Genomic DNA, 71,802 nt, shown 5'->3' on the forward strand with positions numbered 1-71,802 from the left:
GGCACATCTTCTTAATCTAAAGATCAATACAGAGTCTTCTTTCTTTGGACTCAGTATGGCACATCTTCTCAATCTAAGTTCTGTACTATCCACCTTCTTACCCTACTTATCCTCTATAGGGGGGTCTGTAGCACCCTGGTGGAGTCCTATCCGTCCCGAGTGTGGAGGTTCTCAATGGGGGGGGGGGGGCTTTACCTAAGGGAATCCTGTTCCAGGGGTTCCCAAAGGTGTGGACGGAGTCGGCGAAGACTATCCACCCTCTTCCTACGGTGGAGTCTGATCCGTCCCGAGTGTGGGGGTTCTCAATGGGGGAGGGGGGCTTACCTAGGGGAATCCTGTTCCAGGGGTTCCCAAAGGTGTGGACGGAGTCGGCAAAGACTATCCACCCTCTTCCTACGGTGGAGTCTGATCCCTCCCGAGTACAGGGGGACTTACCTAAGGGAACCCTGTTCGGGCGCCAGATGCCGGGGTCCAGCCCCAGCAGGTCCAGGGGTCCCCAAAGGTGTGGACGGAGTTGGCGAAGAAGGAATGACACGGAGACAGCGTTCAGTTGATCAGCAGCCTAGCCAGGATCTCCAGCCAAGTTCTGGTCTTGATCTCCAGAGAGGCTCTGCTTAGGCTCTCCAGAGAGGTTCTGTCCAGGTACTCCAGTCAGGTTCAGTGTCCAGGTTCCAGTCAGGTTCTCCTGCCAATCTCTGTAGTCAGGTTCAGTCCAGGATCCCTTGCCATGTTCTCCCGCTAGGCTCTGTCTCTAGGCTCCGAGGCCAGTCCCTCTCCAGGATCCTCCGGCATGCTCTCTCCAGCAAAGTTCTTCTGTCTCTAGGCTCCGTGTAGATTCTGTCTTCTTGATTCTGTTCTAAGTTCTGAGTGTTTCTGTCTTGTTACAACTGTATTTATACCAGTTGATTCAATCCTATCAATCTCTATTACAAAGGTTAGGGCGTTTCTTATCTCCATTCCAGGGAGAAAAGATTATGTAGTTTAAGCATGATTGTTGGTAGTTAAAGGGATTAATTACCCGCCTGGTACTTAGTTGAGGGGTTTTATTCCCTCCCTAACTTCAGGGGAAAATCCCTACCTGGGGAAACAACCTTTCTCAGAGACCTTGGTTAAAACACATAGTGCCAAGAAGGTGAGCAAACATATTAAGAACAGTATGCCATATATGCCAGGTCCCTTGAAACAGCAAGCATGGACCGGCTCCCGGCACCCAGCCAGTTTGGCTCAGTGGATAGAGCATCACCTGTGGACTGAAGGGTCCCCAGTTCGATTCTGGTCAAAGGCACATGCCTGAGTTGTGGGCTTGATCCCCAGCAGGGGATCATCTCATCATTGATGTTTCTATCTCTTCCTCCCTCTCCTTTCCTCTCTGAAACAATAAAGATATATTTAAAAAACAAATTAACAAATAAACAGAAACAGACCCATAGATATAAAAATCTATTTATCTTTTACAGTTTGTTCCCTATATCTATGGGTAGGGAGATGAAAAAAAGAAAAAATTCCTTTTGATAAAAAGGACATTTGTGAAATCAATCTATACTAATCGAATCATTCCAAATAAAATTGTCCAGACATTGTTTTAAATGCAACTTTTTAAAAAACCAACCACATAAATATAAAAATAGCACTTCATTTTAATTTAAAAATGGAATATATAGACAAAGACTCAGAGACATGAATTGTTGTTAAATATGACAGTTACCTTTTGCGTGGCCATGTAAGTTCTTGCCTATAAAAAAAAAGGAACAATGTTGCCTATCTTGCCTTCCCTGCACCATTGCTCTAAGAAATAAATAAAAAATTTTAACTTCTGAAGCACTCTACAGATGTAAGGGGTTGTTATTATTCAGTTATTCTTTGGAGTTGTACTATGTCTTACCATTTGCAGAAAAAGTCACTCTACATGAACTGAAAGATAAAACTGCAGCTACTCCTAAGTACCTGAGCTGTTCTCTGCTTGGCCACTTTTTAATGCTCCTACAGCTAAATATAACAGAATGAATTCCAATACAGAAGGTGGAGGTAAATTGTTAGACTCCCAACTTTAATCAGATTCTTGGCTTTCTTCTTCATACCATTAGTTTGAATTAGTAGATAGCAGACATGCTGTCAAATGCCTGTACAATTATCTGTAATTTTCCATGCCTAAAGACAGCCTTCCACCTCTGGAGCTAGATGGATAATCTGTGCTTTGCATACTAAAATTTAGAATATTTGAATTTTATATAGATGTACATGATCCCTCAAGGGTGAAACCTCAAGAAACCTCACTTCTACTCACCACCTCTCCCCAACCACTACCACTACCAACACACACACACACACACACACACACACACACACACACACACACACACACAAGCACACATTGATAGCAGAGCTCCGTGGACCAACAACTAACCTAAAAACTCTGGATACTTGTTCATTACTTTTTTAACTATGTATATATGCTTATATTCTCATTTTACAACCCAATTGATGTTTGGTCATATGCAGTCAAGCAGGGGAAAAAACTGCAAACACTGATGGAACTTTCCCTTAAGAAAACATTGCTCTTTCCAAAGAGTTATCTCATTGCACAGAAAATATGGTTGTAATAACTTTAGAGTTGAAGATGTCCTTTAAGGAGCTGTTCATTAAAGGTAAAAAGTCAGAATGCTGATTCAGAAGAAAATATTATTTGAGTTATTTTACACCTGCAGAAATAGACCCACAATGATTCATTTCTGTCTCTAGACTGGCTCTTATTGCAATCAACACCTTGTATTTCTAGGATATCTTGTAGGGGTTGAAAGTAAACTTTCTTATTTCATCTAAAATGTTATTTAGATCATAGTAATCATGAAGAACAGCCATGTGTTAACTGAGAACAAATAATGAATTTCTAAAGATTGCAAAGTAGGTAAACTCTGATATCACCTCTTCCCACAGTCAAGATATAAATCAAAAGCCACATCAAGACTGGTAAGAGAGGTGGAGATGTGGACAGGCAGAAACCTCACCCACAGTATGGTGGTTAAGAAACAGGAGGGAACCCTAAAGATTCCATCAAAATACTGCTAGAACTGATAAATGAATTTAGTAAAGTAGCAGAATGCAAAATAAATATCCAAAATTCAGTTGCATTTTTAAGCACCAGTAATAAATTATCAGAAAGAGAAATGAAGAAAACAATTTCTTTTTCAATTGCATCACAAAAAATATAATAATAAAATACCTAGGGATACATTTAACCAGGGATATAAAAGACCTGTTCTCAGAAAATTATAAGACACTAAAGAAAAAAATTAAAGAATAACAAATAGGTGGAAGCATATACCATGTTTATGGATAGGAAGAATTAACATCATTAAAATACCCATACTACCCAAAGTAATCTACAGATTCAACACAATTTTTTACCAAGATACCAATGGCATATTTCAAAGAATAAAAACAAATATTTAAAAATTTTATATAGAACCATTGAAGACCCCAATTAGCCTCAGCACTCTTGAGAAAGAAGAAAAAAGTCAGAGGGGTCTTACTACCTAATATCAAACTATACTACAAGGCCATCCTATTCAATAAAGAGATAATATGCAAATTGACCATTATGCCCTCACACAAGATGGCCGCCTAGATGTGGCCAAAAGATGGCCAGCAGGGGAGGGCAGTTGTGGGCAATCAGGCCAACAGGGGAGGGAAGTTAGGGGGGACCAGGCCTGCAGGAGAGGGCAGTTGGGAGCAACCAGACCTGCAGGGGAGGGCAGCTGGGGGCAACCAGACCTGCAGGGGAGGGCAGTTGAGGAGATCAGGCCTGCAGGGGAGGGCAGTTGGGGGTGACCAGGGTTGCAGGAGAGGGCAGTTGGGGGTGACCATGCCTACAGGGAGGGCAGTTGGGGGGACCAGGCCTACAGGGGAGGGCAGTTGGGAGCAAACAGGCCTGCAGGGGAAGGCAATTGGGGGGGACCAGGGTTGCAGGAAAGGGCAGTTAGGGGCAACCAGGCCTGCAGGGGAGGGCAGTTGGGGGCAATCAGGCCAGCAGGGGAGCAGTTAGGTGTTGATCAGGCTGGCAGAGGAGTGGTTAGGGGGCAATCAGGCTAGCAGGCAGAAGTGGTGAGGGGCAATCAGGCAGGAGGGCAGGTGAGCGGTTTGGAGCCAGCAGTCCTGGATTGTGAGACAGATGTCTGACTGCCGGTTTAAACCAGCAGTTGGACATCCCCTGAGGGATCCCAAATTGAAGATAGTGCAGGCTGGTCAAGGGACACCCCCTCCCCCCCCCCCCAGTGCATGAATTTCATGCACTGGGCCTCTAGTAATAAATAAAACAGCACGGTACAGGCATAAATACAGACATAGATCAATGGAGCAAAACAGAGATCCCTGAAATAAACCCACACCTTTATGGTCAATTAATATTTGACAAGAAAGCAAGATTATACAATGGGGTAAAGACAGTCTATTTAATCAATAATGTTGGGAAAATTGGACAGATACATACAAAAAAAAATGAAACTATACACCTTACACAATATACAAGAAATAAAATGACTTAAAGACTTAAATGTAAGACTCAAAACCATAAAAATCCAAGAAGAAAATATAGGCAGTAAAATCTCACACATTTCTTGTAGCAATATATTTCTGATTTTTCTCCTCGGGTAAGGGAAACAAAAGAAGTAATAAACAAATAAAACTTCACCTAACTAAAAAAATTTTGCACAGCAAAGGAAAGCATCAAGATAAAAAGGCAATTCATTGAATGGGAGGATATATTTGCTGATATATCTGATAATGGATTAATATCCAAAATCTATAAAGAACACATAAAACTCAACACAAAAAAATGAGTCCAATTTTCAAAAGGGCAAAGAACCTAAGTGCCGGGGTCCAACCCCAGCGGGTCCAGGGGTCCCCAAAGGCGTGGACGGAGTCGGCGAAGAAGGAATGACACAGGGACTTCTCCAGCCAGGTTTGGTCCAGGCTTTCCAGCCAGGCTCAGTGTCCAGGTTCCAGTCAGGTTCTCCTGCCAATCTCTGTAGTCAGGTTCAGTCCAGGATCCCTTGCCATGTTCTCCTGCTAGGCTCTGTCTCTAGGCTCCGAGGCCAGTCCCTCTCCAGGATCCTCCGGCATGCTCTCTCCAGCGAAGTTCTTCTGTCTCTAGGCTCCGTGTAGGTTCTGTCTTCTTGATTCTGTTCTAAGTTCTGAGTGTTTCTGTCTTGTTACAACTGTATTTATACCAGTTGATTCAATCCTATCAATCTCTATTACAAAGGTTAGGGCATTTCTTATCTCCATTCCAGGGAGAAAAGATTATGTAGTTTAAGCATGATTGTTCGTAGTTAAAGGGATTAATTACCCGCCTGGCACTTAGTTGAGGGGTTTTATTCCCTCCCTAACTTCAGGGGAAAATCCCTACCTGGGGATTCAACCTTTCTCGGAGAGGTGACTTTGGTTAAAACACAGCGCCAAGAAGGTGAGCAAACATATTAAGAACCGTATGCCATATATGCCAGGTCCCTTGAAACAGCAAGCATGGACCGGCTCCCGGCACCTAAGTAGACTCTTCTCCAAAGAGGACATACAGATGGCCAATAGACATATATAAAAGGTGCTCAATGTCACTAATTATCAGAGGAGTATAAATTAAAATCATAATGAGATATCATCTCACACCTGTTAGAATCAATAAATCAACAAACAATAATGTTGATGAGAATGTGGAGAAAAAGGAACCCTTGTGCACTGTTGGTGTGAATTCATATTGGTGCAGCTCCTATGGAAAGCAGTATGACATTTCTCCAAGGAAAATATACAAACAGCCAATAAGCACATAAAAAGATGCTCCAAGTTACTAGTCATGAGAGAAATGTAAGTCAAAACCACAATGAGATACCACTTCATATTCAGTAGGGTTCACTAGAATCAACAACTAGATTATAACACTTGTTTGCAATATTTTCTTATAATCCTTTGTATTTCTCTGGTGCTAGTTTTTACTTCTCTTCTTTCATTTCTAAATGTGTTTATTTATGTCCTCTCTTCTTTATGAGTCTGTTTAAAGGCTTATCAATCTTGTTTATCATTTCAAAGAACCCGTTCTTGGTTTTATTAACCTATTTTATGGTTGTTTTTTAAGACTTTATTTTGTTTATTTCTGCTCTGATCTTCATTATTTCCTTTCTTCTACTCACTTTGGGCTCTGTTATTTATTTATTTTTTAGTTTCTTTAGGTGTAAGATTATATTGTTTATTGGATATTTTTCTTGCTTCTTGAGCAAGAAAAGGCCTGTGTTCTATGAATTTCCATTTTAGGACTGCTCCTGCTGTGTTATTTTGGATTGCTATGTTCTCATTTTCATTTGTCTCAAAGTGTCTTTTCTTCCTTGATCGCATTGTTAACCCATTCATTGTTTAGTAATATTTTATTTAGCCTCCATGCATTTCTGTTTTTCTTGGGGGGGGGGGGGGTGTCTTGTAATAGATTTCTAGTTTTAGGCCATTGTGGTTAGATAAGGCACTTGATATGATTTCAATCTTAAATTAATTGAAACTTGTTTTGTATCCTAACATGTGTTCCATTCTATAAAATAATCCAAGTGCCTTTGAAGAGAATATATATTCTGCTGCTTTGTCATCAATTTATCTGATAATATAAATTAATCTGGTCTAGTGTGTCATTTTTAGGGTCTCTGTTTTGTTTTCCTGTATTCAGCTTGGAAGTGTTTCTTCATCTTGGATTTTTTTTTTAATTGTTTGAGGAAGATAGGTGTTAGTTCTTCTTTGAATGTTTGATAAAACTCCCCTGTGAAGCCATCTGGACCAGGGCTTTTGTTTGCCAGTAATTTTTTTATTACTGCTTCAATTTCATCAGTTGTTATTGGCCTATTTAGGTTTTCTAATTCATTTTGATTCAGTTTTGGAAGACTATGTTTTTCTTGGAATTTGTCCATTTTGTCCACATTGTTAAGCTTGTTAGCATATAGTTGTTCATAGTATTTTCTTGTAATTCTTTGTATTGTTACTTCACCTCTTTCATTTCTTTTTTTCCCACAGATTACTTAACTTTATTAGTAAAGAAATGAAACCTGAAATGATTTTCCTATTAGAATGATAATCATTTAAAAATTATAATAATTAATATTGATAGAGTTTTGGAAAAAACAGCATTTTCAGATATGGCTGGTGGGAATAAACTGAAAAAAACCTTTCTAATTGGCAATTTGGCAGAATACTCAAAAGCCTTTAAAAATTGCTCTTATAAAAAAATTTCCTAATTACTATTATTTTTTAAAATAATTATTGTTGTACCTCTTTCATTTCTGATTTTATTTATTTGGGTCCTCCCTCTATGTTTCTTTATGAATCTGTCTAAAGATTCATCAATCTTGTTTACCTTTTTAAAGAACCAACTCTTGATTCCATTGATCTTTTGTATTATTTTTAAAGTCTCTATGTCATTTTACTACCACTCTGATTTTTATTATTTCCTTCCTTCTACTTACTCTGGGCATTTCTTGTTGTTCTCTTTCTAATTCTTTAAGTCATAGGGTTAGATAGTTAATTAACATGTTTTCTTGGGGTTGTTTTTTGTTTGTTTGTTTATTTTTTGGTAGACTTGTAGTACTATGAACTTCCCTATCAGGACGGCCTTTGCTGTGTCTCATAGATTTTGGGTGTGTTCAACATTTTTTCCCAGGAAGTTTTTAACCTCTTCCTTGATATCATCGGTAACCCATTCATTGTTTAATAATATGCTTTCTATCTTCCATGTGTTTGAATTTTTTGAGTGTTTTTATTGTAGTTGATTTCTTGCTTCATGCTGTTGTGATCCCAGAAGATGCTTGATATGATTTCAATCCTCTTGAACTTTTATAGAATTGTTTTGTGTCCTAACATGTGATCTATCTTTGAGACTGTCCAGTGTGCACTTGAAAAGAATGCTTATGTTCTGTAAATGTTAATTAAACCCATCTGATCCAGTGTGGTATTTAAGGTCTCTGTTTCCTTGTTGCTTTTTGTCTGGAAGATCTATACAATGAAATCAGTGGGGTGTTAAAGTCACTACTATGACTGTATTGCTGTTGATCTCCCCATAAAGTCCTCCAACAGCTTTTTTTATATATTTAGGTACTCCTATATTGGGTGCATATATGTTTTTAAGGGTTATATCCTCTTGTTATATCAATCCCTTTAATATTATTTAGTGGCCTTCTTTGTCTCTTGTTATGGCCTTTGCATTGAAGTCTATTTTGTCAGATATAAGTATTGCTACCCTTGCTATTCTTTTTCATTTCCATTTGCATGGAAAAAATTTTCCTTCCCTTCCCTTTATACTATGTGAGTGTTTTGTTCTGAGGTGGTTCTATTATAGACAGTATATATATGGGTCATATTTTCTTAAAAACATATATTCAGCTACCTTATTCTTTTTATTGGAGCATTTAGTCCATTTAAATTTGAGGTTATTATTGATAGAAACTTATTTATTGCCATTTTTATTCTTTATACCTTTGGTTTTTTCTCTCTCTACTTCTTATTATTATGACAGTCCCTTTAACATTCCTTGAAATGCTTGTTTGGTGGTAACAAATTCCTTTAACCCTTTGTTGACTGGAAAACTCTTTATTTCACCATCTATTTTGAATGATAGCCTTGCTGGATAAAAAGGTCTTAGTTTCAGATCTTTGCTTTTAATTATCTTGAATACTTCATGCCATTCCCTTCTGGCCTGTAGTGTTTCTGTCAAGAAATCATCTGACAGCCTTATGGGAGCTCCCTTGTCGATCACTGATTGTCTCTCTCTCTTATGACCCTTAACAGTCTCTCTTTTTCTTTAAGTTTGCCAATTTAATTATAATGTTCCTCTGAGTAGGTCTCTTTGGGTTCATCTTGTTTGGTACTCTCTTTGCTTCCTGAACTTGTATGGCTTTTTCCTTCACTAGCCTAGGGAAATTTTCTGTCATTATTTTTTTCAACAGGTTCTCTATCTCTTGCTCACTTCCTTTTTCCTCTGGTGCCTATATTATGCAGATGTTGTTCCATTTCATGTTGTTCCAAAGTCCCCTAAAACTGTCCTCAGGCTTTTTAAGTAATTTTTCTTTTTCTGCTCTGATTGAGTGTTTTTTTCTACCTTATCTTCTAATTCTCCTATTTGATCCTCTGTTTCATCACACCTACTTTTTATTCCTTCCAACATATTCTTAATGTCAGATATAGTGTTCTTCATTTCTGCCTGGTTCTTGTTCATATTTTTTATATCTTTTTTTCATGCTGATGTAGGTTCCACTAAATTCCTTGTCATTCACACTAAGTTCCTGGTAGTTCCCTGTAAATTTCTTATAGTTTTCAGTAAGTTCCTTGAGCATCTTTATAACCATTACTCTGAACTCCATATCTGATAACTTGCTTACCTCCATCTCATCTAGGTCTTTTTCTGATGATTCTTCCTTTTCTTTAATTTGGGGGTTGTTCCTTTTTCTCCCCATTTTAGTCATCTCTTTATGTTTTATCTATGTATTATATATACTTGTTATGACTCCCAGTTTTTGTGTAGTGGGTTTTGGTAGTATATGTTCTGTGGGACCCAGTGCTACACTTTCCTCATACCATTCAGCTGTGTGCTCCAGGTACGACCCTTTTGTGGGTTACTCAGTCTTGATTATTGTTGTCCCATTCATGGGAGGACTCTCCTCTCAGGCTGGCTAACTGTGAGTCTCAGCCACTACGACATCATGCGAGCTCTTATACAGGTGCTGATGGGGCAAAATAAAACAAAACCCAAAAGACAGGAAACAAACAGGAACATAAAAATATCCTCACAGCGCGGAGCAGGCTGGCGGTGGAGGGCGTGGTTGGCGTTTTCAATCGGGAGGGAGTCGCAGACTCTGAGCTCCAGATACAGGCGAGTCTTTAGGGACCCAGACTCAAACGGGAGAAGCGGGACTGTCTGGCTTCGGTCAGAGCGAGTGCAGCTTTCTCTCTGAGCTTTGCAGCGGGTGCTGGGACTCAGAGAGGCAGAGCCCCTGGGGACAGGACTGAGAGCCGCCATAACTGCTCTCTCCGGCCCACCCTGTTGATCCTGTGCGACCCGCCCTCCCAAGCCCTGCACAGAGGCATTTGCCGGATAGCCTCAGGCAAAGGCTAGATTAGCACCTCCCTAGAGGACAGAAGTTCTCTCACTGCTGACACAGCTGATTCTCATAGCCACTTGGCCTGGAGGTCAAACCCTCCCTGGTATTAGCTACAACAATCAAGGTTTAACTATAAGACTGCGAACAAAGACCACTAGGGAGTGCACCAAGGAAGCATAACAAAATGCGGAGACAAAGAAACAGGACAAAATTGTCAATGGAAGATACAGAGTTCAGAACCACACTTTTAAGGTCTCTCAAGAACTGTTTAGAAGCTGCCGATAAACTTAATGAGATCTACAAGAAAACTAATGAGACCCTCGATGTTATGTTGGGGAACCAACTAGAAATTAAGCATACACGGACTGAAATAACGAATATTATACAGACTCCCGACAGCAGACCAGAGGAGCGTAAGAATCAAGTCAATGATTTGAAATGCAAGAAAGCAAAAAACACCCAACCGGAAAAGCAAAATGAAAAAAGAATCCAAAAATGCGAGGACAGTGTAAGGAGCCTCTGGGACAGCTTCAAGCGTACCAACATCAGAATTATAGGGGTGCCAGAAGATGAGAGAGACCAAGATATTGAAAACCTATTTGAAGAAATAATGACAGAAAACTTCCCCCACCTGGTGAAAGAAATGGACTTACAGGTCCAAGAAGCGCAGAGAACCCCAAACAAAAGGAATCCAAAGAGGACCACACCAAGACACATCATAATTAAAATGCCAAGAGCAAAAGATAAAGAGAGAATCTTAAAAACAGCAAGAGAAAGTAACTCGGTTACCTACAAGGGAATACCCATACGACTGTCAGCTGATTTCTCAACAGAAACTTTGCAGGCCAGAAGGGAGTGGCAAGAAATATTCAAAGTGATGAATACCAAGAACCTACACCCAAGATTACTTTATCCAGCAAAGCTATCATTCAGAATTGAAGGTCAGATAAAGAGCTTCACAGATAAGGAAAAGCTAAAGGAGTTCATCACCACCAAACCAGGATTATATGAAATGCTGAAAGGTATCCTTTAAGAAGAGGAAGAGGAAGAAAAAGGTAAAGATACAAATTATGAACAACAAATATGCATCTATCAACAAATGAATCTAAGAATCAAGTGAATAAATAATCTGATGAACAGAATGAACTGGTGATTATAATAGAATCAGGGACATAGAAAGGGAATGGACTGACTATCCTTGGGGGGGAAAGGGGTGTGGGAGATTTGGGAAGAGACTGGACAAAAATCGTGCACCTATGGATGAGGACAGTGGGTGGGGAGTGAGGGCGGAGGGTGGGGCGGCAACTGGGAGGAGGGGAGTTATGGGGGGGGGGAAGAGGAACAAATGTAATAATCTGAACAATAAAGATTTAATAATAAAAAATAAATAAATAAATAAATAAAACTAAAAAAAAAAAATCCTCACAACAGTAATGAAAACAACAGAAGAGAAAAGAGAATTTGAAAAGGGAAGAGAGAACACAAAGACTAGGGCAAAAAGACAGGGGGAAAGGGATAATATTGCTAATAGTAAAATTAAAAATTAAAAGGATACTGGAAGATGAAAGGGGCAGAAAAAAGATTCTGAAAGGAAAGAAGGGAGAGCAAAAAATAAGAGTAGAGTGTAGGAAAAGAAAATGGTAAAAAAAAAAAAAAAAAAGACAAGAAGAAGAAAGAAAAACGTTATGCAAAGGTAACAAGAAGAGAGAGAAAGGTAAAGCAAAAGAAAGAATGGAAAAGAAAAGGGTGGAGGGAGAAAGATACAGTAAGTAAAGGAAGGAGGCCAATAAGAGATTTGAAAGAAACAAGAGAGAAAAAAGCAAAACCTTAACAATTATAAAAATAATATCAAAGCAATAAACCAGAAAAAATAAAGAAAATATTGAAAAAAGAACAAAAAAAAAACAAGCAAAGCTAAACAAAACAAAATATTTCTGAAAGTCAGCCAAGTGCAGCTCATCTGGGCAGCTTATGTTGCCTGAGGCTCACTGTTTTGTATGCTGATTTCAAGCCTCCCGGGAGGTACTTCTGTGTCAGCCAATGTCAGGAGCTGTCCAAGCTTGGCTCTCAGTGTCCTGCTGTAGCTGGCCATTCTGGGGCCCTCTGAGGATGGTCTCCGCCTGTCTGCTACTCTGCCTCCCCCCTGAGGTTGCCTGGTCTGTATGCAGTGTCCTTAGAAGAGTGTCTTTAGGGCAGAGCCAGGCTAGCATGGCTAAGGCTAGTGCGCCCCTTAGAGATTTTGCCATCAGGTCCTCGCTGAGGGGAAATTAATCCCTGCTTCAAAGCCAAACTTTTCAGTCTCTGCCATATCCTCCAACTCCAGTTCCCCCTAAAATGACCTGGTGCCGGTTCAGATTGGATATAGCCTGCTGCCTTTTGTGTGTGGGCAGTTTCAGCTGCCCTGGGCTCAGTGGGATTGATCAAAAGTGTCTGGGGAGCACATTGCCTGCCAAGCCCCCAGGAGGGGGGGCTAAGCATTTCCTCCTGGTCCTAAACAATAGTCCCCCCCACCCCACCCTCCACCCCCGATCTTGGAATATCCTCCTCTGAGTTGTTCTCCCTACCACTGCTGAACTGCACTAGCAGGGGGACTGGGGCTTAAGAGAGCTGCTCCGAGTCCTTTCCTGTTGGAGGAGTGCTCCCAGGCTGTGGGAGTAGAGGTACTTCCCCCTCCTTTCCCAGCACCGGCTGGGCTGGCTGAACTCGCTGGGCCCTGGGATCAGCCCCTCCACATGCAGTCACGAAGCCCAGCCTTGCTGGTCTGTCCCTCCAATAGAAGCCTTCCCAGTGGATGCCATGGGATGCGGTCCAAAACTAAAAACAACAAACAAAAACCTGCTCTGCGAGGACCCAGCGCCCTTGCACCTCAGGTCCAAGCAGGAGGGGTTACAATGTCAGCCCCACGTGGCTCCCTCATCTCTCTGCACAGCTGATCTCAGTGAAGTTGGGGCCAAGATTCCCAGGTCTGCTCGCGATCCCAGCTCTCCTCAGTGTGGGTCAAAAATCCCAGATCTCCCCTGCCACCAGCTCTAGTTTTTCTGTGGTGGTCGGGGAGCCCTCTTTCCCCTTCCCCACACCACACCACTTACACGCTTTCTGGGAGCTCTGTACAATGCTTTCAGGAAACAGAGGGTCCCTTTGAGTCATTGCTGGATACAGCCCACAGGCCCCTTTCTATTCTGGAGCCACACACTGCGGTGCAGCCTTTGCAGCAGTCACAGCCCAGGGTGACTCTCTCTCAGGGGGTTGCCAATATTAGGCACGCTCTTTCACTGGGAAAATGCAGACCCCGCCTCCCAGGCAGAGCCCCCCTGGGCCCCTCTGCCCAATGCCGCACAGCTCTCCTTCCAGGCTCTGCTGTTGAGGGGTGAGGTCCCTGCACATAGATGCCAGGCCACGATCCCCAGGGGAGGGAGCTCTGTAGCCACTATCCCTGGGGCCTCTCAGCCCAGCACCAGCTCCTGGGGGACTCCCCACTTCTGAGACTCTCCTCTCATACCAGTCTGTACGTTGTTTCTCCAGTGTTCCTTAGACCACATATGTCCCGTCAGCTACACTTCTCTTGGTGTTTCAAGCTGACCATGCAGTATTTAGCTGTAAATCCAGTCCAGGACTGGGAGAAGGGCATTCGGCCTCTTGTTGGAGCACAGCAATCTTAGATCCCCCAGGGGTGTCCACTTTCAACGCTCTTATTCAGCACAGCAGTGGAAGTCCTCAGCACTGGAAGTCCTCACCACAGCAATCAGACAAAAAGAAAAAGTACAATGCATAGGAATTCAAAAGAGAGAAGTAAAACTGTCCTTATATGTAGATGACATGATATTGTATCTGAAATGCCAGGATTTTTCAGGAATAGTCTCATTAATTGCCAAGCCCATTGAGTGCTGTGTTTTGAGTTCTTATTTGGAGGTTATTGTGTTCATATCTCTTCTTCGCCACTGGAAGGTAAACTCATTGAGTGGCCATATTATTGACTCTGAGTTCATGCTGCATCTCCGGAATGTTATCTGGCATACAAAAGGCACTCGCTCCCTACTTTTGAGTAAATAAATAAATCTATATATATAAAAGCCTAAGCGACCGAACAACTAAATGATCGAATGACCGGTCGACTGGTCACTATGATGCACGCTGATCACCAGGGGGCAGACACTCAATGCAGGAGCTGCCCCCTGGGGGTCAGTGCGCTCCCACAGCAGCTGCTCAGCTGACCGATGGGCACCAGATGCCGGGCTCACAGCTGGCAAGCAGAGGTGGGAGAGGCAGCGCTACCAAGTGGCAGCGGCAGGTGCAGCGGGGCCAGGATGAGCGGGAGGAGAGCAGTGCGGTGCCCAGCCGGCCACGGCTCGGGCTCCTCCCCAGCCGCCTGCCACTTGGCGCACTACTACATCCCTCAGGGGATGTCGGGCTGCCAGTTTTGGCCTGATCCCCACGGGCCAGGATTGTGAGAGGGCACGGGTCAGTCTGAGGGACCCCACCGGTGCACTAATCCAGTTGCCATCCCTTCTCCACAGCTCCTGTTTGGAGGGTCTGGAACCCATAATGAATGCTCTGGCCTCGAAACAAAATACATCATACTCACAGGTCACTGGCCTGAACTAGTCCCGTGGCCCGACTTAACCTCAAGGGGCAGGACACGCAAACTTCCCATGGACTTGCAAGGTGGAAAGCTGTGGCTATTTGGTGGATTACATGCAATGGTACCACTGAAAATAAATAAACAGGCATTGAAGTACAGTACGGAGATGCAGAATACCACACCCATGGAAAGGGAATGAGAAAAACATATAAGAAGGTCAAACTGGACGCTCATTCCAGCATTCTTTGTAAGCCGTGCAAAGACAATGCTTGTCTTGTGGCTACCTTCCTACTATGTAGCAGAGTAACTGATACTCGGGAAGAACTCAAAAATTATTTGTTGAATGAATGAGTACATCAAACAACTGAATGCCGTAGATAGAGTAGAAACAGAGTCAGTTTGGCCATAGCTCCTTCTATTTGAAATGGTGGTGTTTCATGGAAGGATGCAGGGTTCATGCATAAGCCACATCAGAGAGCTCATTTTTCTTTTCCCTGGAGTCAAAAAACTGTGTGGCTCATCAGAGTTACACAGACAAGACTGCAGAAATCCAACATACTGGACAACAATAGGCTGCAATCCCAAGTCCTGGGATTGCAGCCAAGTGACACCCACCCTCCCACCCTGGAAGCTGCTCTGCCCCCTCAGACGGAGTCTTCCGGGAGCCCCCTCCCCCAGCCTCTTTCCAGCTTTGAGATGCTGGGATTCTCTGATCCTGGTTTTGGCTTTCGCTCCGACTTGAATTATACATTGCTGAAGTCATTGCTTATTCTACCACATGGTTGTAGCAGCCTCATTTTATAAATGAAGGAACAAAGAACAAGAAAGTTCATTGAGAGTCCAGTATCACACGTGGCTCTGTGACAAGGGTAGGAGAGTGGAGCAGGATACAAAAAGTTAACCTGAAGTCAATGCCCTGGACTCTGTAGGCATTCTCCTTCCATGGCAAACTACCACGTGGAAGGTGCTTATGGGAAACACCACATATATGCCTCAAATACGGAATCACACACACTATTTGATGCACAAAGCCAGGCTGCAATTTCAAATTCAGCTCAGCTGTCTGAAAATTCCTTCTAAAGTTTTAAAAAGAGAGAGAATATGAAGCCATGTTGCACATTCGGAGGCAGCTCCAATCTGGATAGAAAGCTCCCTCTGCTGGCCCCACGCTCCTTATTCTCAGCCTTAGAAGGCCAGTACTCCACCTGGCAGGTCCAAGCGCATGGGATCATGAGGACGGCAAGTATGTGCTGGATTGGCAACCCCTGCAACGATGGGTGATGGCTCAGGGCGGGAAATTCCAAGGAAAAAGGAACAAGTGGCCTTTGGCCAGGGAAGAAAATGCTACTGATGTAGCCTGAGCTGCTTCTTGATAAGATATAAAAATAAAAAGATATAATACGGTATTTTCACAGATTTAATACTCAAATCACCTTTTTCTCTCCTACAACTCACTCCAACTGAAGTGTTTTGGGCACATATTATGTTCTCAGATGATTTTCTTAGGAACTTATGACAAATAGAAACCAAAACTAAAGTTTGTGTCAGGAGTCTGTCAGCCTCACAGACGGTTTTTATTCAAAAAGAATTCCCTCTCCATGGTGCATATAGCGATCCCGGCTCAGAGCTCCTGCAACAGGCCAAAGGATTTGGGAGGAAAACAATCTGTTTTGTGGTTGAACAGGAGGCTTCCATCACCTGGACTACTATTTCAGCGGAGTCAAAACAAGCTACAACACTCATCCCCACACACACACAGAGACACATGTAACACACACACTCTATACATACACACAGTACACACACACACAGCCACATGTAACACACACACTATACACACACAGCCACATGACACACACACACACAGCCACATGTAACACACCCCCACATACATACATACCATACACACACAATTACAGCCACATGTAACACCCCCACACACACACCATACACACCCACGCACATAAAGTCAAGCACCTTTTTATTTTCTAAATTTTTAAAGTCAGCATACTCAAATTAAAAGTTGGGATTTGGCCCAGCGAGTGTGGCTCAGTTGTTGAGTGTCAACCTATGAACTAGGAGGTCACGGTTCAAGTCCCGATTAAGCACATGCCCAGGTTGTGGGCTCAGTCCCTGGTGGGAGGCATGCAAAAGGCATCCAATCAATGATTCTCTCACATCATTGATGTTTCCCTCTCCCTTCCTCTCTAGAATCAATAAAAGGATATGTTTTTTAAAGTTAGGATTCGGTTGGTAATTACTCCATAGCTCACCCTTCTCTGAAGACTTTTAAGTATGCCTTCTGAAAGATGTGTTACATCTGAGTAACTCATTTCTTAAGAGGTCACTCTAACCCCAGAAATAGTTTGCAGAAGGAGTGGGGCGCCAGAAATCACTGGGCCTCGTGAGGCCAGTTTTATAAGTAGGCAGAGAAGGTGAATAACGACTTGGGTGTAACTGCCAGGGTTCTGACAAGTGTCTCAAGCACTCTCCTGCCTGTCCTATTTCTTCGTAAATGCCTGCAATAGGGACAAGGGTAGGAGAGTGAAGCAGGATACTAAAGCCATGTATCCCTCTTAAGTGTTTGTATATTTAAAATTGTGGAGTTATTTGTACCTAGCGCATTGAATGTCAAAGTTCGGGGCACTAAGAATCAGCTCAAGAGTTTGTTTTACAAAAGAACTTAGTCCAAGTCTTAGCTGAGGCTGAGAAACCTCAGTTTCATAAGTGCCCTGGATAAGTTAGTAACAGGTGATCTGTGGGCCATCCTCCAAAGCAATGACTTAGAACAAGAGACTAAATGTAGGAGATTATATCTTAAGATCGAGAGAGACAAGGGAGGAGAGCAAGGGAAGGAATTCATTCTGAGATGTTGGACATTTAATCTAAAAAGAAGAGCTCTTCTTGTTTGTCCTTGAAAAGTTGAAGATACTCCTTTGGCGACTCCTTGCACACCACCGCCATCTGTTCCTCACTTGCTGTGAAGAGAAGTTTGGAATTAGATGTCCAAAGAACACGTATTTGCTGAACTTCTGCTCTGAGCTACACAATTGGTGGTTAATTGTGCAAAATCCTTATCGATCACTGTTTATCCAAATTCAAGAGGAAAAAAGCAAAAACAAAACAACAGGGGGAAAAAGTGATTGGCTCACTCTACACCGGCAAATGCACCTTCATCTTTCCTTTTAGAGATGCTGCAAAACCTCTGGCTTGGGACGGGTGAAGTGCTCTCCTTTTGGGCTCTCAAAAATAGAGGCAAAAACTACTGAAGGACTAGTCCCAGGGAACAGAGGGCCCCAGCCCTGTTCAGATCATATTCCAGAAGTAGAGTTTGAAAAGGATTTTTTAGGAATTCCCAGGCATTCAAGTTGCCTTGAACCACCAAACTGACACCCATATCCCAGCATGAGAACTAAGCCCAGGTTATGAAGAAATATGTCTCTCTCCATAATGCTGCCCATTCATCTACCCTTCTCACTTATATTCTGCTGACATATGTGAAATCATTTTATTTGTGACTATGCCCCCTAGATTCAAAATGTGACTATGCCCCCTAGATTCAAAATTCTTACAAAGGGAATGGTCATTATTGGAAATAAAAATCTGATCAATTTAAAAAATTAGTAAATAAATAAATAAATAAATAAATAAATAAATAAATAAATAAATAAAATACATGTTAGGAGGTGGGGTATCAACACCAAGTGGGAGGGCTATGGAAAGGAGAGCCTTGAAATTCCTAAGCAGAGCCTAGGACCACTTTACAGTCTTGCTAAACAAGGATGTGTTTGTTGTTTGTTTTTTTGTTTTTACTAATGATTAGCAGAGTCTCTTTCTTATTGCCATAGTGCTGAGCACTGTGCTACATGTCAATGTCCTAAGTTCCTGATCACTGAGTTCTGCCATCTTACAGATAGAAACTAAGGTTTGGCTTCTTCTCCAAGGTTAAGTAGCTGTGCTTTGAGGAAAAGTCTATGCCACTTAAATGACCTAAATGGGGGCTGTTCAAATAACCATGAGTGGAGTCATTACAATTTTCCCACTGCTTTTACCACCAAAAAGGGACAATTCCTGGTTTTAAATCCAAGAACGATATCCCACGAGTTTCAGGGCATCCTTCTAAGGCAGGGGTGGGCAAACTTTTTGACTCGAGGGCCACAATGGGTTCTTAAACTGGACCGGAGGGCCGGAACAAAAGCATGGATGGAGTGTTTGTGTGAACTAATATAAATTCAAAGTAAACATCATTACATAAAAGGGTACGGTCTTTTTTTTTTTAGTTTTATTCATTTCAAACGGGCCGGATCCGGACCGCGGGCCGTAGTTTGCCCACGGCTGTTAAGGTCATTTTTAATCCCCTTCCTTTAAGATGAAGAATCTGAAGCCCATTTAGGGAAAAAGACATGAAGCAGCATCCCTCCTCTGATGCACCACTTTGCCCCACTTTGCCCCACCCCTTATAAAGGCTGAACCAAGATCCTTCCCTGATTTTAGAAAAGAAACCAAGACGTGCATGCAAAAAAGACATAAATTTTCACAATTGCAATGAGGAAATAGGTACATATTTGTATATATGTGTATATATCCTATATAATAAAAGGCTAATATGCAAATAGACCAAACGTTGGAACAACCAGAACAACAGAACAACCAGTCGCTATGACGTGCACTGACCACCAGGGGGCATGTGGGGAACATGGCGGGTGTTGGCTGCAGCAGAATGGTGGAGCAGGTGAGCCGGGGCACCAGACCAAGGCGGGGTGCCAATCACTGTCATCAAGGCAAGCCTCTGGTGGTTACTGAAAATTCTTTGCTCCTGCGTACCATGGTCCTGCCTGGCACTCACACCTGCTGCCAATGCCGGCCCCGCTTGCACCCGCTACTGGTGCCTGGTGCCAGTCTTGATCACTTGGCACCATCAGCAGGTGCAAGCAGCTACTGGCCCTGATCACCCCTGAGGGCTTCTCCACCTCCCCCTGTTCCTGAGGGGTGATCAGAGCAGCAGCCGCCACTCACACTGGCTGCTGGTGCAGGTCCCAATCACTCCGTGCCATCAGCAGGTGCAAGCGGGACCGGCACTCTCAGTGCATGGGAGAGGTAGAGGTGGGAGCAGGGCTGCTGGCTGACAAGGGGCTGGGGGCCACGGTAGGAGGGGCCGGACGGGGGTGCAGAGGATGGGCCGTGACCCGCCCCTGTGCTACCGCAGCCTCGCAGCCCACAGTTCCTTTCAAGGTGCACAAATTCGTGCACTGGGCCCCTAGTATGTACTAGTATATAAAATTCTGTAATTACATTAATTTTCTATAACTGAAGAATATTCATATATCAATATTTTATTATATGTGGTTAGTTTTTCGATTGAATATATTTGTTCATTTTTGCTATCTAAAACCAGTTCTATAGTTAGGAATGTCCAGAATCTATAAAAATAGGTATGTATCAATTATAATAAAACAATAATTACATTCCAAGCCAAAGAGATAAATTCTTATTCTGAATTTTTCATGAGCAATATATTGATTAAGCCCTGTCCCCAAGATTGAAGTTTTGAAAGTTGAAGGGCTTCCTTTGCATAAGTTAATTAGCAGATGATCTGAGATGCATTTATAGCCAGCACTAAAGAGTCTATTGTGAAATACATTGACTTCATAATTGCTATTAAGAGTTGCTTCACTAAATGGGTTGTCTCTATCCTTTCTTAAATTCATCTGCCTTCCTGTTGGTTACACCAGTGAGCTTTTTTGTTATTTCTTTAATGAATGTATTTGAAGTTTTACAGGTAGCGGGGGTGGGAAGGAGGTACAATGCCTTCAAGAAGAGCGCCTGAGACATAAAAGATTAATCTGAGGTTAATTTTGGTATTTAAAATTGAAATTTAATTTAATAAGCTTACACATTCAAAAGATTTGGTTCTTCCTTAAATTTTAAGTTCAATCTATATATCTTATTCTACATGTGCCTAAAATGCTTTTAACAATCTCATTTAAGGGAACAGTGGGGGAAAAGAAGAAGAGAAAACTCATTTCATGGACACAAATAACATGTGGTGATTGCCAGGGGGAGGGCAGCGAGGGGGCAGGTGGAGGAGGATATGGGGGGATAAATGGTGATGGACAGAGACTTGACTTGGAGTGGTGAACACACAATAAATACAGTGTACAGATGGTGTGTTGTAGAATTGTGTTCCTAAAACCTGTATAATTTTGTCATCCCAATAAATCCAATAAAAAGGGGGGAAATTTTTTAAAGCAGTAAATACCCCCCACCCCCAAATAAGGGGCCTTTGGTTCATATTTGGTCCTACCTAAAAAACTAATTTTAAAATTTCAAATATGCATAAATTTTTAAAAGTCAGACAACTGATCTTTTAAATAATATAATTGTCTGATTGAACAAATAACCTTTTCCTAAATATATAAGTATCGAACTACATATCTTAATAGGCCAAATTTATAAATAAGAACTTTAGATTTTCTTGAATGATTTTATATCATGTATAACTTTAGAAAAATTCCAACCTAGAAATTCTAAATCTAAATCAGTTACTCAATTAACACATTTTTAACTTGTTGACATGGCTGACTACTTAATAGACCATTCTTATAAACATACCCAGATTCCTTATTATAAAATTATTAACATAATGGTTTTGATTATCTTAATATTTTAAGTTTAATCTAAATCTTTTTTATTAACCAATGTCACCTCAATAAATTTATTAAAATAAATATTTTTAGAAGATGCTAATCAACTAAAATTTAATTACATCACTCTCCAAAATTTAGGGACTATCTTCTTTTATTTTTAAGTTTTTATTGTTGAAAGTATTACATATGTCCCTTTTTTCCCCCCTGACCCCTTCTGCCTCCCCCGCCTCCTGCCCCAGGCCTTTGCTACACTATTGTTTGTGACCATGCGTTATGCATATATGTATACAAGTTCTTTGGTTGATCTCTTCTCACCCCTTCACCCCTCTCCCCCCGCCTTCCCTCTGAGATTTGACAGTCTGTTCCATGCTTCTATAGGGACTATCATCCTAATAGAAGTTCTTAACATCTAGAGGTATCAGGCAAGAAGCTGACTAAATTCTAGTCAATGACACCAAGGGCCACCTTCAACCATTTTCACATATTATAACAGAGACTTGATAGCATAGTGAAGGGGTTGGCATCACAGAGAACCTAAGTCTCTTAGGTTCAAGTTATATCTCTAAACCCTGAGGAAGAAGATATCTACTAAGAAGGGCTCCTGGTGGCTAACTGTGCTCAAATTTTTATTTTTTTACTATATATATTTTATTTCACAGAGGAATGGAGACGGGGAGAGAGATAGAAACATCAATTATGTGAATCATCTATCTGCTGCCTCCTGCACACCCCCTACTGGGGACCAAGCCCACAACCGGGGCATGTTCCCTGACCTGGAATTGAACCATGACCTCCTAGTTCATAGGCCAAAGCTCAACCACTGAACCATGCCAGGCGGGCACCACCACATTTCTTGACTGCCCTTGCAACTAGAGTTTGGCAAGTGATTTGGGTTCCACCAATGAAATGCGCCCATACAATGTATGAAAGGTGGCAGCAAATAGTCTGAAGTGAAGTCACCTTTTATTGTGCAGACACCCAAAATCAGACACATAAATCAGTGTAACTTTGTGCAGTCGCTACAGCAGAGATTCCAATGCCTAGTCGCTGACTTTGTTAGTAATGAGAATCAGCAATTTAAAAAAAAAAAAATTGCTTTCTTTCTTGCTCCACTCAGTAGTGTCTTCTGTTTGTTTCTTAAGCCATGCACAGTCTAGATTAGAACAATGATTCCCAATCAGGGGCAATTCCTCATCCCCCAGGGGACAGTTGTCAATACCTGGAGACATTTTTGATTGTCAGGAACTATCTAGCTGGGCAAGGGGCTAGCAGACAACTGGAATGTTACTGCCATCTAGTGAATAGAGGCCAGGGTGCACTTAAATATCCTATAATATAGACTCTTGACAGCCAAGAATTATCCAGTCCAAAATGTCAATAGTGCCAACGGTGAGAAACCCCAGGACCATATAGTGTGCTCAGTATCTGCACATTAAGCGGCTCTTTTAGCTCTGTGAGTTGCTTATATTTACCCCACCCAGTGAAGAGAGAACAAGTATGAAAGTGGCACTAGGAGAAGAGCATGAGAGCATTGAAAGGAGCAGAAAATCTTCCTGGGGCTGATCACTGGTGTCTGTTTGTTTGATTTGAATGAATGTTTCTAATTCTTGAATGTTATTCTCTGGATATTCAATATTTGCAGGTTTTATAAATTTTTTAATTGTTTTGATCACAATCTACACTAATAAAAGAGAAACATGCAAATTGATGTCACTCTGCTACACCCACCAGCCAATCAGATGAATATGCAAATTAACCCAACAAAGATAGTGGTTAATTTGCATACGCAGGCACGGAGCAAAGACTGAAGACTGAAGACTGAAGAGGCTTGGCTTCTCCGCTGCAGCCAGACCAAAGGTCTGGGTCCCGGGTGCCGGAGGAAAACCAGTGCCGGCAGCTAGGGGAAGGAAGGCCTATTGCGCAAATCTTCGTGCAACGGGCTTCTAGTCAAAATATATTCAGTGATAAATTGATGTTAATATTTATATATCAATATTTTATTAATGTTGATATTTCTGTTACATCTTTTATTATTCATATGTACTTTTTATATATTCCTATGTTGTGGAATAAACTGGATCCTCTCTCCTGGAGGATTTCCCACAGTTTTGGAGCTTGGAGTTAGATGCAGATAATCTATCCATCTATCTATATCTATTGATCCATCCATGCATCTAGATTATCTATTTATCCATCTACCTACTTGTCTATTTAATCTATACTATTTCTCCTTTTATCATGTTATTAGCCACCAGGATCATTGACTAGATTCATTAGAACTGAGCACTTGCAAAATAGTGGTACTCTAATTTAGCTCTAAATCATTCTCACTTTATTAGCTGGAATACTTTTATAAAGAGAATTTATTCCTCATCAACTACATTGATAGCTTGGGTTTATATCATATGGAAAAGATAGGCTAAGTGGTTGAGAATTTCTCTTTATTCACCAAGTTTTTCAACAATGTTTTGGTTCCTTAGTGTCCACCCAATGTGAGCCATAAGGTTGTTGTTGTTGTTGTATCATTATAAATTAATAGACTTAAACATATTTGATGTGATTCAACCCATTGCAGTTAATGTGCTATCTTTGCTAAGTGGGGCTTTACTCAGGTTAATTGTTGGGTCCTATTGTCATGATCACCAAGGGCTTTGTTGCTGGTTGGCAAGGCAAGATGTCCCAGGTTCACTGGGGCTGCTGATTCCCGTGGGAGAAATGATATTTAAAGACCACAAGTGTGGTGTGCCAGACATTTCATAAAGAGAAGCTGTTTTTCATATCCTGATAGTCATGAGGAAAAGGGGACTGGGTACCGTCAATCTATTTGTAAATCTACCAGTAAGGAAAGTACATTTTTCTCTCTGTACAACCAGCCAATGCTGCTGAGACAGGGCAGTCACTCTGCACAGGTATATACACTGCAGATGCACTGCCTGAGCAACACCAGCAGTGTAGACATTGGAGAGACAACTTTTAATTGACACGTATCTAGATACTGAATTGCAGGAGTTTAGTCTTTAGCTTCCTGGACAGTGGAATCAAAAAATTTCAAAATCAGTGTAACTTCAGACCCACTTTGTTTTTCTATCTGATTGCTACTGATCAGTGGCCCAGACACATCAATTATTTCTTTCTCCCACTATTAAGTATTTACTGATCTGCAAATATGCTCCTAAAAAGATGCCAAAGATTTGGAAACAGCCCAAATGCTCATCAGTAGATGAATAGATTAGAAAGCTGTAGGACATTTACACAATAGAATACTATGCAGCTGTAAAAAAAAAAAAAAAAAAAAAAAAAAAAGATGGATCTCTTACCCTTTGGGACAGGATGGATGGACCTGGAGACTATTATGCTAAGTGAAATAAGCCACCCGAGAAAGACAAATATTGTATGATCTCACTTATTTCTGGAATCTAATAAACAAAATGAACTGACCAACAAAATAAGACCCAAAGCATGGGGGTATGGAATAGACTGACAAACCTTGGTGTGGGGATTGGGGGGACGAGAAGAGATAAACCAAAGAACTTATATACTTATATGGACATGAGCAATAATGGGGTGGAAGAAGGGGAGTGAAGGGGGGGGGATAAAAAATAAAATAAAATATACATAACCTTTTGTTCGTTTGCATGTGGCTTTCCAGTTTTCCCAGCACCATTTATTAAAGAGACTATCTTTACTGCATTGTGTGTTTCTGGCTCCACTATCGAAAAGTATCTGTCCATATACATGTGGTTTTTTTAATGATTTTTAAATAATAATAATTTACTTTAAACTAGCCCTGTAAGCAGTGTAACTGGGGATTCATCAGAACTAAAAGCATAGCCAGGGTCTAGCGTTTCCATTCCATGGTGGAGATGCATCTGGAACAGCATCAGACTAGTTCCAGCCCATCAGTCCACTGTGTGTGGCGTCCACATGGCATTAAAGCATGTGGGTGAGTGCAGAGTGTGAAAGCCCCACAAGCCAGGAGTCAGGCACGAACAGCAAAAAAAGAGGGAACTCCTTTGTTTAGGAGTATCTCACAGGCTGTGGCTCTACCCATCACTAAATTCCTTTGTGAGGATCCAGCAGGGATAGCTGCCAAAGGTGTAAGACCATGTCAGAGACAAATGGGTGGTTTGCAAACTGTTTCATAGAGCCCTAGTTTCATAGAGCAGTCTTATGGGCTGAGAAAGTTGAGTAGTAGGGCTTACAGGAACCTCCATTCCCACCCAACCGGAGCACTTGTATTGTATCTGTAGTAAAGATGGAATTGTGTAAAATTTCATCTGAAAAATGGAATACTACTGTTTATTTTAAAAATTTGAAGGACGATGGAGATGGTTTCTAAGATCTAGTCAAGATCCGTCATTCTATAATCTAAAGAAACACGAGTAACAAAACATAAAAAATGCTTAACCTCAACAATAATCAAGCACAATTCCATTTTGACATATCAAAATGCATGTTAATTATTTGGGTGGGATAATAGTATTGTGATTACCTTATCTTTTAGAAGTATTCAGATGAAATAGAAAGATTTTTTTCCTGAGTTTTGGTTCAAAATAACATTAAAAAGAATATAATTGAAATAAGATTGCCCAGGTATTGATTATTACAATTGTGTATGGTATATATGAATAAATAATGATATATCAGATTCACTGTACAATTTTCTCTATATATGCTTGAAATTTTCAAAAATAAAAAAAGTTCTGCCTTGCCAAACAGCAACAAAGTCCTGGGTGACTACCAGGATCATGACAAAAGGACCCAACAGTTGACCTGAATAAGGCTCCACTTAACAAAGATAACATAAGAACTGCAAGGGGTTGAGTCATATCAAATATGTTTAAATCTATTAATTTATAATGACACAACAACAAAAACCTTATGGCTTTCTCTCTCCCTCTCTCTGAAATCAATAAAAAAATTAATTACAAAATAAAAACTACATATTTAAAAAGTCTTAAGGGAGCTTGAGGACCCCTATAAAATAGCATATATTTCCCCTTCAAAACTTGGGGACAAATTAGAACATATGCAGTCTGGGTATTGCTTGTCAATTGCTTTCTTCAGCTGCAAAGATAACCCATTACCAACAAGCCATTTCCACAAAGGAATCTTTAATGTCCGCATAATTCCTACATGGCCTTACCCGGACACTAATTTTCAGTGACAAGGGCCACCTCAGATGACCAGAATTGGTGGTCCTGTTGGAAGAGGATCTATCCATTTGGTCAAAAAGTGCTCCTGGTCCTGGAGCAGGCTCCATTCATGTTACGCTATTACACTGTGCAGAAAAGGCTTAAAGCACCCCCGTGTGGCCCGTATGTGTTAAAACAAGCCGTGCTGTGGTTTTTGTGGTTGCCCATGCAATAAAGCCACTGGGTGCCCTTATCCCTCAGTCCAAAAATGGCAGCTGTAGCTGGAGATCTTGTAAGAGTGTTCACTTTACCAGGCCTGATACACACTCAAATGTTAATCCAGATCTCTCATCCTAATAGTAATAAAAACAGAATTTTCTAAAGAAATTATTCTTTGGAGGAGAACAATAAAAAATCTTCAACCACATTATTTCTAAAAGTTTTAGATATTTTATTTGTGTGTGCTTATGGTCTTATGTGGTAGCTTTTGCAAATGTCTTAGATGATTTTCACTAAACTCTTTAGCATCTAAAAAAAGACCTGTTTTACAATAAATGATTAATAACTCTAAATGAAGAGGAAGTAATCATTAAAAATAAAAAATGTAAAGAATCTATCTCTGAGAGCACACTCCACCTGTAAATGAATGGAGCAGCAGAAAGAGCACAGGACTGGGAATTAGAAGGGAAAGGGATATTGACCCTCTAGGCCAGGGGCGGGCAAACTTTTTGACTCGAGGGCCACAATGGGTTCTTAAACTGGACCGGAGGGCCGGAACAAAAGCATGGATGGAGTGTTTGTGTGAATATAAATTCAAAGTAAACATGAACACTAATAAAAGAGAAAAATGGTAATTGGCGTACGATGATACCCTTTTCATTGGCTAATCAGGGCTATATGCAAATTAACTGCCAACTAAGATTGGCAGTTAACTGCCAACAAGATGGCGGTTAATTTGCATATGTAGGCACAATGCAGGGAGGCGAAAGGGAAAGCAGGAAGAAGCCCCCTGCCACTGACAGTGATCAGAAACCCAGGGGGCCGCCTTTGCCCTGCCCCCCAGCCATGATCGGAGAATCAGGTGCCTTTTCCGCCCTGGCCAGTGATAGCAGGAAGTAGGGGTGGAGCCAGCGATGGGAGCTGGGCACGGTCGAAGCTGGCAGTCCCAGGAGCTAGGGGCCCCTTGCCTGGGCCTAAAGCGGAGCCCACGATCACGGGGCCGCTGCAGCTGTGGGTCCCCGCTGCCTGGGCCGAACACCTCAGCCAGAGGCATCCTGCAGGGGCAGGGGCGGAGCCCGCGCAATCACAGCACCCCCCGCTGCCACTGCAGGTCCCCACTGCCTGGGCCGGACGCCTAGGCTAGAGGTGTCAGGCCTGGGCAAGGGGCCGATCCTGCGATTGGAGGGTGATGGGGGTCAACGCCTGAGGGCTCCCAGTATGTGAGAGGGGGCAGGCTGGGCTGAGGGACACTCCCCCACACACACACCCAGTGCACGAATTTCGTGCACCGGGCCCCTAGTCATTACATAAAAGGGTACGGTCTTTTTTTTTTTAGTTTTATTCTTTTCAAACGGGCCGGATCCGGCCCGCGGGCCGTAGTTTGCCCACGGCTGCTCTAGACTCAGTCCTCACAGCTTCTCTACAGGCAGATGTTTCTGTCTTCCTGATCCAAAGAGGATGTAACTCACCCAGGACACGCAGCAGAGCTGGCCTTCAAGCTGGGGCTTGCCTCACCTCAGGTGTATTCTTCCCCCAATGCTAGACTGCCTAGGAAGTTTTTCTCCACGGCCTTAGGCAGGTCATGACCACCTTCACTCTCTATTTTTCTTCTTGCAAAATTAGAACACTGAGCTGCATGATCATTCTGTTTAAAAGCTAACCCTTTGTCATTTATCTAATGTTTGTAGTGTCCAGAAAGCTGAAATGTGGTAGAGTCTAAGCTTAAGAAAAGTTTGTTCAGTGGCCACTTCCCCAGTTTTGCAACCAATGTCAAGTCAAAACTTGAACTTCCACACATGCCAAAAGGTGAATATTGGTGCCTTTGTTATCCCCATGATCCAGAAACCCCACTCCCCTGATAGGCCCCAAGAAACACATAGGGAGGAGCTCTTTAAGCACACCAGGATTTTCATCCGAGAGAAAATCGTACACATGCCAGAAGCACAGTAGTTCACAAGGATACATGCAGACCACTAAAGTGATATCGGAGGGACATACTTCTTAGGAATAATTAGCTGGCTGCAAAATTAATACTTTTAAACATCTGCATAAAAAAAAAAAGTTTATAATTCTATTATGTTTCCTTCCCATCCTGTAACATTGTTCACAACCTACAATATATCAAAAATCATGTAGTCAGTTAATAGGGGAAACGTGAAGAAAGGAAAAAGGAAGAAAATTAATTAATTATAATATAAAAAGAAAAGGGCCCCGCATGGACCAAGAATGAGAATGCACTGAGGAACATCATTAACACAAGTCTCTGTGTTTGCCATTAGAAGGAAGAGAAGAGAGGAAAGGATACGCAAGGGTAAGGGTACTGGATCCAAAGACATTTGAAACCCATCTCTGGGAGATGGCAATTCACTTAATCTCTCTGATCTTTTTTCTCCAGCAAGAATCTATATATTTAAAACCCTAATATGCAAATAGACTGAACAGAACCACCGAACAACTGGTCACTATGTCGTGTGCTGACTACCAAGGGCGTGTGCAGAACCTGGTGGGCGTTGGCTGCGGCAGGATGGCGGAGCAGGTGAGTGGGGGCACCAGATCAAGACAGGGCGCCCATCGCTGTCATCGGGGCGAGCCTCTGGTGGTTACAGAAAATTCTTTGCTGCGGTCCCGCCCAGTGCTCGCACCTGCTTCTGGCACCAGAGCCACCATTTGCACCCACTGCCAGCGCTGGCCCTGCTTGCACCGGCAGCTGGTGCCAGAACTGCCACTCGCACCTGTTGCCAGTGCCCAGTGCCGGTCCTGATCGCTTGGTGCAATCAGCGGGTGCGACCAGCGGCTGCCGGCCCCGATCACCCCTGAGGGCTTCTCCACCTCCCCCTGCTCCTGAGGGGTGATCAGGGCAGCAACCGCCCCTTGCACCTGCTGCTGGCACCAGCCCCAATCACTCCGTGCCATCAGCGGGTGCGAGTGGGGCCGGCGCCATCAGCATGTGGGAGCTGAGGTGGCAGGAGCGGGGTTGCTGGCAGAGAAGGGACCAGGGCCGCAGCAGGAGGGGCCAGGTGGGGGTTCGGACAACGGACCGAGACCCGCCCCTGTGCCCACGGCAGCCTCACAGCCCAGTTTCTTTGAAGGTACACAAACTCGTGCACTGGGCCCCCAGTGGCGGAATAAACCTTTGCATCTGCTGTGGCTATTCGGTGACTCAGCCTCTGACAAGCATCTGGCACATGGGCACGAGCCAAGTGCTAGTTCCCTCCTCTCCTCATACTCCTAGTTCCTGGGTCCCTGCCTGGCCCTACCCAGGAAGACGGAGCGAAGTCCTCCAGACATCATCTAAGGCCAGGGAGTGGGTGGGACTCAATACACACAAATGACATTTGCTGCCACTGAAATGGAGTGATCTCCGAAGGATGCCCCTTTGCTCTAGGCCTTCTGACTGCACTTGAGCAACAAATGGGTTCAATTCAACCTGCGTCAAAATCATCTGCGGTAGTTTATACATGCTGATTCCTGGGTGTGGGTCTCAGAAATAAACATGTTTATTCAATTCTCCAGATGATTTAGGGTACTGTATGAGAACCAATGTTATAGGGTGAGAAGACAAAACAGACTAGAACTACAAAATTTGGAGGTTTAACCTATGTTGAAAAATACTAGTTTTCAGTTATTAATAAGAAATATGTCCAGATAAAAATGGCACATGAAAAGTAACAATGACCCACAGTCCCTCATTTGAAATTCTGAGACCCACAAAGCCCTTAAAAAGCCACATAAAAACAATCTCATGTGGACTAAACTGATGAGAAACTAGTTATATTTTTTACATTCCCCAACGACTATGACTGTTTCATTGTTGAACTATTAAGGTGTTTGTAACAGAGTGCTGCCCCAGATTTCACTACGGGGTACATGACATGTGCAATAATGCCTTTTCCTAAAGTCTAAAATATTCTGAAATCTAAAATACATCTGACTACAAAGATTAGGGTTATGGGATTGTAGCCCTATTCCCGGGAAAGAATAAGCATGTTAATACCCAATTTCTTGTCAACCATCATCTATTCTTGACTAATCCTGGGTCTTTCCACTCCTTTGGAAACCCCATCTATGGAAATATCCACCTGAAGTTGCGCCTTGAGGGGCCTCTGCAGCCCAACCAGTGTCGATTCATCGATTCCTGCATTTGGTTTGCACACCTGTCAGTGGTACTTGTTTTATCAGTCTTTTCTGTTTAGTCTCCAGAGAAAAAGTAGCCTAGTAGACTAAGCTTTCCCCCCATTTTCCCAGAGCTGGTCAGCTTTCCTCAGCAGAAAGCTCTTTCTACAAAGCAAACAGAGCCACCCAAATCCCTCCACTCTGACCTTGTCAGACCCACAGAGCAACAGTGTCATGTGGGCCAAAGAGCGCCAGGCTGTGAGTCAGTGGACCTGCTCAGTGCTGCCTCTTCATTCTTTTTTTTTTTTTTAATATATTTTATTGATTTTTTACAGAGAGGAAGGGAGAGGGATAGAGTTAGAAACATCGATGAGAGAAAAACATCAATCAGCTGCCTCCTGCACACTCCCTACTAGGTATGTGCCCACAACCAAGGTACATGCCCTTGACCGGAATCAAACCTGGGGCCCTTGAATCCGCAGGCCGATGCTCTATCCACTGAGCCAAACCGGTTGGGCTACCTCTCCCTTCTTAGAGAAGGTATATCCTGCAAGCTTCAATTTTCACCTCTGTAATAACGCTCCTTATTGTCAGTACTCAGGATTGGTAAATAGGCACGCCCAGCTCCTGATCTGAGAATTACATAGTGAAAACAATACAGATCTGCTCAAAGGAGTCATCTGCATTTTTAAAGGGTACAACACCCCCACCCCCCCCCCCCGCCCCCCGCCACCAAGCAGAAGCCAGGCTAAGAGAAATCAATGCCCAGGGAAGGAAGCAGACTTTATCTTAAGAAAGGCTGTGGGAATTAATTGTATGTATTTTAGTTGGCAAAGATCCCAGGTTCTTAACTATCAATACAAGGCAGGGATAGAAATCTACCTTTTTCCTGCTACTCTATACAAGCTCAGCCCTTTATACTATCTGGCACATGACACTCAAAAATGTATATTGAATGAATAAATTAGTATCATGTCAATTCTGTCTTGAACACATCAAGGCCATTATAGTCCCATCTTTTCTTCCTTTAATTCTTCTTTCATACAAGTTTTTGTTGTTTTCCTCAGATCTGATCCTGGCCCACTGTTTCTTAAACATTGCCATTGAGTCTCTAATGTCACTTTTCAGAGAAGTTCTGCTTCTCTAGTTTCATCTTTTATAAACTGTCCACATGAGCCTGAACTTTGAACAGGCACTCGTACTCACTTCTGTACCTTTCCAATCCCATTCATTCCCTATACACATCTTATGAAATCTCACACTAAGAACCCTCAAATGTCATTTCCTCTCTGACTTCCTGACTCCATAGCAAGAATTACTACCTTACTGTTCCCATAGTATTTTAAACATAATTCTGTTAGAGACTTTAATACAATTATATTTCAGTTGTTCACTTCCATTTCAGACTAAGAATTCCTTACAGCAAAGAAGTTATCTTTAATACCAAACTATTATAAGAACGCTCAGTACTTAATAGTACTTTAATAGGTTCTCCAAAAAGCCTAAATCCAATTTCCAACAATAGACAATTTTAGTTGCAATGCGAGTTAAATCTACCTCTCTACCCTAAATTAGAACTCCAATCACAGCCATTTCCCCTAGGAAATATGTTCTGAGTAACAGACTCTCTCCTAAGAGAAACACCTCATATACTTAATTTTGCATTTCATTTCAGAATGTTCATGGACCACAATAATCAAATTCCACCTCCCCACCAAACATTATAGCTGGAAATTGAGTTTCTCTCCTCACAAAATAGGAACTGGCACAACAGAAAGAAGTCAGGCTGTGAGGATACAAAATCATTAATACTGGCTCCTATACTTAGCTTAAGGCTCAAATTTCCCATTTTAAAACTGTGAATACATATCTACTTTGCTGGTTTGTTTGCTTTGTTACAAAATAAAGCATCTAGCACAATATGGACACAAATATGTCTTTTTAATTACATGTAACTCAACAGGCATTGAAGTTTCCCTGCCACTATTTCACAAGAATGAGATAATGCAGTTATCACTTGCCACTTGAAAAACAAACAGGAAAAGCAGAATTCGTAATTCAAATATTTGCAACATGGGGACTGTTGGTACTTAAAAGTAAAATCTAAATTTTTTTTTTTGTTAATCCTCACCCAAGGATATTTTGTTCATCGATTTTCAGAGAGTGGAAGAGAGGAAGAGACAGAAACATCAATGTGAGAGAGATACATTGATTGGTTGCCTCCCACATGAGGATTGAGCCTGCAACAAAAGTACATGCCCTTGACCAGAATCAAACCCAAGATCCTTCAGTCCACAGGCCACTGCTCTATCCACTGAGCCAAACCAGCTATGGCTAAAATCTGAATTCTTTTTAAATGTTTTATATATTTTTTCAATTTGTTCAAATTAATATTTTACCTTAAATGTCCTGGGTTTAGTGTGATTGTTGGCTATCTTTCTTTTCAAAAAGATGTATCAATAGATCCATGGGACTTGAGAGATCAGTAATTATTTTTAAAAAGAAAAACAGGAAAAACAAAGACAAGATTTACTTTATTCCATATTAATGTATTCTTTGTAAACATACCCACAGACTGCATCTGACATATAGCAATCAGTAAGTTTCTTTTCATTAATGGCTATTAACTTTAGAACCTGAAATTAACTATACACTAGTATCTCCCAGCCTGAACCTACTATAAATTGATAAAACAATAAAAAACAAGCTTCAGTTTCCTCCAGATGTTTAATGCAAGATGCAGTGTAGCCATATTCCATGAAATGTGACTACCAGTAGGGAGGTTCGTAGCCCTCCTGAAGCAAACAAATAAAAGCACTGTGATGCAGCTAAAAGCCTTACACAGGTGTTCTGTTCTTAATCACTACAGATAAGGTTGTCTCCTGTGCTTTCTCTAGTTTAGGAAGTTATATACTTTATAGATGAGAAACCAATCAACTCTACTGGTTTGAATTCTTAGTTATTCTTTTTACTAAAGACCTTTTGTTTTTCCAAGTAAGATGGGAAGACCCAGCTGTTGGTATAAATAACTTATTTCTGTGACAATATTGAAAGGATATCACAATATTCAGTGTCAGTTCTGTAATCTTTTGGTAAGGGAGTGGCTAGAGGTTCTTTGCTCTCAGTAAGTGCTCTGGGCTGATGGATAAACACACTAAATTTAACACCCTGGTTGTTGGCAGCTCTGACAAAACCACTATTGGCAGTCATTGTGATGGCTTTTAGGGTGTCTCCCGTCCCAAAAATCGTTAATGAACGACTATTGATTTTTGAGCTGGCCACTAGTCGCAAGGCACGTTCAGAAGGCTGGTCTGGCACCACATTAATTCGCTTAATTAGCACAGTGGCCCTCTCTCTCTCCCCAGGTCCTCCTAAAGCATCTAGAATAGACTGAAAATCCTTGACAGCAGATTCACAAGCAAACAGTTCCTTGTCCTTCATAAATGCCTCCAGCTGCGGTAGAACCTGCTCTTTCCTCTCTTGCTCTGCTTGTTCTGTTAGTACTTTTTCTCTAAAGATAAAGTGGCAACCTCCATAGCTGAGGGCAGATACGTATGTGATTAAAGTAGTAATGTCCAGATTTACTCTTTTGCACACATCGACCTTAATCTCTGTTGGAAACGCAACACTTGCTAGTATATTTTCCCGGTCTACTCTGGTCACCTGGAAACACTCGGGGCCCTCTTCATCGGAGTCACTCTCACTCAGCTGGAGCTCTTCGGGGTGATCGAACAGAGAGTTAACTGCCACTATGTCTCCTCGCACAGATATGCCCATTTCTTTCAGCTTCTCCGCCATGGGGCTGGAGACACTGTTGTAAAATGCAAAGATGATGTGAGGGTTGCTATACTGCACTGGCTGCTGGTGGCTGGCCTGAAGGAAGTCTTCAGCTTGCTCAATGATGCTTTTGTCACCATACTGGCCCCGGCCCAGCCAAATATTATGCAGAGCTTCAGCCTTCCGGCCAATGGCTTTCACCCAAGTATGACCACCGTTTGCAACAACATCCACCACAAGGGTCTGCTTTTCTCCCAAGGTATCTGTGTAACCGAAAACATGAAGAACACTAACAACGTCTTCCAGATTTTCTGCTGATTCCACTATGGCTCTCAGGTGTGTTAAATTGGTGCTCTGTAAATGGGATTCCTTAATAGCTACTTTCCCAGCTTCTACTTTCTGTAAAAATTTTAATTCAGCCTTCAATTTGCTGCACAGCTTGGCACCGCCTTCAACACCACCTTTTCTTGATCTAGAAAGTGATTCCGCCCTCTTGATCAGTTCCTTGGCTATGGCAATTCGTTCACAAAGCATGGAGTGTGCAGACATGCTGACAGCATTATCCCTTTCCTATGAAAAGAAAAGAAGCAAGGCACATTGAATGTCTTCACAAATTGTGGCGATTAATTCTTCACTGGGGATCATAAAACTTCAATCTAGGAACAGAGCTTATGGAGGCTGAGTCTAGGGGCCTGAGCTTCTGCACGTCTGATTTTGGAGAGACTCCCTTCTCTGACAGCTAAGGAAAGAATAACAGCTGTACTTCCGAACTCTTTCTTAGGCGGGCTGGATTCTTAAAAACTTCACTTTCATTTCTTCTGCTTGAAGGTATGGGTCCACAGCCTGTCCCAGGTCAGGATTAAACGCGGGAGTTGGGCAATCTGCTATGTAAGAAACTTCCCATCAGCAGCCTTACTCTGGTTGTAGATAAATTTTAATAAAAGCTCAAAAGTAAAAGTAAACTGATTAAAGTAAAAAATATCCACACCGATATTAGCAAATCATCCAAAGCAAGGCTCTCTCCCCTAAACCGACCACGCTCGGGCTCTCTGACCTTTTCCTCCTCCGCGAGCGGGTCTTCCTGAACCACAGTACACGCTCCAGGGAGTCAAGACCGCCTCGCTCCTGCCCTTAACGTCAACCAGCGCGTCTTAAAGACGGAAGGAGCCCACTCACTCGGCTTCCTCTCCGACTCCAACCACCAACGAAACTCCATGGGTACGGGGCTCAGCCCGCGACGGCGCGGCGGCCGGTACGGCGCCCCGGTCCCCGCAGCTGCGGTGGAGGCCTGCCGCGCAGGCTCGGCTCAAACGGCGCTGCGGTCGGGGCCGGACGTGGAGCGCGGGCGGGCGGAGGCCGCGCTGGTCACCCTCCACGCCGGCGCGAAGCTCAGCCCCTCCGGGTCTCGCAGGGGAGCCCGGCCTCCTCCTCCCTCCCCTCCCCCGGCTCCTCACCCGCAGCGCCTGGAACCCCGAGCAGCGGGCATGCGCGCGCGCCTGGCGGGGACCCCCGGGAACCTCACGCAGCAGCCCCGACGCGACTGGGCCGCCAGTGCTCCGCCCGCGAGCCAACGCCGCCTCCGACGCCTCCCGCGTCGCGTAGCCCGGCGCCGGATGACGCAGCACCGGGATTCCCAGGAGGCAGCGCGGCCTCCCGAGCGGGGCTGAGGTTAACGCAGCCATGTTTGTTGATGGCATCTGACTTCGGAGAGGAGGTAGACGCACAGCCCCGGAAGCCAGGAAAGGGGCAGTGGCGCAATTCCCAGGGGTCCGAGCACACGGCAAGGCTTCACCCCAGGGTCCCAGGCAGGCTGACCTCCGCCCTAGCACCTGATCACTGGTTGGACCTCGCCTGGTGGGAGTGGGTGCATTTTAGTGCAGAAACTCCCTCACCCTAGCCAAGTACCCCGTGTGGCTATCAAATTCAAACCCCTAACAGGTGCCAGGCAATGGTTGTCTTAGAGAAAATTTTGGCAGAGGTTACACATCTGGTAAGTGCTGGCGCTGGGATTTCTGACTCCAAGCACCATCCTGGGCTCCCATAGAAAGTGGAGTAAGAGGTGAGTGCCCTCCTCAAGGGAACAAATGAGCAAGTGACTTCTCGGAGACCGGAAAATTTATATTACTCTGGTCTAGTAGAGTGCCCAGAGTCACCCAGAAGGTTAGGGCTTTATTAACGTAATAGTTTTAAAAGTTAAGTGGACTTCCAAGTTAGAAATCATCTTTTGTATACCTTATGTCAAATGTAAGAAACATTCAAACCTGTGAAGAATTTTTGTGCCTTTATTTGAGCCAAACTGTCCACAATTGCTGGGAAAGAAAATCTCAATGCATTGAGATAATGCTCCAGAAAATGGCAGTTTTGCACCTTGTTTAATGCATTACAATCGAAAGAGAAGACACAAGTGGGTTACATAAAATTCATTGGTGATTGACTGGGGAGGGAGTAAAATGATGGACACATATCTTTTACGGAGGTGGGTCCAGGATAGTTGACAGTCAACAATTAACATGGTAATAAGGTCTCTGCCCCAGGGCAGGGGCACTGGTTGTGCCCTGAGGGGTCTGGAGAAAGGGGAGTTACCCTGACAATCCAAAGGAATGTTATCACAGATGCAAAAGACGATAGATAGGCTTTAGTTAAAGATTGACTCTGGTCAGGGAAGATTCTAGCCTAGTACATGATTACCTGCCATAAACTGCTTTTAAAGTTTTTAATTTCAAACCATCCTTAGGTTACTTTAGGTCTCTGGGTTTGACACTTCTCCAAAAAGGGCACACAGATGGACAATAGACGCATTAAAACGTCATTAATCACCAGAGATGCAAATTAAAACTACACTGAGATATCACCTCATACCTACCAGAATGGCTTCCATCAATAAATCAACAAACAGGTGCTGGGGAGGATGTAGAGAAAAGGGAACCCTAGTGCACTGCTGGTGGGAATGCAGACTGGTGCAGCCACTGTGGAAAACAGTATGAAGTTTCCTCTTAAAATTAAAATGGAATTGCCATTTAACCCAGAGATATCACTTCAAGGAATATATCCTAAATATCCCAAAACACCAATCAGAAAGAATATATGCACCCCTATGTTCATAACAGTGCTATTTACAACAGCCAACATCTGAAAACAGCCAAAGTGCCCATCAGTTCAAGAGTGGATAAAAAAGCTGTGGTATATTTACAAAAAGCCATTCACATCATGGAATATTATGCAGCTGTAAAAACAAAACAAAAAAAAGGATCTCTTACCTTTTGAGGCCACATGGATGGACCTAGAGATTATTATGCTAAGCCTAATAAGCCAGTCAGAGAAAGACAAGTATCACATGACCTCATACATGTGTAATCTAATGAATATAATAAACTGATGAACATACAAGTCCAGAGGCATGGATATGTGGAACAGACTGACAGATCACAGGGGAGGTGGGTGCTGGGAACAAGAAGAGATTAACCAAAGAACATATGCATATATGCATAGCCCATGGACACAGACAAAACTGTAGTGAAGGCCAGGGCTGGGTGGAGGGGGTAAAGGGGTTAAGATGGGGGATATCTGTAATAGTCAACAACAACAGAAAAAAATGGCTAGAATCTACAGGCTGGAAAAGACTAGAATTTGGGACATTTAGAGATGCATGGAATGGATTGCTAAACCAAAGAATCTGGACATAAAGTACTTATTTTAAGGCAAATGAAAAGAACTGAGAACAAGGGAGAAGTGTTCTAGGCAGCTTCAATTGAACTGGGCTTCATATTTAATGTGGCTATAGGCAGAGATTAGACTCTTGACACCAATCCATTTCAGCTAATTTTTCCTCTTTATTCTGTAAACATCCAATAAGAAACTGCATGTGGTTTCTTTTTGTCCTAAATATAAATGCCTTTACTTTTCCCTTCTTTGATTTGTAGAATTTTAGCATCCCTCTGTTTTTTTAATTTGACATCAGAGAGCAAATTCAAAAGCAGTCTTAGCCAAATCATTATCCTTGCCAGGCCTTTCACTTGCATTATTAAAATATACTTTCAGAAAACCCTCTGAGATAATTGTGCTGTCACTTAGGTAGTAAGTGGGAGAGGTGAGACCTGACTGAAAACCATTCCTTTTTATCACTACCTTCTCTTTCTAGTGTGTTGGATTCACAATATATCAAGAACCCATAAGGAAAGATTAGATGAGGCCTTCAAGACAAACATCTATAATAAGTGTAATACGCTAATTAGACTTGACGTCCTTCCAGACGAAGCCGGGGTTGCGAGGGAAGCCCGGGTCCCGGGTGCCAAAGGAAAGCTGGTGCCAGCAGCCGGGGTAAGGCAGGCCTACTCTTGCACGAATTTTGTACATCGAGCCTCTAGTCTTGAAATAAGTTGGCATGTACCATAATAATGCTTCTGCCACTTAGAATGAGATAGGGTGTGGTAACTGGGAATCCTGATAAAAATTCTCTAAGACTCTTCCCCTAAAGTTGGCTAAATTTTAATCAAAACCTTTTTAGCTACATTTAATCATGGAAATGCTAAAGAATAATGACACTCATAAACCCTTCCTATGTTCTGTAAGCCAGACTAATGATGTAATTTCTCTTATCCTAAGATCTTTTTAAAAAGACAAAGGAGTCCAGCTGGTGTGGTTCAGTGGTTGAGCGCCGACCCATGAACCAGGCACAGTTCAGTTCCATGCCCAGGTTGTGGGCTCAATCCCCAGTAGGGGCTGTGCAGGAGTCAGTGGATCAATGATTCATCACTGTTTATCTCCCTCTCCCTCTAAAATCAATAAAAACATTAAAAAAAAAAGACAGAAAACTATACTATGCCTTTGCATATAATGAAAACAGTTCAGACACTCTGAATCACCTGCTTGATTGTATGGACCTTAATTTGCAGTAAAGATTCTGAATACTCTGAGGTTACATGAATGAGGGAGTCTTAAACCATAATTTTGACGCTTAAGTATTAGTATTTTATCTCCAGCACTCATATTCATCCTTAAATTTAAAAAGTCTGTTCTAGACTCTAAGGAGGTCTTTTACAATACACTTATCTACTTGTGATGGAGAAACCAACAAGAACCAGCACATAATTTTTCACTTACATAATTTATATCCTATAGGAGACTAATTTGGCTTAGCACTCTTCTAAGCTCCAGTGCTATTTCACAGAACCACCTAGGGTTCCACTGACCCACACCTAGTGGTCCCTAAGAAAACAGCTACGCTTCCTACCTTGTCTCAGGAATACATGAATGTTTGTAGATTTTCTCAGCTCTAAAAACAGTGTTTACCAAAATCTGCATTTTGCTTTACTGAAGCATAGACAATACTTGGTAGTAAAGGAAGAGGATGATAAGATTTGACTTAAGCAAAATTGCATGAAAACTAAAGAATGACTTCACCATCCTGTTTTGCAATGTAGTTTCCAGAAATCAATGGAGATAAAAAGCAGAAAATAACTTTTAAAATTTTACTAACTCCTAAAAATCTGAAAGTTGGATTTAACAGTTTATTATGAGTTATAAGTATCATTTTAAAAACACTGATCCATTAAATCATGTAGAAATAAGTATGCAAAAATTTGCAAAACAAAACATACTTTAAACATGTTTAAGTATAGAGATTATCTGCAATTCCAGATTTTCAGTCACTTCATTATGCTATGGCAGCCAAGTAATCCTTAACTTCAGTTGGAGTAAGCCTCCTAAATCCAGCTTCATTGCAGATTCCAACTTCTATGTTATCTTCTGTCATCTGCCCTTCAAAGCTTTCCTATTGATGAGGCAGGAAAAAAGGTCAATTTTCCAAACAGTTAATTATAAAATCATTATAAACCCAACTGTTAGATAGATATTGAACTAACCTTTAGGGTTAATATGGCTGTATGAATGGCATCTTCAAGTTCTAGATCTTCATTATATCTAAAGAGTTTTTCGAGAAAAAACAATTATGGTACAATTTATAGTATAATAATTATTTAAACACAATGATAGCAACAACTTAAGACTTTTAAAAAATTTTAAACACTCTTAAATATACTAAGTTACAAATTAATCCTTTTAGTCACCTAATTGAGATAGTTGTCCAATAAGAAACTGACAATAATTTAAAGTGCATTCCCAATATCATGAATATAATCCCAATATGAGTTTATTTTAGGAAACTTCTTTAAGTATAAGTAGTTCAATATAATCAGAATGTGGTGGCATTATAATAATTCTTAAAAATAAGGCAGAAAATACAGACTTTTGCTAAAATTTCTTGTTCTTTTCAGTTATAACTCCATGTGAAATGTTTTGAAGACTCATTAATAAAATGAGTAAAAGAAAAGAGAAGTGATTTAAGATCCTAAATTATTTAAGTTTAACAATACCCTGGTCTAATCTTAGCAAAGTTCATCTGTTAGTTAATTACAAATTTCTCACATTAATTACATTTCTCACATTAAAAATGTAGAATGTTTTTTGGAGGACTACAATAATGCCGAGCCTCGAATACAACTAGAAATAAGTGAAAGCAATTCATTGTTATTGTTAGGGCAGCAACAGCAGATTTTTACATCGTGCTCCACTTTTTATCAAGCATGTTTATCATATACTTACTCTACCATCAATACCAGGTATTTGGCTTCACAATTTATTTTTGTAATTGTCATAATGTAAAATGTTACCACTTAAATCACTTAAAAAGTTTTCTCCAAATCCAACTGTCCTTATATTTTGATAGAAAGAGTTAAGAAATTAAAAAATATTACCAATTAATATATTGAAGAACAGGGAGCCAGAGTGGAGAGTTTTTTGTCTTATCTGTAAGTAGGCTCGAATACAGAATACAACAGATTTTGGACTCAGGATATAAATTATTTAAAGAGAGCTGAAAACCATAAAGTAAGATTGCTAACAAATCCAGTTATGGTGAGCCTACCTTTTCTCAAGAAAAGTTTTTCCATTCACATAGTTCTTTCCCATCGCTGTGGCTTTCCAGGCAAAGTAAGCTCCCTAATAAGGATAAGGAAGAAGAAAACCCATTATTTTAAATAATCTAATTATATTGACCTGCCATTTATTTTTTTTAGCTCTATAATTTGTCTCTAACTTCTCAAGTCACAAGTAGGTTATTCTTTCAAAAAAGTTACAGGGATACAAAAAGGCAAAAAAAGACTTTTGGAAGTTATGGGGAAGTTCAGTATCTTCATTGTGGTGATGGTTTACTCAGGTATTTACCTATATCAAAACTCCTCAAGTTGCACCCTTTAAAAGTGTGCAATTTATTGTACACAATTTATGTAAAAAAGCCAGTTAAAGGAAACTGTGGGTAACATAAAGCAAACAATTAAGAGTGATATTTTAGCTTACTAGGATTGAAGGGCTCTATAAAACTGTCATATGTATCTGAAAAGTGGTGCTTAATTCATCATATTGGTGACTAAATTAATTAAAGCAGCAGCAATATGGCATGACTTCATCTGTTGAAAAAATATACACGCACACGCACACGCGTACACACACACACACACAAATACCACATATATTTTAAAAGAAACAACTGCCTTTTAGATACAAGGATGAAAAAGGGCAAAAGATAAAATCTAGATTCTTGTGATGGTGACTTCTGCTACCCACTAAAAAGTAACAGGGCTTGTTATCTAGCTTCAGAAACTCAAAGAGATGTAATAATAAAGTTCTCAAAATACTTAATTTTTCTGATTTAAACAAAAATATTTTCCTTTGCCTTTTTAGATTACAAAGTTAAATCATAGGATTTGAATTAAGCAAACCTGTAAATATCCAATGATACATCAAATATGAAAGATCAGTTCCTAATGATTTTTTTCTTCCAATTCTCCTCACAGCAAACGAGACAGATGCAGAGTAGCAACATCCTTTATGAATACTTCTAACTCAGAGACCAATCCTTTACTTTAGAGTAGACAAGTCACCCATTTTGCAAAGCAAAAGACAGTTACATCAATGTTTCCACAGGATTAGTCATACTCAAGTCAGCCCCGAGATTAAACAGATGGCAAAGAGTACAACACTGTCCTCTAGACCCATATATTTCACAATATTTCTCAAAGTGACAGAATTCTGGACACTTAAAAAGATCTGATAAATATTTCAACAAATCATTCAATTATGTGACATGAATGAACAAGACAGAAGAACAGAGGGCAGAACTAAGGTAGCTTCTTCATCGAAAGACTGAATTACCAACACTTCAAATGTGCAAATAAACAGTAACTATTTCATACTTTCTAAAGTCCAAATGAAAAAGACAAAAATTGTTAATTTCAAAATTTTTGTTATTGTTTTTATTAGCTCTTAAAGGAGCACTTTAACAAATCCCTCAAATACATCTGATACTTACTGATGGATCTGACTGAAATAAATATGGTCGCCCCTCATTCCAACCACAAATTAGTAAAGAAACTCCAAATGGACGAACACCACTGAAGAAAGGAAAATGAAAATTACTTGGTTAAAGTCAATCTAAGTAAGTATTAATTCTCAAGTGAAGTAAATTATCAGGTAAACCAAATTAGACTCATAAGTTCCTTAAAAAATACTTAATACCTCTTTCTGAACAAATCAAATCAAAACAAAATAATTCTCTTTGTGGTACCAAGGAATAGTAGTTAAATCATTTCGGTAAATGGAGTGACACAAATATTGGGTTGAATAAGGTTGGAGTAACATTAAGTGTCCTAACAAAGTGACAACCTTCAGCAATGCAGTTTTCTCACTGACTTCACACATCAGCAACTGGCTTTACACCACTCATCCACGTTCACAAACTCAAGAGAATTGAAATGAATATGGATGTGTCAAAGAGTTATTGCTTTCATGGTGTGCTTATGATCATTTCTGATTGGGATGATAAACTTGAAAACAATAGGGTTGTTTGCCTATACTAGTAAAAAGTGTTTTAGTAACTGGCAAAAGAAATTTATTTAGAAGCTACTTTCTGCTGCTTTCCCCTATTATACAAACAGCAAGAAAACATTAAGATTTTTTCCATAAGAAAATATTCTAGCTCCAGTTGAGAAATTATTCATGGTGATTTTCTCTACTCATTAAATAAATACAGGAATAGTAAGTCCTCTTTTTTTTAATGTATCTACTCTTCTAAAATGATTTCTTTTTCTAATATGACACATTTCAAGTAATAAAGTCAACTTACCCTGATTGGGTATATTCTTGCATCACAGAAGCTACTCTCTGTACCAGCTGAGCTGTGGGAATGGGTTCTTGGTAAACAAGATAATATTGCTGAGCTAGTTTTCGAGCTCTGTGTACAAGCACTCTAGCAAACAAGGAAGAAATAAAGTTTAATTAAAGTGAAGACATTTTAAAGACTCGTTCTCCTTCTAACAGCATATAACTACAGCACAAGTTTAGTAACTATGTGCTCAAAGCCAGTCTTGCTACTACATGATTCCAGTTAATTTACAAGAAAACATCACAGCATCACAGAGATGAGCCACAGGAAATAAATAAGGACAAGGCAAAAAGCGACTAGCAGTACCAGTCAGCTTAATAACAACAGATTTAGTGTATACTAGTACAATGAGAGCTTTATCTCCCTCCATGGATTCAAGATTGTGCTCTTTCTCCCCAGGGCAGTCACCCTGATGCTTTATACCTCAATCCAGCACACACATATACACCTGCACACATGACCAAAAGTTCAAGCATTTTTATTCTCTCTGCCTCAAACTTTCTCAGACTACACTTCAAAAAGTCTCTTTCAAAGATTAAAGGATAGCAAATAACTACTTGTAACTTAAAAAATGTAAAATTTATCTTAAGAATATACTGTATAATAATCAAGCATATAGCAAAACCAATAGGATGTAACTTTACCTGCTTATGTACTACGGATCTGAATGAATCATGCACATTATCACCCCGTACAATAAAAACTCAGTTTATTCCATCAGTAGTAGCACACTGAGGCATCCCTTCTATAAACCACTAGCAGGATCCACTATAGTGAAGCATGATCACATTCCAGAGACACTGTTGCTTTTAAACTTATTAAAGGAAAATTCTGGCTCTACTTATTTTGTTCCACACAAAATCAAGAATGAAGTCATATTCCTTTTATTGTTAAATGACAGAGAGCTGTCAATCTCTTTCAACTTGTTGGTCCCTGATGTACAGGATTATTCTCTCCCTTCCTATGAAATACAAAGGAGTGAACAGATGATCATCTATCAACCTTCTGGCCCTTTAAATACAGTTCCTCATGTTGTGACCCAACCACAAAATTATTTTCGTTGCTACTTCATTACTGTCATGTTGCTACTGTTATGAATCGTAATGTAAATATCTGATATGCAGGATGGTCTTAGGCGACCCCTGTGACAGGGTCGTTCGACCGCCAAAGGGGTCGTGACCCACAGGTTGAGAACCGCTGATCTAGATCCTGAATGGCTGTCATATTCAGAAATTTTCAGTGGCCTTTGAGAATTTTGTCCCTTTACTAAAAACAAATAAATGAAATAAGGTCAATTCTGGATGGTGATACTTTCTTCTGCTGCCTGATGACTTTTTAAAATATAGTTTATTATACCTATTATAACTTGTATTGCTTTTATTGTTTTTTAAAATGCATTCGAAAACAGCAAAGCCCTGAAGTCCAGCCCTTGGATGGTAGAAAAGGGACTGTGCTCAGAAAGGAGAAACTACTGAACAGAGGTAAGAAGAGTAAGTACTGTATCGATCTCCTCTTTTACCACCAACTATCGTGCACTGAGTATCCTCCTTAAAGTAATCCTTTATGCTGCTGCTGCTATACAAAACAAAACAAAAAGGAAGTTGGGAGATTAAAGGATGAACATTCCTTGCTTTTTTTTCTCCTCAAATACAGATTATGAGCAGTCATGAGACGGTGAGAAAATTAATAAATAGTATAGCATACCTGTAATCTGGGCCCATGCCACTATATACCAAGCCTATATGTTTGGTAATTGGCTCCACTTTGTGTACACTTCGCTCATCATACAGAATGGATTTCTGTTTCTTCTCCGTTGCTAATACCACACCATTTGCAGCTTAAAAAAAAACAACAACACAAAAAACACTCCACCTAAATGTTTAATCATTTAAAGACTGCTTCAAGAGCTTTCAAATTATAGCTACATTTTACCAATTTCCTTTTACTTACAAAACTTTTTCTTCTGGATTTCTCTATTAAAACACATTGCGGACCAGTAGTTTTATTGCTAGCTTTGCCCAGTGGCCAGGCAAGTTTCTACTGAACGAGTACAAAAAGTTTTACATAGATGTTAAAGGCACGCTTTAAAATTAAATACCCATTGCATTTTGAAGTTATTTATTACATATTCTTACAAGCTAATATCTTTTTGAAGTATGATACTTTGTAAAACACTGTGTAATACGAAGCAAGAATTCTCTGTGATCCGTCTGCAATGTGTTAAAATCACCCAAGGAGCCACAGTAAATCAATTTTCCCCTCAGTGGTCATCCACATACACAAAAAAATCCCTGCAGCTAACAATACTGCATAACTTTCTCAAAAGTATTCCAGGACATCTAAGAGCCCACATGTTTTAACACATTGTTTGCAGGTAGTTTTTATCGCGCACTAACAGGTGGCGTGGGCCATTTTTGCTAATTTTTTGCGCAAATGGCAATGTTCAGTAAAATTACGATAACTTTAGTTTACATATTTATACGTTACCCGCATTCTACCACTAGTCTATAAAAAACGTATCCCGCATCTATAAAATACGTGTCCCACGCTCTACTGCCAGTCAACGTAAAACGTGTAAATACGTTTCCCGCATACAATGTGTTAAAATAACAGAATTTTGCCTACTCATCCTACTTTTCTTATAATCTGAAATTTAAAAATCAATGACAAAGACTTTTTTTAAAGGGTATCTTTAGATTAAGTTTTGAGAGCTTGTTTGGAGGTTCTAGCAGGGGAGCGCAGCTACTCGTATACCCTTGACCGAAGACCGGTCCTCTCCTGGGGGGGGGTGGGGGGGGGGAAGGTCGTCCTCTTCGACCGAGCGCGCAGCTTCGGGAGGGACGCGCACATGGATCGGTGAGGGAGGAGGGGGACACCCGCCTAGCCAGCCAGATCAGCCGAATCAACCCTGGCAATCAATGGGGTGACAGATGTCGCAGCCAGATCGCCCTCACATCCTAGATTAAGTTTTGTAATAACCTTTTCTAAATTACAGGAAGGATGAAAACTGCCAGAGAATAGTGATATATAATTAATGGAAAAATAAAATAATACTCAGTTATCTGAATGGGAAAAACTATAGATTATCACAACTAATTAGATAAAGGTGCTATATTTATTTTGAAAAAAAATTTAATCACCTTGTTAGGCTTACTATATTCTTGAAACTTAAGATACTGTACATTAGAACTGTTAAAAATTATGCTGTCACAGCTTTTTATTCATAAATTACTAATTAATTCCATAAGAACACTGGGATAACTATTAGCAGGCATCTGAAATGAATGCAGTATTTAATTACCTTTAATGCCCACGGAAGGGGCTCCTCCAGCTACAGCCGCCAAAGCATATTCAATCTGAACAAGTTTACCAGATGGGCTTAAAAAGAAACAAAGGTATTTATTAAATTCACACATTCTCAAATATTTATTATAGAAACATCTCCAAATCCACTAATCAAAAATCAAGAAATAGCTAAACTTTGAAATTTATCATAAAATTGTACGGAAGCTGAACAAAGGCGATTTGAACATATTCATAGTGAAGTGCTCATCTGTTTCCTTTGGTTATTTTCTTGTCTGCCACTTAAAGAAGTAGCATTACTGTAGCCTTTCACCACTTTCCTCAACCTTGTGATTTGGGGCAAGTTATTAAATCTCTCTGTACCTCAGTTTTCTAATCTAGAAAATGGAGATAAACAGTACTATAGTAGTTACCTATTTCAAAGGTTGTGAAGATGAAATGAAGTGATGCCTTATGTTCCCGGCACAAAATTAATACTAAGTAAACACCAAAATAGTAATGTTATTAAGAACGTGAATGTGTCTGTTAACTACCAAACAGCAGCATATACCTCATGTGGGTGGAGCTATATATATTTTAGAAAGTGGAATGGCCTAAGACTTAAGACCTAGACATCAGTCACAACAAAGCACTTCCTATATAGTATAATATACACGTTTACCGTATTTATCATTGCATCTTTCTGTATGAAAACTCACTGACCTGTGAGCTCACTGACCAATCCCTGTATCTAATCATGCCTCCAGCCCATTCCAACATCTCTATCTGGGATAACTGAAACAGCCCTTCTAACTACTTTCCCTCTGTCATCCTCACTTCCACCCCCCAGCCGGAATTACCTTTGTACCACGTCACTCCCCACTTAAATTCTACAGTAACTTCTGCGTTCACTTACAATAAAAACTTACTCTAGCCCCACAAGATTGGACCTGACCCACGCCAACTCCTTGCTCACTATACTCGAGCACATCTGCCTTATTCAATTCCTTTAAGAGATCAAGCTCTTGTCCAACTTTAGGACTTTCATGCCTGCCCATGTTCCCTCTGTCTGCAACGCTCTCTCACCCCTCAATCTTCCAACAGCTGGCCCCTTTTCACCTTCCAATCTCAAAAATCACCCTCCAGCATGGGCCTTTCCAGACTCTGATTACCCAATCTAAAGTTATGTTCCTTAATCTAGACCCACGGATCTCAGAGGGAAGGGGAGGGCGGAAAGAGATCAACCCAAGAACTTATATGAACGTATGCAAAAGCCACGGACACAGACAACAGTGTGGTAGGCTTGGGGGATGGAGGCGGGGCACGCAGGCGGGGTGGAGGGGACCAAAGGGGGGAAAAGGGGGGACATAGGTTACACTTTAAACATAAAGATAAATTTAAAAATAAAGCTACGTTCCTTCTTTAAGCCTCTTTTTGTAAAACTTCCCAGGAAGGGGGAAACATTTTCCAGAATGCAATTACAGGCACCAATTTGTTAACTCGTTTCCTGTTAATATTCCCAACCGCATGTGATGCACAAGAATACCGAGAAGGAGATGATAGCGTAGCGCTTTCATTTTTAGTTCCTAAGCTTCAAATCAGGGCATCGAAGAAACCGAAAGTGGGAGCTTTTGAACGACACTAGTACGAAAAGGAGGCTAAAACTCAGATCAAATGTTAAATTGAGGTTTGCTGAGATCTGACCAACATTCCGAGCTCCAGAAGCTCCGGAGTCAGGCCGACTTGGGTCAGGAAGAAAACCTTGAGTCCTGGACGGGACACCCAGCCGCAGCTCGGCCAAAGCTGCCTTCTTCTCTAGTATCCAAAGAGAAAGCAAATCCCTGGCTAGGGCCGGTACCTTCCCACAACCTCAGGGTCGCCCGGGACTCCCGACCTGCGTTCCCGCGGCCTCCCGGGACCGCTGGCTCCCCAGGCCGTGGGCGGGCCCGACAAATGACTTTGCAAAGTCGTACTTCCACCCCCGTCCCCTACTGGGCCCTCCGAAGCACCGAGCCGAAGACCAAGTCGGAAAATAAAGTAAAAAAAAAAAAACCCGTGGGCAAAGATCCTGCAACCTCAGCCACGCAGAGAATCTCCATACCTGAAAGTAGTCAACGAAAAGCTGTAGCCGCGCTCCGCCATCTTCGCCCGGAGAGCCAAAGCACGTTCTCGCACCTGCGCACTACGTCCGGCTTCCTTTCATTTCCCCCCCCCCCCCCCAGGCGCCTTCCTTCCTCTCCCTCTGATTGGAGGAAGTCAGAGCCGCTCCAGAGGCATGCTGGCCGTTGTAGTTCCAGATGCCGGTTTGTCAGACTCTGCCTCAGTGCGCATGCTCGGAATGGGGGCGGGACTCGGCAGCCGCGTAGAAGGCTCAGGTGTTTGCGGCCATGCTGGTGCTGGTGGTTCCTCCATGGCCTGCGGCCCGGGCACTTCTCCGGAGCTGTTGGCAGCGACTGCAGTGGAAACTTCAGCAGAGCCGGCCAGGCTTCCCCAGCCCTCCGTGTGGTACGTAACGGAGGTCGCGGTAGAGAAGAGGTGGACGAGGGAACGCCAGCAGCGGGGTGGATACAGTTCATGCGCCGCCCTTCGCCCACGTTTCTGTCCGCGACAGGGGACGTTTTCAGGGACGCTTACTTAGGAACAAGGGACAGTTGTTTTTTTTCCGCTCCCTCTCCGCAAAAGAAAAAGCCCTCCGACACCTTCGTACACGGAATGTGACTGAGGCTCATTAGCTCAGCATCAGGGGCCGCCACTATGGGGATCCTTTGATCTTGCGGTTCCTGTCCTCCCGCAGTTTGTCTTTGTGGTGTTGGAGTTCCGTGCAGTTACGTCCTGATCCCCGTGTTTCCCCCCGGAAGCTAATCTGAATGGGAAGTGTCTTAGATATTAAAGTTTTATATGTACATCCTGCTCCATTTCCGAGGTCTACCCGACGTGGTGATGCACCGGCAGCCGGAAGTGAGCGCCCCCTCACCAGGGGCCGGCGCCGGCCTGTGCTCCGGGGGGTCATTCCCAGAGCGAGCCCCGCAGACACCACCTTCCGGCTGGGGACCCGGGCCGAGCCAGGGCCCGAGGCTGCTCACGCCTTCCAGGGCCTGTGCTGTCCACCGCTGGGCGATGCTGAGAGAGACTTGGAGGTTAAAGGGAATACCAGTTTTTAAGTGCTGCACAGCTTTGTATACTTTTTTATTTTAATTTTTTAAATGTAATAAATTTTTTTTAATTTATGGATTGATTTTAGAGAGAGGAATGCTGAGTGAGAGGGGATCAAACCCTCAGCCTTGGCTATTGGCCCCATGCTCTAACTAACTGACCCACCCAGCCCGAGCCTGTATATTCTTAAGTACCTAAAATCAAAAGAAATACTGCAAGTCTGAGGAATGGCAAGGAGCGGAGAAAGGAATCTATTTGATTTTATAAACAACTTAGAAAAAAGTGAAAGTTTTTTTTCAAAACAAAGTTTTTTCAAAAAAAAGTTGATGGTTACATAAACTAATATACAACGAGTGGTGAGCCAGTTCTTTTTCTTAGAGAACAGACAGGAATCGAGATAAAATACGAACTAAGCGACTTAAATAGGGCCTGCCAGCTTATATGACAAAGGAGCTAACTCAGTTTGAATATAATTTTTTTTTTAATAATTTTTTTTTTTAAAAAAGCCAGTAGGCAGTTTTCTCACTAGGTCAGAAGTGCCCTTTGGGACTCTCAAGCTTAGATTTATTTGTAAAATAAGTAGGTGTACTCCCCACCGACAGGATAGGGACAAACTCTTGCTAGAATTCCACTGATTTCATTTCAGCAGGTGTCTCTAAGAAAGAAATTATACTTGTGCTTTTTAAAATTGCTTTATGTATGAGCTTTGGTATAATTTAATAGCTAAGGTTTTCTGTTTAATGTCTATTGAACGTAATATTCTAAATTATCTATAAATATGTCTGTTTTCATATCACTCTTGATTGTTAAGGATAATTATATTTGAAAATAGTCATTTAAAAACTAAAAACTGATTCTGCAATCCTCATATTTTATTTTGTAGAACCAGCATTAGCGGTCCAAGGTCCGGCTATATTTACAGAATCAGCAAATGATACGAATGGAAGTAAGGAGATTTCCAGCCTTTTGGATAGTATCTTTTGGATGGCAGCACCCAAAAAGAGACGCACCATTGAAGTTAACCGGTGTAGGAGAAGAAACCCTCAGAAGCTTATTAAAGTGAAGGTAATATGTTCATTTTTGTAGGTGTACTTTTTCTCATGACTATCACTGCATATCTTCCTTGTCTATTCATATAACCTTTGGGTAAATTATTCTCAAATCTTGTATGTCCACTTACTTCTGGCTTAAATAAAACGCAGTATTCTCAGTATGTGTGTCTACTGTCGTGTAGCCTAGAGAGTAACACAGTCAAGGAGGGAGTTTGAAGTCTGCACAGAGGACTGGATTGTAAAGAGCCTAAATGACTTTTTAACTGTGAGCTGTGCCACTCCTGAGCTATAGAATTGTGAACTACTTGTGGGTAAACATTTTAACTGTAGCAGGACCTGAAATTAAAGTTAGAAGCAATAGTTATATTGAACCTTGGTTTTTCTGGCTTTTACGTATTTATTCTATTCTTCATTGTGTCCAGTAAAATACTGTGAAGGAAATTCCTTAGATTGGTAATAAAAATAGCTAACATCTATTAAGTGACTATGATATACCTAAGATGTGGATTATCTCATCAGTCTGACAGCCCGCCAAAGTAAACAGTGCTTTGATCATTTTTAGGATGAAGAAACTGAGGTAAAAAGAATTTACCTGTGGTCAGGTTTTGAGCCTGGCAGTCTAATTCTTGAGCTCAAATTCTTCTCTTTAAATTTTATTGTGTGTTCCTATCATCAGCCAGTTCCAGATCTCCTACTCTCCATTAGATGCATGGATACACTGTCTTCATTGACCTAGTACAAAAAATACAGTGTTTATTACCTTTAATCTGTTAATTTATGGCTTCAATGGCTGTGTTTGAATTATTGGCATTCCATAGCAGCAGTACAGTACAGATGAAACTCCAGAGCAGAACTTACTATTAAGCTGTTACATTCATTATTAAACTAAGCCCTTAGAACTTAAGCCAAGAAGTGTTAATGAGTCAAAGTTAGAACTAGACTTAAAATCTGGAACTGAAAAATACTTCATTAATTAAACAACAATAATTAATAGAATTGGTTGAGAGAATTTAAAATTTTAGGGACCTGTTATTGATTCCCCTGATTGTTAATTCTGAGGGAAAAGAATAGCTCTTATCCTGTGCATTCATTGAATTGTTTTCTGCTACATGTATTACCCTAGGTGGTTTTTAAAAATATTAAATTTATTGGAGTGACATTAGCTAATTAAGTTTCAACTATACAATTCTATGATACATTATCTGTTTTTTGCATTGTGTTTCCACCACCCAGAATCAAGTTTCCTTCCATCACCATGAATTTGGCTTTCTTTACCTTTCTCTACTTTCCCTACCTCTCTTCTTCTCTGCTAACCACCATACTATTGTCTGTGAGTGAGTGTTTTGTTTGTTGCTTTCTGTTTTATATCCTACATATAAGTGAAATCATATGGTTTTTATCTTTTTCCAGCGGACTTACTTCACTTACTATGATATTCTGAAGATTCAAATGGCAGTATTTCATCTTTTCGTATGGTTTAGTAGTAGTCCATTGTGTATATGTACCACATCTTCTTTATCCAGTCCTCTACCAAAGGACACTTTGGTTGTTTCCATGTGAATAATGCTGTAATAAACATATGGGTAAATATACATCTTACAAATGAATGTTTTCAAATTTTTCAGGTCAGTACCCAAAAGAGATAGCTCAATTTTTAATTTTTTGAGGACCCTCCATATTGTTTTCCATAGTCTTTATACCAATTTACTTTCCCACCAGCAGTGTATGAAGGTTTCTTTTTCTCCCTGTCCTCTAACACTTGTTTTTATTAATTGGTTTTAGAGAGAGAAAGAAACATCAATTTATTGTTCCACCCATCCACACATTCATTGGTTGATCCTAGTATATGTCAGGACCAGGGATTGAACCCATAATTTTGGCTGATTGGTATGTTGCTCTAACCAACTGAGCTACTCAGCCAAGGCTCTTTGTGGCTTTAATTTGCATTACCCTCATCACTAGTAAAGTTGAGCATCTTTTTATGTATCTGTTGGCCACTTGTATGTCTAACCGGGAAAAAATGTCTGTTAGGTGCTCTGCCCATTTTCTAATTGATTTTTTGTTCAGTTGTATGAGTTACTTTTATATTTTGGATATTTTCCTATTATTAGAGGTATTGTTTGCAAATGTTTTCTCTCACTCAGTTGGTTGCCTTTTTGTTTTGTTGGCTTTCTTTTGCTGCGCAGGAGCTTTTTAGTTTGATAGAGGGGTCTTTTGCCTTAGGGGTCGACTTCATAAAATCCTTTCTCAGATCAAGATCCATAAGTTTAGTACATGTGCTTTCTTCTATGTATTTTACTGTTCCAGGTCTTATATTTAGGTCTTTGGTCCATTTTGAGGTCATTTTTGTGTATGTTATCAAATAGTAGTCTTTTCTTTTGCATATGAGTTTCCAATTTTCCCAACACCATATATTAAAAAGGCCTTCTTTTCTCCATTGTGTGGTTTTGGCTCCTCTGTAAAAAATTAGTTTTCCATAGATATGTGGGTTTATTTCTGGGCTCTGAATTATATTCCATTTATCTGTGTGTCTGTTTTTCTTCCCACTGTTTTGATATTATCGTTTTAGAGTATAATTTGAAATCATGGAGTGTGATACCTCTGGCTTTGTTCTTTTTCTCTCAGGATAGCTTTGGCTATTTGGGGTCTTTCATGATTCCCTACAAACTTGATGATTTTTTGGTTCTATTTCTTTTTATAATGCCATTGGGATTTTGATAGGGATTTCATTAAATCTGTATATTGCTTTAGGTGTTATGACCATTTTAACTGTTGATTCTTCCAATCCATGAATATATAATACCTTTTCATTCCTTTGTGTCTTCTTCAGTCTCTTTCAGTAGTATCTCTATTTTTCAGTGTATAGGTCCTCACTTCTTTTGTTAAGTTTATTGCTAGGTATTCTATTTTTGTCTAAGATTTCAAACTCACTGAAGAAAGCAGTAAGCTTTTGTAGATTGTTTTTGTATCATGCTACTTTGCTGTATTTGTTTATTGTTCCTAATAGTTTTTGGTGGAGTCTTTAGGGTTTTTTAATGTAAATAATCATGTTATTTGCAAAAAGTGACAATTTTACTTCTTCATTCCCAATTTGGATGCCTTTTATTTCTTTCTCTTGCCTGATTGCTCTGGCTAGGACTTCAGTACTATGTGAATATCAGTGGTGAGAGTGAACATCTTTGTCTTGTTTCTGATCTTAGAGGAAAATATTGTCTTCATTATTGAAAATACTAGGGGCCCAGTGCACGAAATTTGTGCACTGGTAGGGTCCCTAGTGGCTGCCGGCTGCCAGCCGAGTATTCCCTCCCTTCCCCCAGCCACCTGCCACCGCTGGCCAGGGCCTCCCTCCCTTCCCCAGGCCAGCCCCACCCCCTGGTCAAACTCCCGGACAACCTCCTGGTTGAGGGGACAATTTGCATACTGTGCTTTTATTATATAGGATTACAGATGCCCCCTTTTTGCCCCCATTGACCCACTCCCACCACCCCAGGCCTTCACAGCACTATTTCCTATGTCTATGGGTTATGCATATCCTATATAATAAAAGCCCAATATGCTGAGTGTATGACAGTTCATTTGACCAGTCGCTATGATGCACACTGACCACCAGGGGGCAGATGCTCCAACCTGTAGGTTAGCTTGCTGCTGGGGTCCCACCGATCGGGACTGGACGAAATGGGCCAGACACTCCCTGGAGCCTTCCCGCAGTCCCTCCCCAGCCCCAGTCATGCACCAGTGGGGTCCCTCAGCCTGGCCTGCACCCTCTTGCAATCCAGGACCCCTCAGGAAATGTTGGAGAGCCAGTTTCAGCCCAATCCTCACAGGCCAGGCTGAGGGACCCCACCACTGCAGAAATCCGTGCACCAGGCCTCTAGTATGCATATAAGTTCTTTGGTTAATCTCTTTCCACCCACCCCCCTCCTCCTTCCTTCAGATTCATCAGTCTATTCCATGCTTCCATGTCTCTAGATCTGTTTTGTCCATCAGTTTGTTTTGTTCATTAGATTCCACATATAAGTGAGACCATATGATACTTGTCTTTCTCTGACTGGCTTATTTCGCTTGGCATAATACTAACCAAGGTCCCTCCATGCTGTCTCAAAGAGTAAGAGATCCTTCTTTTTTTACATCTGCATAGTATTCCATTGTGTAAATGTACCACGGTTTTTTTATCCACTCATTTACTGATGGGTACTTGAGCTGTTTCTAGATCTAAGTATTGTAAATAGTGCTGCTGTGAACATACTGGGTGCATGTATTCTTTCTGATTGGTATTTTTGGATTCTTCGGATATATTCTAAGAAGTGGTATCACTAGATCAAATGGCAATTCCATTTTTTAATTTTTAGGAAACTTCATACTGTTTTTTATAGTGTCTGTGCCAGTCTGCATTCCCACCAGCAGTGCACTAGGGTTCTCTTTTCTCCACATACTTGCCAGCACTTGTCATTTGTTGAGTTGTTGAGTTGAGAGTTTCTTATGTATCACCTTATTATGTTGAGATACTTTCCTTCTATTTTGAGTGGGGTTTTTTTAATATATTTTATTGATTTTTTACAGAGAGGAAGGGAGAGAGAGTTAGAAACATTGATGAGAGAGAAACATCGATCAGCTGCCTCCTGCACATCTCCCACTGGGGATGTGCCCACAACCCAGGTACATGCCCCCGACCGGAATCGAACCTGGGACCTTTCAGTCCGCAAGCCGACGCTCTATCCACCGAGCCAAACCGGTTTCGGCTTTTTTGAGTGTTTTAATATAAATTGATGTTGTATCTTCTCAAATGCTTTTTCTGCATCTATTGACAGGCTCATATGATTGTTATCCTTTATTTTGTTAATGTGATTTATCCCATGGATCAATTTGCACTCTACTTGATAGTGATGTATTATCTTTTTAATGTATTGTATTTTATTTACTTGTATTTTGTCTGGGATATTTGTATCTATATTTACTAAAGATATTGGCCTGTAATTTTCTTTTTTTGTGTTGTCCTTGCTAGGTTGGTTGGTTGGTTGGTTGGTTTTTTTCTTGCCTGATTTTGATATCAGGGTCATGTTGGCCTCACAAAATGTCTCTTCTTCAATATTTGCAAGAGTTTAAGGAGGATAGCTATTAAATCTTCTGTGACAGTTTGTTCACTAATGAAGCCATCTGGTCCTGGACTTTTACTTTGGGGGAAGTTTTTTATGACTGTTTCAATTTCTTTACTGTTGATCAGTCTATATTTTTTAATTCATCATGATTCAGGCAAGGAAGGTTAAATATTTCTAAGACCTTGCCCATTTCTTCTAGGTAATCAAATTTGGTAGAATATAGTGTTTCATAGCATCCTTCTATGGTCCTTTGTATTTCTCTGGTTTCCAGTATAACATCTCCTCTTTCATTTCTGGTTTTGTTTGAGTCTTTTCTTTTTTTCCTTATTGTGTAAAGCCAGACATTTCCCAGTTTTATTCATCTTTATTTCCTTTCTTCTACTGACTTTGGGTTTCTTTTGTTATTCTTTCTCTAGTTCTTTAAGGTGAAATATTAGGTTGTTTATTTGAGATTTTTTCTTGTTTCTTGAGGTCGGCCTGTAGTGCTATAAACTTTCCTCTTATTACCACTTGTGCTATATCCCCCAGATTTTGGTATGTTGTATTGTCGTTCTCATTTGTCTCTGTAACTTTTTGTTGTTGTTGTTAATCCTCATCCAAGGATACTGTTTCCATTGATTTTTTTTTCTTTTTTTAAGAGAGAGTGCAAAGGGGTTAGGGAGGGGAGAGGGGAGGAAAGAGAGAGAAACATTGGTGGGAGTATGCACTCCACCAAGGCCAGGAAACGAAACCTGTGGCCCTTTGGTGAGAAACATTGATAGGTCACCTCCCTCATGCACCTTGACTGGGGATCAAATCCACAACCTGGGTATTTGCCCTGACCATGAATCAAACTCGCCACCTTTTGGTGTACAGGACGATGCTCTAACCAACTGAGCCATACGCGCCAGGGCTGAAATCTTTTGTTGTTGTTGTTGTTTTATATTTGAGACTTCACTGTTCAGTAGGTTGATAAGTAACGATCTTTCTTTTGTTTTCCAGTAGGCATTGCTGAAGCATAACTCACAGTTGCACAGCTGCCTCCCCTCATCCTCCCAGAGCTTACAGCAGCCCCAGCAAATGCTGTAGCAGTAGCAGTGGATGTGTCAATGACAGCACACTCTCTCTGCAACACTGAAGACTAGAAGGGCAGAAGTATTTCTCTCTGAGTGTCAGGCACACACTGCAGCTCAACCCAGTGACGGGCTTCTGGGATCTCTGTGGGGTGGTGGTGTCTTTGCTATGGAATATGACCTGTATTCCCTGGGGAGGTGGGCAGCTCTTGGCACCACCCCCATGGGGGATTGTGGTAGGCGATGGGCCTCTGGGTCTGTGAGATCCCGACACCGCCTCCTGCAACTAGATGCTGCTAGCAGTGTTGTCCTTTCTGAGGCGTCCCAGGTGCCTCCACCAGGCTCCACTGCAGTGGGTGGGGTGGGGTGGGGTGGGTGGGGAAAGGTCTGTTCTTGAGTTTGTGGCCTTGCTCTCCTTCCAGTAATGGTGGCTGCCCAACCTCAGCTGCCATATCTCTGCCCTGTCATTAGGTTAAGCTGCAGTATGCTCCTGCTGCTTAGAGTTGGATGTCTCTGCCCCTCCAGTCCTCAGGGCTGCGGAGAGAGTGCACTGTAACCCTATACCTCCCCTGCCACCTATCTGCAGCTCCCCCTGTGAGTTTGGGGAGGGTGAGGGAAAGCCGCTCTGCATCTGTGGCTTTGTCTTCTGCCCGGTAATAGCAACTACTAGACCACAGCTGCCACACTTTTGTATTCCATCTCTGCCCTGCACTCGGTTTTGCTGCAGTGTTTACTGGTCACTCAGGAGGAATGTTGATTCTGATTCTGTTCCTTAGGGCTGCAGTGTGTGCGCTATAACCCAACACTTTTCCTACTACTGAGGGGCCATAGTGAGCTCTGGGCTGCTGCTTTGATACCCATGTCTGCCCTTCCTCCTTCCCTCCTCCCCTTTTCCCTGAGATACACCCACCTTCAGATGTTTCAATGCATGGATCTCTCAGCTGTATTTATGTGTTGAGCAGAGAATCCTCTATTGCATTATATCTGTCGAACTTGTAACTTCAATCATGTGCATCCTGCTGATGTCATTCCTATTTTTCTTTATATTTCAAACCTACTTTTAAACACGTCAAAAAGACTTCTTTAAAGGTTGTCATTTTCTCATTAAAGTTGGATAGATATGTGTAAAAACTCATTAAAATACCCTCAATTTATAACAAGGCAGGGAAGTTTTACATTATGGAGTAATCAGTGTTCCTATGTTAAAAAAGAAAATTATACCATCTACCAACTATACTTCACATAGGGATTTGAGTTATACTATGATAAATCAGGAAGCCAGCTTGTAATGTGTCTATCATTTTGTTTTTCCGAAGATAAATTGAAAGGAAAAGTTAATTTTTTTGTATTGTATGCTTAGCATTTGAATATGTGGAATGAAATAGAGTACCGTTTTAAATAATATGACTGCTGTGTAGATTCAAAATCAGTGGACCTGAGTTCTAGTCCCAGTTTTTCTACTAACTCAAACTCAATATTGTTTGTCCTCAGTTTTTCTATTAAAGTGAGGTTGAACCAGATGGTATGTGACTTCTCATGCAGAAAACTTAAATATAAGCATCACTCCTATCAGTAATTTTTTGTTCATTATTTTGCCTCTTGTTAAAATATGGTTTTTTTGTTGTTGTTGATTTTTTTTATAGCACAACATAGACGTTTGTCCTGAATGTGGTCACCTGAAACAGAAACATGTCCTTTGTGGCTATTGCTATGAGAATGTGCGCAAGGAGACTGCAGAAATCAGAAAAGAGATGGGGAAACAAGAAGGGGGCCCTTTTAAGGCTCCTACTGTAGAGACCATGGTGCTGTACAGGGGAGAGACACCATCTGAACAAGATCAGGGCAAGAGGATCATTGAACGAGAAAAGAAGCGACCATCCTGGTTCACCCAGAATTGACACCAGAGATGTTTAAAAAGGGTAACTTAACGTAAAACATTTCTCCTGGAAAAGAGGAAGTTTTTTTATTTTTTATTTTTGTGTCTTAAAATCAATATAGCTTAAAACATTCTTCATAAGATGTTTTGTGTGGGTAATTTGAAGACTATATCGGGAATAAAATCAAAATGTTTGCGCAGAGGCTCTGGATTTATATGTCTGTTTCTATCATAAGGTTTTAAGTAAACATTAAATTTTCAGGACAAAACAATAAAATAATTTACAATTCATACCAAGAGTTCCGTGTTTGGCTCTGATTTTGTTTGCCAGTGTTTTTTCTTACACAAGTATACTTACACAAATACTTTTGTTTAAGTAACACCTGGAAGTAGTTTATTATTTTAATTCTGGATATTGTTGTTTAAGATGGTAATTCTAGCAATAAGAAAAGGTTTGTTCTTGTTTGGGGTTTTTTGTTTTGTTTTTGAAAACTAAAATTGCCTTTGGTGGAATTTATATGGGATGCATTATGTTAATTTACTTAGAAAAAATAGTTCTTGACATTTTGCATGAAATCAAAATAACATTTAGAATTCATTAAATAGCTCATGAGATTTGTAATTTATTGTTTTGGGAGAAAGACTTTTTTTTTTTAATATATTTTATTGATTTTTTACAGAGAGGAAGGGAGAGGGTTAGAGAGTTAGAAACATCTATGAGAGAGAAACATCGATCAGCTGCCTCCTGCACACCTCCTACTGGGGATGTGCCCACAACCAAGGTACATGCCCTTGACCAGAATTGAACCTGGGACCTTTCAGTCCTCAGGCTGACGCTCTATCCACTGAGCCAAACCGGTTAGGGCGGGAGAAAGACTTTTAAAAGGAGATGTGAGTGAATTCAAAGTACACAGAAAGTGTGCTAAGTATGTTGCCTTTACATTTTCCTTTTAGTGTGTCCTTTTAGTTTATTCTACATTTTTATCTCTTTGTAGCAATGGCCTTTTTAACTTAAAGCAAATAATTTAATATTTCTCTCTCCCTCTATATCTACCCTGAGCCCAAGGTTTGCTATATTTTTTCCTAAGTAAGATAACTTATTAAAGTACACAGAGGTAAGTAAGTTGGGGATTATGGTTAAATGGAAAATCAGTAGACATGATAAAACCCAGGGATATATTTTAAACAATGCGTATGACAGTAGCCTGAATAAGTATTAGAATTAGGCATTTGAACTTTCTTTTCCTTGGAAAGAGTTTACATGGATAAGTCTCTACAAGTTAAGACACGGTCCAGGAATACACCACTATCTTGGTACTAAGACCTGATGGACATTTCTCCCAGATGACTTTACTAGTATAATGAGAATTCTGTGAAGGTGTAATCCATGTTATTCCTAGAAGTAAAATGACCAGTTTCATGCAGTATAGTAAGACCAATAATATGTTAAAATGCAATTCATTAAAAGAAAATCCTTAAAACTACATATTGGAATCCCAGTAAATAACTCTTTTAAGACTTGGCATATGGGCATAAAATTGAGTTTCTAGAGTAATTATCTGAATATTCTTATTAACGTACTTCTCTGCAGGTACTATTTCTTAGTATCTGACAAGCCTTAAAAATGCTGTGTCACACTTATTAGTTGTACCAGTTAATAATGCGGATTTTTTTCAATAGATGGGAGTTACACATATGTTGATATATATGTGATTTGATATGTACGCTATTTTATTGTATAGACAACTAGCTTCAAAACTTCATATGTCAAATTTGCTGAAAATATTAACATCATAGATATTTTTATGCTTAGAAATGTTGAATTTTGTGCCAAAAAAAGAGCAGTTGCGGAAAGTTTTAATTCATTATTTTGAAAAAAAAGTTATCGAATACTTCAGGAAGCTTTTGGTGAACATGCTCCATCTCAAGATACTTGTGAACGCTGGTTTAAACACTTTAAAAGTGATGATTTTGATGTGAAAGACAAAGAACGTCCAGGTAAACCAAAAAAGTTTGAAGACCAACAATTACAAGCATTATTGGATGACGATGTATGTCAAAGTCAAAACAACTTGCAAAAAGATTAAACGTTCAGCAAACAATTTGCAATTGTTTACAGCAATGGGAAAGATTTTAAAGGAAGGAAAATGGGTGCCACCTCAACTGAACGAAAGACAAATGGAAAACCGAAAAGTCATCAGTAAAACGTTGCTTCAATGGCACAAAAAAAAATTTTTTTGCATCGAATTGTGACTGGCAATGAAAAGTGGATTTATTTTGAGAATACCAAATGCACAAAATCATGGGTTGATCCAGGTCAGCCATCAACATTGAGTGCAAGGCCAAATCGCTTTGGAAAGAAGATAATGCTCTGTGTTTGATGGGATCAGGAAGGTGTGGTGTATTATGAGCTTCTAAAACTAGGTGAAACCGTTAATACTGATCGCTACCAACAACAAATAATCAAATTGAACCACCCTTTGATCGTGAAACGACCAGAATGTTCCAGAAGACACAGCAAAGTAATTTTGCTTTATGATGACGCAGTTATAGGCATGTTAAGAGATCTTGCCTGAGAAGTATTAACCCACCCGCCATATTCACCAGACCTTGCTCCTTCAGATGACCACTTGTTCCGATCGATGGCACATGCACTTTCTGAGCAGCGCTTCAAAAACACAAAGAAGTGGAAAATTGGGTCTCTGAATGGTTTGCCTCAAAACAAGAAAAGTTCTATTGGGACAGTATCCACAAGTTACCTGAAAGATGGGGAAATGTGTAGCTAGCAACGGACATTACTTTGAATAAAGCACTTTTGATGTTTCTCTTGAAATTATCATGTTTTCTTTGATTACAAAATTCGCATTATTAACCAGTACACCTGGTAATTTTAATTTCTTACTGTATTTTTCACTTTTATACTATTTATAAACATTTTCTTAATTTCAAAACGTAATATTTTATTAATTATGTTTTAAATTTTATTTATACCTTAATTGTCTTCTGATCAGAGAAGGTACTGTATGCTTTTAATCTTTTATAATTTGTAGAGTCTTGCTACATTACAACTCAATGTATGGTCAGTATTTGTAAGTGGTTCATTTGCCCTTGAGCATAATACTTATTCTGCAGTTGTTGGATGCAGTATTCTGAATATATTCTTTATGTTTAATTTGCTGGTTATATTTTTAAGATTTAAACCCTTACTTATATTTTTCCAGTTTGCTTTAGCATTTACCACTGTCTATTTTTATCTCTCTTCCACTTTTTTGTGTAAATTATATACTATGTTTATAGATAAATACATGTTCAAAATTGTTATATATTCTGAGTGAACAAAATATTTTCTCATTTTGAGGTGCTTCCCCTCCTATCTAGTAATATTTTTTGCCTTAAAGTCTACTTTGATATTAATATTGCTATTTCAATTGTATTTTGGGTTGTGTTTACACATTTTGTACTCTTATATTGAATATAATATTTTTACATTTCAATATAACTCCATAACCTATATCATTTCTACTTTTCTCATTCTTATCTATCTTTTTTTAAAACTATATTTTAGATTAATAAACTATTGCATTTTTTGGCAGTTTGGAAGATATTCACTCTTTTAGCAGTTGTTTCTGAGATCATAGCCTATATCCTGACTCATCAGACTTAAATATTACTTTGCAATTTTACCTTCTTCCTGAGTAATGTAGGATATTAGAACACTTTCGTTCAGTTTTATCTCTTCTTGAAGATGCAATTTTGATTCTACCTAAAATATAAATCTTAAGAAAATAATAAGCAATTAATACTTGTTTTGATTATATATTTATCAATTTCTTGCTATATGAGGTAAGTTTTCTTGTGCCATAGGTCAGGTCTGCTAATGATAAAATTATTTCAGCTTTTGTTTTTCTAAAATATATTTAATTCATCTTCATATTTGAAGGCTATTTTTAAATATATATATTTTTATTGATTTCAGAGAAGAAAGGAGAGGGGGAGAGAGAAACATCAATGATGAGAGAATCATTGATCGGCTGCCTTCAGCACCCCTCCTATTGGGAATCAAGCCCCTAACCTGGGCATATTGCCCTGACAAGGAACCTCCTGATTCATAGGTCGATGCTCAAACACTGAGCCACACTGGTAGGGCTGAAGGACATTTTTGCTGTAAATTAGGAATCAGAACAACAAAGGTATTATTCCATTAACATTAAACTTTATTATTATTAATCTTTCTTACTGCTTTTATGATTTTCCTTCTGCCTTTATTCTCCCTTCTTCTGTTCTACCCCAATCCTGCCCACAGCTGTACTCTGATATTTTTAGGTGTACGTTTATTTTTATTTTTCTGGCTTGGGTCTTCTTTGGAATTCTTGAATCTGTAAATTGATGCTTTTTATTAGTCTGGGAAAGTCATTATGTAAGGATTTGTGACTGTTTCCTCCATGTTTATTATTTTCTGTGTTTTCCATCCATTTATCTTATGGTTTATTTTGGATATTTTTCTTCTGATCTATGTTATCCATTTCACATTTTTTGCCTTCAAGTTTTTCTAATTTTCTGTAAATCCTGGCACTGGGTTTTTAATTTTAGTTGAGGTATTTTTGTTTCTCTTTTTAATGATAGATTTTCTTTTGTTATCAGTTTATTTTGTTCATTAGATTCCACATATTTGTGAGATCATAGTATTTGTCTTTCTCTGACTGGCTTATTTTACTGAGCATAGCACTCTCCATCCATGCTGTGGCAAAGGGTAAAAGCACCTTTTTTACAGCCACATAGTATTCCATTGTGTAAATGTGCTATAGCTTTTTAAAATGTACCACTGCTGGTGGGCATTGGGCTGTTTCCAGGTCTTGGCTATTGTAAGTAATGCAGCTATAAACAGGGATGCATATTCTTTCTGATCGGTGTTTTGGGATTCTTAGGAAATATTCCCAGAAGTGGGATGGCTGGGTCAAAAGGCAGTTCTATTTTCAATTTTTTTTTTAAATATATTTTATTGATTTTTTACAGAGAGGAAGGGAGAGAGATAGAGAGTTAGAAACATCAATGAGAGAGAAACATCGATCAGTCGCCTCCTGCACATCTCCTACTGGGGATGTGCCCGCAACCCAGGTACATGCCCTTGACCGGAATCGAACCTGGGACCTTTCAGTCCGCAGGCCGACGCTCTAGCCACTGAGCCAAACCGGTTTCGGCTATTTTCAATTTTTTGAGGAAACTCCATACTGTTGTTTGTAGATTGATTGATAGTAGCCGTTCTGGTAGGTGTGAGGTGATACCTCATTGTAGTTTTTATTTGCATGCTCTGATGATTAGTGACCTTAAGCATTTTTTCATATGTCCATTGGCCATCTGTATGACTCATTGGAGAAGTGTCTATTTAGGTCCTTTGCCCATTTTTTAATTGTATTGTTGGTCTTCCTGGTGTTGAATTGTATAAGTTATTTTTTAAATATATTTTGGAAATTAACCCCTTATCAGATATATCATTAGCAAATACGTTCTCCATACAGTGGGTTCTCTTTTCATTTTGTTGATGGTTTCTTTTGCTGTGCAGAAGCTTTTTAGCTTGATGTAGCCCCATTTGCTTATCTTTGTCTGAGTTTCCCTTGCCCCCAGAGACATACCAGCAAAAATATTGCTGCAAGAGATGGCTGAGATTTTGCTGCCTATGTTTTCTTCTAGGATTTTTATGCTTTTGCTGCTTACATTTAAGTTTTTTTTCCATTTTGAGTTCATTCTTGTGAATGATGTTTTTTATTTCTATAATTATATCTTATTATTTTAAAAGACATATTTTTTGTTGTCTAGTTCTCTGCAGAAATATTTAAAACTTGTTTTGCTTATGGACAAAATAAGATTATTTTAAAGTCTACGTCTACTAATTCCAAAGTCTGGAGCTCTGTATATTTATTTCTAATGTCTGTTGTTTCTGGTGGTTCTCTTTGATGTAGTATTGACTCTTATTCTTACTTTTTTTTTTTTTTTTTGGTGGTGTGGTTGTTGTGGCAGAGGCGTTCAAAATTGTATTTGGAAAAGTGTAGAAGTTATTTGAGGCCTGGAGTCATGTCATTTTCCTCCAAAGACAATTTTCACTTGCTTTTGCCAAGTCCCTGTGGGGTCTTAACCATCCAGTCTCATGTCATATCATATTTAGTGTTTAAAATTTCTGGGCCACTCTCAGATGATTTGAAGCTGGTATACAGTCTGAATTAGCACTAGCTTACTCTCAAGTGTTGCTTAATCTTAGGGTACAATGCTCTAGGGCCCAAATCCAGAGCATATGTAGTTTATGAGGGAATCTCACTTTTAGTGGTCTTAAAGACTTACTTTTTTCTCTGAAACTCCACGAGGCTGTGGAAATATTGATTTGATTCTCTGCTAATTTGTTTGGATTGGCAATGGCAATTGTCCCTGGGCAAAAAGACATCCCCAGTGATAAGCTTACCTTTCTGTTTTTTGGTTTTAGATTTTTCTTTGTTTTGCTTTGGTTTTAATTTTTGTTGCTGTCTTTTAGACTTGACTTAGCAATCTTTACATTTATTCAGGTCTGTAATAACTTTGTCAACTGCTGATTGTTGGTGTCAATTCAAATGCCAAAAGGAACCCCCAATTTGGGGTGCGGTGAAGAAGGAAGCTTTCTTTTAAAAAAGAAAATATTTTTATTGATTTCAGAGAAGAAGGGAGAGGGAGAGAGAGAGAGAGAGAGAGAGAGAGAGAGAGAGAGAGAGAGAGAGAGAGAAAGAAACATCAATGATAAGAGAATCGTTGATTGACTGCCTCCTGCACGCACCTTTCTGGGGACTGAGCCCACAACCTGGGCATGTGCCCTGACTGGGAATCCAACTGTGACCTCCTGGTTCATAGGTCGATGCTCAACCACTGAGCCCCACCAGCTGGGCAAGGAAACTGTCTTTAGTGCAAACAACTAGCCGGTAATACAGAATGGCTGTGAAAACAGCACTGCTGTGGAACAGTGTCTGGGTAGTGCTACAGCACAGCTGCTGTGGAAACAGCAAGGTTGTGAGGCTGTTCAGTTCTGCTCTGGGGAGACCTTCCAGTTTTGCCCCAGAAACTGGAAATGCAACCTTCAGTCTTTCATGGAAAGTGCGCTCTGCAGTCAGAGGGAAGCTGGCCTATATAGACAGAAGTTCCCACCTATGGTCCCTGATTGGTCAGAATAGACCTGCTCTGAGTGGTCAGAGCTGCCAGCTCTGATTGGGGAAATCCTAAGGTTGTAGGACTCAGGGAACTTCTTCTGTTTGTTTGTTTATTTATTTATTTAAATTTAAATTAATTTTTCCCCAGCTATACCCTATTCCACCCCACCCCCACCCCCTAAAGCTGTCTGTATGCTCTCTATCTATGAGTCTGTCTCTGTTTTGCTTGGTAGTCCAGTTTGTTCATTAAATTCTACATATAAATGAAATCATATGGTACTTGCCTTTCTCTGACTGGCTTATTTCACTTAGCATAATGTTTTCCAGGTCCATCCATGCTGTCACAAAGGGTAAAATTTTCTTCCTTTTTACAGACAAGTCGTAGTCCATTGTGCAAATGTACCACAGCTTTTTTATCCACTTGTCTACTGATAGACACTTGGGCTGCTTCTAAATCTTGGCTATTGTAAATAATGCTGTAATGAACGTAAGTTCACATATATTCTTTCAAATTCGTGTTTCAAGTTTCTTCAGTTAAATTCCGAGTAGAATTGCTCGGTCAAAGGCAGTTCCATTTTTAATCTTTTGAGGTAACTCTATACTGCTTTCCACCAATCTGCACCAATCTGCATTCCCAGCAGTGCACGAGGTTTCCAGGAACTTCTTTATGAGGACTAGCTCAGAACGCAGTAACACAGGGCGGGCAGGCAGTCTAGCTGTGCAGAGGCAGGCAGTTTAGTGCAAAGTTATTTCAGTGAAGTGCAGTTTGTATGAAAGTTCCTTGTGCAGAAATAGTTGCTAGGTTCTACTTTTTTTTTTTTTTTTTTTTGCCCAGGTAACCATCAGGAGCCCTTCTTAGTCCTCAGGGTTTACAACTGCAAGCAGATTTATTTTATCATGGTAAAATGTACACAACATACAATTTACTATTTTAACCATTTTTAAGTGTACAATTAGCTCAGTAACAGTGCACTCACATTGTTGTACAGCCATCACCACTATCCATTTCCAGAACCTTTTCATCATCCCAAACTGAAACTCCGTGTCCATTAATAAGTTCCCATTGCCCTTTCCCTCTATTCTCTGGTAACCACCACTCTTTCTATTTCTATGAATGTTACTATCTTTGGTACCATATATAAGTGGAATCATACAATATTTGTCGTTTTGTGCCTGACTTACTTCACTTAGCATAAGGTCTTCAATGTTTATGTTGTAGCATGTATCAGAATTTCATTCCTTTTTAAAGCCAAAAATATTCCATTGTGTGTGTATATATATATATATATATATATATATATATATATATATATCCCCATTTTGCTTATCCATTCATCCATCAGTGGACATTTGGGTTACTTCAACTTTTTGGCCATTATGAATAATGCTGTTATGAACACAAGTCTGTAAATATCTCTATAAGACCCTGCTCTGTTCTTTTCAGTGTATTACCAGAAGTAAAATTGGTGGATCGTATAGTAGTTTTATGTTAATTTTTTAAGAACCTCTGTATCGTGTTGCACAGCAACTGTACCATTTTACATTCCCACCAATGATGCACAAGAGTTCCGATTTCTATACATCCTCCCAACACTTGTTTTCTGTTTTTGTTTTGTTTTTGCTTTTAAATAATGGTCAGTCTAATGGATATGACATGGTGTCTCATTGTGGTTTTCATTTGTTCTTCTCTAATGATTAGTGATTTTGTATACCTTTTCATGTGCTTCTTAGCCATTTGTGTGTCTTCTTTGGAGAAATGTCCACTCAAGTTCTTTGCCTTCTTTAGATTGGGTTGTTTGTCTTTTTGTTATTGAGTTTTAAGAATTCTTTATATATTCTGGATATTAGTTCCTTCTATTGGTTCCTTCTATGTTTTTTTAATGCATAAAAAGTTTCTAAAAAATTTTATGAAGTCCACTTTATTTTTTTCTTGTATTGCCTGTGTTTTTGTTGTCATATCTAATAAATCATTGTCAAATCCAATGTCATGCAATTTCCCCCCTATGTATTCTTCTACGAGTTTTATAGTTTTAGCTCTGTCCTATTTTGGGTCTGGTTTAAGGTAAGGGTCTGGCCATTTTTTTGCATGTAGATATCCAGTTTCCCATCTTCACTTGTTCAAAAGATTGTCCTTTCATTATTGAATAGTCTTGGAACCATTAAGCGAATTTTTACGCTCTCTATCATGATCCATTGGTCTATATGTCTGTTTTTATGCCATTACCACAATGTTTTGATTAGTAAATCTTTGTAGTAAAGTTTGAAATCAGGAAGTGTGAGTCCTCCAACTTCTTTTGTGTGTTTTCAAGATAGTCTTTGCAATTTAGGATCTCGAGATTTCATTTGAATTTTAGGATGAAATTTTCTATTTCTGCAAAGCAAAGTCCTTGGAATTTTTATGGAAATTGCATTGAATTTTTTGATTACTTTGAGTAGTATTGACATTTTAACAATATTAAGTCTTTCAACCTATGAATATGGGTGCTTTTCCATTTATTTATGTCTTTTGAAATTTCTTTCAGTATTTTATCATTTTCAATGTGCAAGTCTTTCATCTTCATGGTACAGTCAAGCAAATTTTATATTTTTTTCTAGCATTCAAATTTTTTGTCTATTTTTAATATATCTTTATTGTTGAGAATATGACAGCTGTGCCCCCTTTTTTCTCTCTCATTGCCCCCCCCTTCACCTGGTTTCCTCCCCACCCCAGGCTTTCACCACACTATTGCTGTAACCATGGGCAATGCATATATGCATATAAGTTCTTTGGTTAAGCTCTTCCCACGTCTTCCCTCTGAAATTCCTCACTCTATCCATGCTTCCATGTCCCTGGATCTATTTTGTTTGTCAGTTTATTTGTTCATTAGATTCCACATATGAGTGAGATCATGTGATACTTGTCTTTCTCTGCCTAGCTTATTTAGCGTAGCATAATATCCTCCAGGTCCCTCCGTGCTGTCTGAAAGGGTAATAGATCCTTCTTTCTTTTACAGCTGTGTGGTATTCCATTGTGTAAATGTACTACAGTTTTTTATCCACTCATCTGTTGTTGGGCCCTTGAAGATGGAACTGGAATTTAGATTCCTGTTTGCCTGACTCCAATGTCTATTCTTGCCCTTTATACCACGCACTATGCTAAAACCAGATTCTAAACTGACTTGAAGTCATTTGTGGATTTGTATTCTATTCCTGATTATTTCCTTAATATTATGTTATTACTAGGGGTCCCTCGGCCTGGCCTGCGGGGATCAGGCCAAAACCAGCTCCCCAACATCCCCCGAGGGATCCCAGATTGTGAAGGTACAGGCCAGGCCGAGGGACCCCACTGGTGCACAATCAGGCCGTGGAGGGACCATGGGAGGGCTCCAGGGCATGTCCAGCCTATCTCACCCAGTCCCCATCGGCCAGGACCCCAGCAGCAAGTTAACCTACCGGTCGAAGCATCTGCCCCCTGGTAGCCAGTGTGCATCATAGCGACTGGTCGAACGAATGGTAGGACACTTAGCATATTAGGCTTTTATTATATAAGATGTGTAAAGTAGAATATTAGTTCATCCTTCTTTAATCATCCTTAAGAAAGTTTAACAATAATTGGCCTTTATTTCTCATGGGATATTAAAATAATTTCATTAGTTATTTTAGAGGACAAATTACTAAATAAAAGGAATGATCAAATTTTAGAACTAGAAGGGGCATTTGAGCTCAACTGGGAGGATTTGTTCATTCCACAGAGGAGGAAACCCAGACTTAAAAAGGAAACTCTTACTCATATTCTGACAATGAGTTATCTGGCTACCCTGCTAATAAGGCTTAGGTTGAAGCAAAGAATGTTTAGGCTGAGAGCAATGAGTCATGCATGCTCGTGGCTCTTTGAGACAGCTACCCATCTTTCAGGCATTCTTACCTCTCTACCTGAAATGGGAGGAAAGAAGCAGCATGGCTTCCATCTGGGGCGCAGACATCTGGTCAACGTCAAGATTTTCCAATTTCATTCTTGCTAATCTTCCTTAATCTTGTCCATGGCTAATCAAAGTAGTTTCTAATATTTACCATGGACTTACTGTGTCGTATTTGTGATCAAATGTATCTAGTGCATAGTAAATCTATTATTTTCATTAATTTTCTGTTTTACTTTCATGTTACCCTTGGCCAGCAGAGGCTAGGCCACCCGTGGGCAAACTACGGCCCTCGGGCCGGATCCCGCCCATTTGAAATGAATAAAACTAAAAAAAAAAAAAAAGACCGTACCCTTTTATGTAATGATGTTTACTTTGAATTTATATTAGTTCACACAAACACTCCATCCATGCTTTTGTTCTCGCCCTCCGGTCCAGTTTAAGAACCCATTGTGGCCCTCGAGTCAAAAAGTTTGCCCACCCCTGGCTAGGCAATGAACACTCAAAATTACAGAAGAGATGTGCACAATCAGAAGGTTGGACGTGTAATAGATGTCTGTTGAAAGGGCACAAGACAAAAAGCCTATCCTGATGATACCCCAAACCAGGTATGTGTTTTTGTTAAAAAATAAAATAAGAAATCTTGTTAATTCCTTCAACAGATGTCCATTCAGCTTTTAGCTTTGAAAAACAGCTAAAAGTGGAAAGACCACAGTGGAAAGGGATATGATTTCTTTGGTCAGTTGTGGATGAGTAAAGAAAACGTGGTCCCCAACTCTGCCTCTCCGTAAAGGAAATGCTGCACACAGTGCACAGGGGAGGAATTGAGCTTCTCATTGTGCCCTTATTAGACAGTGAGCAGGTGCCAAGCTATGCACACTTTAGCAGAATACAATTAACACAAGCTGCTGACTCAATTTGTAGTGCTGAGCACAGCAGTATAAAAACAGGACCATTATAATAGTGCGACAGTCGAAGAGAACTGTGAAGCAGTATTTGCTACATTTTTTTTTTAATTTTTGCAAATTTGAACCTAATACATAACACTACCATTAAACACCAGAAAAACACATTTTAAAATTTCATTTATCTTTCGAAAAATGTTTTTTAATTCTAGATTGGCCTTTTTGGTGGAATTCACCAAGTCATTACTGTCAACAATCAAGGTATGTGACAGCCTCACGTGAGGCTCTCTGAGGAGAGATATGGAAAAATGGATGAAAGAGTCTCATTGCTTCCGCCAGTAGCCCCTGAAATGGTGTTAACTGTTTTCCAAAAGCATGAGAAAACCAGGAACAGTTTAGGAACAAAGGGATTTAAAAGTGAAGTCCAAACAGGAAAGGGCACCTTTGAGAGGTGACTGTCAAGATTTTTTTTTTACCTCACAGGGGTGGCCTGGGTCCTATTATTTTAGCATTCTTTGTTAA

The 71,802-nt window shown here is 40.4% G+C and overlaps 3 protein-coding genes across 5 annotated transcripts; 1 reads left to right on the forward strand and 2 right to left on the reverse strand.

Annotated features, from left to right (window-relative positions):
* Positions 1-33,279: 33,279 nt before the first annotated feature.
* C10H7orf25 (chromosome 10 C7orf25 homolog) lies at positions 33,280-36,175 on the reverse strand. Of its 2 annotated transcripts, none has more exons than XM_059655753.1 (2): positions 36,043-36,175; positions 33,280-35,158 (listed from the first exon to the last, which is right to left on the reverse strand). In XM_059655753.1, exon 2 carries the CDS (start codon positions 35,135-35,137, stop codon positions 33,842-33,844), a length of 1,296 nt encoding a protein of 431 aa, XP_059511736.1. In that variant the 5' UTR covers positions 35,138-35,158; positions 36,043-36,175; the 3' UTR covers positions 33,280-33,841. The 2 variants fall into 2 exon arrangements, with proteins under 2 accessions (XP_059511736.1, XP_059511737.1); XM_059655754.1 differs by lacking the exon at positions 36,043-36,175 and adding an exon at positions 35,765-35,904.
* A 3,867-nt stretch (positions 36,176-40,042) lies between these two features.
* Positions 40,043-49,313, reverse strand: PSMA2 (proteasome 20S subunit alpha 2). Its single transcript, XM_059655756.1, has 8 exons — positions 49,189-49,313; positions 47,107-47,183; positions 45,510-45,642; positions 43,767-43,889; positions 42,954-43,035; positions 41,511-41,584; positions 40,450-40,507; positions 40,043-40,358 (listed from the first exon to the last, which is right to left on the reverse strand). Exons 1-8 carry the CDS (start codon positions 49,227-49,229, stop codon positions 40,242-40,244), a joined length of 705 nt encoding a protein of 234 aa, XP_059511739.1. The 5' UTR covers positions 49,230-49,313; the 3' UTR covers positions 40,043-40,241.
* Positions 49,314-49,400: 87 nt separating this feature from the next.
* MRPL32 (mitochondrial ribosomal protein L32) lies at positions 49,401-59,615 on the forward strand. 2 transcript variants are annotated; one of them, XM_059655758.1, is made up of 4 exons: positions 49,401-49,592; positions 51,124-51,305; positions 52,703-52,875; positions 59,084-59,217. In XM_059655758.1, the coding sequence occupies exons 1-3, from the start codon at positions 49,475-49,477 to the stop codon at positions 52,850-52,852; spliced, it is 450 nt and encodes a 149-aa protein (XP_059511741.1). In that variant the 5' UTR covers positions 49,401-49,474; the 3' UTR covers positions 52,853-52,875; positions 59,084-59,217. The 2 variants fall into 2 exon arrangements, with proteins under 2 accessions (XP_059511741.1, XP_059511740.1); XM_059655757.1 differs by lacking the exon at positions 52,703-52,875 and having other exon boundaries at positions 49,422-49,592; positions 59,084-59,615.
* Positions 59,616-71,802: the final 12,187 nt, after the last annotated feature.

The sequence above is a fragment of the Myotis daubentonii genome, chromosome 10 (assembly GCF_963259705.1).
Source record: "Myotis daubentonii chromosome 10, mMyoDau2.1, whole genome shotgun sequence".
In the NCBI taxonomy this organism is placed as follows: domain Eukaryota; kingdom Metazoa; phylum Chordata; class Mammalia; order Chiroptera; family Vespertilionidae; genus Myotis; species Myotis daubentonii.

Excerpts from the sequence above, each read along its gene's own strand:
- PSMA2 (XM_059655756.1), bottom strand. The coding sequence starts at position 49,229 with ATGGCGGAGCGCGGCTACAGCTTTTCGTTGACTACTTTCAG. Across the intron at positions 40,508-41,510 it reads AAAACTTTTCTTGAGAAAAG|ATATAATGAAGATCTAGAAC; the intron begins GTAGGCTCACCA and ends AAAACTCTTTAG. Across the intron at positions 40,359-40,449 it reads CAGCCATATTAACCCTAAAG|GAAAGCTTTGAAGGGCAGAT; the intron begins GTTAGTTCAATA and ends CCTCATCAATAG.
- C10H7orf25 (XM_059655753.1), bottom strand. The coding sequence starts at position 35,137 with ATGTCTGCACACTCCATGCTTTGTGAACGAATTGCCATAGCCAAGGAA.
- MRPL32 (XM_059655757.1), top strand. The coding sequence starts at position 49,475 with ATGCTGGTGCTGGTGGTTCCTCCATGGCCTGCGGCCCGGGCACTTCTC. Across the intron at positions 49,593-51,123 it reads CTTCCCCAGCCCTCCGTGTG|AACCAGCATTAGCGGTCCAA; the intron begins GTACGTAACGGA and ends TTTATTTTGTAG. Across the intron at positions 51,306-59,083 it reads AGAAGCTTATTAAAGTGAAG|CACAACATAGACGTTTGTCC; the intron begins GTAATATGTTCA and ends TTTTTTTTATAG.